Genomic DNA, 72,089 nt, shown 5'->3' on the forward strand with positions numbered 1-72,089 from the left:
CCTACAGGACTTCTCTCGCGCAGCACCAACCCTCTGGAACTCTCTTCCCCATGCTGGCCGACTCTCACCAACTCTACCCTCCTTCAAACGCTCCCTAAAAACTTCTCTTCACCACCCATTTACAACCCTTATCTCGCCCCACAATAACATCATTCACTACCACGCAGTCCTCACCTCCTGTTTCTCACCCCTTATCCATCTAGAACGTAAATTCCTACAGGAACAGGGCCCTCCATTCCTCTTGTATGTGATTATCATTTTGTACTTGTCGTTATCTGTAAAATTTTTACCTTGTACAGCGCTGCAGAATCTGTTGGCGCTTTATAAATAAAGTATAATAATAATAATAATGTATATGGGGTATTCCTGTACTCGAGGGGTGTTTCTGAAGACAAATCACGAGTTGTTTCAGTAATTTTATGTAACCAGGGTAAAACATACTGAAATACTGTGTTTGGATAGAATGGGTTTGTTAAAAATGAAAAAAATAAATGTTACTGCAATGTTTAGGACGGACTGGCACTAAAGTGGTTAAATAAAAAGTGTTAAAATGCCACAATTAAAATACTTTGGGATGTCATCTTTCACAAAATATATACTTTTGTTGAGCAGTTTCTCTTTTTCTGGACGCTATTGGGGCGCAACTCCCCCAGAAACAGCGATGCGAGTCATTCATATTTAACCCTGTAAGTGCCAAAATAAATGAAAATACGAGGTGTTTCCAAAAACTGATTGTGTCTGGCCGCAACGTCCCTAATTACTCTTGTGTGAATGATAATAAGGTGGATGGATTTCTTAGTGATCACCAATCAGGTGCTACCATTCCCATAGCACAGTTATGATTCACTGCCATCTCAAGTGAGCCTTTTTTCCAGAGAAGTTGTACAAAGGCTCCAGCTTCACTCTTCTGGATAAGACCCAGAACACTATCCTAACTGCTAAATTCTTATAGCAACTCAAGTTATCAATTCGCTTACATTGCAAACTTGAGTCTTAATTGAAAAACACGTCTGAAGTGCAGTAAGTAATGGCTGTTTGATGTTTTGCCCAAAGATATTTCTGGAAACAGCTTCACAAAGTAAACAACCTCTAGCGCTATAGGGTTGTGCTCAGTCTTCTGATATAATGCAGGGAGAGTCCAGGAAGTGGGTTATTACTTCCTGGGGATTAAAGGAAGTGACGGACATTTTATAAAAAAAAATGTCCTGACTGTGCTAATGGTGGATGTCAGAGCTGGATAATATGAATATAACTAGAATACAAAAGGTACATTAACACAAATTGTGCATTTCTGTATTAAATCATATTATTTAAAATTCAAATAGAATAAAATCCTATCCAATCACCTCCGTGAATTAAATTTTAAAAAACCATGACATATGCAGAAAAATCAATGATAAATTAAAAGTGCTGAATAACATTTACATCTGAGAAAACGATAAATAATAAAGGGCATAAAACTGCCGATGAATGAAACTTCCTTCTAAAACTAACTAATACTCTAAAGACATTTGATTAAAGTCTGCGTTTGTATATTTCTGTCCATGCAGACAATTACCGGCGCTCTGCGGTTTTCTTATAATTTAAAACCAACATAGAATTGCGATCCCAAAACACAAAGTCCTGCATCTATATTGAGACTCCATTGCAATGAATGAGACCGCACTGTATAAAAAGAGCCGAGATGTTCAGGTTCATTACAATGATATCAGATGCAGCAGATGCCACTGACCCACACGGTGCTCGATTCCACCGAACCCGGCAGACACTCTCTGGCACTCGGCAGGTTACTGGGCTGCATGATGCTGATCGCTGGGTCTCTTCCATTGAAATGTGTCGTTTGTTTGTTGCTCCTGTGTGTGACGCCCTGCAGATCTGAGATCCGGAGCCCAGCACCGGCCTGTCATCTGCAAGTCATCAAACCATTTGAAGACTTTGAGTATTTTAAAGATGGGGACATTATAATTGGAGGAGTTCTCACGGTGAATAGTCAAATGAGGAATTTTTTTTTTTCTGGACAGGATCATTTTTCTCCCCAAATAGTCTGTGTCATGTAAGTTCTACAACTAACCATAAAAATAATATCTGCAGAACAAATTCATTTTATAGAGAGCCCAAAACTACTAGGGGAAGTGACTATGTTAAGCAGTTAATCCAGTTGCTGTCCAGCTGTTTTCATACATTACATTTTTTATTTCCCCCTGCGTGGTATAACTTGCACACATGCTCTAGTGCTATTTTGAGGTAAATATATACATATTTATGACATTTTATTATTACTTTTTATTAGGCTGTTTTGTTAAATTAACTTTACACAATGTATGATGTGTTTTTTTCTTGCAATATTATGATTGTTATGCTATTGACTTGATTGGGAGAGTTTATATCTTTTTGTAAATCTACCCATATAGATTAAAAACTATTATGAGGATATTGGAGAAAATACGTATCTGTAAAACAGAGGTCATTGTGTTTTACACTAAGGAGCTGACATCCCCTTTTGAGAACGTGATAAATGCATGATAATGGCTACAAAGGTTAACCGAAATGTTGACTATTTTTTATTTTATTAAACCAACTCTTGAAACATTAGGACTGACACTATGTAGAATTGGCAAGAAAATTAAAACACATTAGGAAAATAAAAAGAGATTGAGAGTTTGAGGAGGGAGCAGAAATAGAGGGACTATACTATGTACCTCCCAAGGATTCCTATATTTCATAAGATTTTTCTCTTCAAAAGAAGTGTATAAGGTGAATTTTCAATGTCTTTTTTATGTAGATTTGTCTTTTTTTTAAAAAAAAAAACGTTTTTAATCTGTGAAGAGGGGCCACATGTTGTACTGCGTGGGACCAGACTCAGCCATGACCACCACTCTCCACTGTATTCAGACATTTGCAACCATCTCAGGCAGGGCTATGAATGGGCTTGAGACAAAAATATTTCACAAAGGTCCTTGATTTGTCTTCCGCAAGACATGCCCTACATTAAATAAATATGTGAGGGTAATTACGGCACTCACGCTAGTACTCTCTACTGGCCTATGGCCTGTTTTGCCATTCGTTTAAATCTAGAACCTTTGTCAGTTGATGGTAACATGGTATTCCTACAAAGTCTTAATAAGTGTTTTTATCTGGTAGACCTCTGACTATGTTCTTCTGCTTTAATCTAATTCTTCTACCTTTACAGCCCAGGCCTCATGGATTACATCAATTTACTGGTCTTTCTTTTCACCATTGAAACATTGAACAACGACCCAAACATTTTACCAAATATTACCCTGGGTTATCATATATATGACTCCTGTTTAGATGAAAGAAAAGCTGTGAAAAGCATTCTTCAGATTTTGTCTGGCCGCGGCATGACCGTCCCTAATTACTCTTGTGCGAATTCTAACAACGTGGCTGGATTTATTGGCGATCACCATTCTACTACTACCATTCCCATAGCACAGTTACTAGGGGTGTATGGATACGCACAGGTGAGTAACCTGAATGGTCTTCCATGTATTGTCTGACATTAGCATTCAGTTTCATGGTGAGATCACAACCATGTCTGACTCCAAGCTGTTATTAGAAACCTTTACCGCAGAATGTTTACACTTTTCTCTTCCATTTTGTAGATCAGTTATGGAGCGACAGACTATGCGCTGAGTGATAGACGTGTTTATCCGCATTTCTTCCGCTCTGTTCAAAATTATCTTGTCTATAATAAAATTATATTGAATATTCTAAAACATTTCGGATGGACCTGGGTGGGAATACTCGCGGTTGATGATGACACCGGAGAGACAGAGAGTCAGGCTCTGAAAGCGTATCTGACAAGTTATGGAATTTGTATTTCCTTTACTGTAAAAATTCGTTTATCACAAGAACTCTCTGAAAATATGAAAATAATGTCAGAAACTGTTTTAATGTCATCGGCTCAAATTATTATACTCTGCGGTTCTTTCAGCACCAGAATTATTGACATTTTAACTCTGTGTCTCAAACATAAAGATATAACATTAATCCTTCCTCCTGCCTGGGCTTCCAATGAACATCTCACAGATTACTTTGTAGAACCCCTGAATAGCAGTCTGGCCATAGAACCGCATCCTGTAGCGCTGCCGGATACCGGAAGTTTCTTTGATAATATCCATCCTTCAAACCGTCCAGCAGACAAGCTTCTCGAAGATATATGGACATTGTATTATAAATGTATATCGGAAAATTCTGAAAAGAATAGGCTTTATGAAGAGATCTATAAAATCTCTCTGTGTAACTGCAGCGGGAAACCTAAATTATTTGTTAAAACTCATCTGACCATTGGTGTTTCTTCCCGGGTGTTTATTTCAGTGAGTGCTTTAGCTAAAGCTTTGCATGACATGCACTTATTTTATAACGAGAACGCAAAAGGAAATACAATCCAAAACATCTATAAACACCAGGTATGTATGAAATACAGACTGCTTCACGTGTCAGACGCTGACGGACATACAGGAAGAATTGTCTTGTCATACCCCTTGAATATATGTATTTTATTAAGTGCAGCATAAATTGTTGGAAATAAAAGATAATAATAATAATAATAATAATCCTCTCAAACTGGTTTCTTAAACATGGCCATGAGTTTACTGAACTCCAATGGCCTTCACAGTCACCAGATCTCAATCTAATAGAGCACCTTTGGTGGTGGAACAGTTTGTATCATGCCTTCATGTGCATATGGACCAAAACCTCTGAGGAATGTTTCCAGCACCTTGTGCAAAGTATGACATGAAGAATTAAGGCAGTTCTTAATGCAAAAGATGGTCCAACCCAGTACTAGCAAAGAGTGTAGCTAATAAAGTGGCCATTGAGTGTATATACAGATCAGCCATAACATTATGACCGCCTGCCTAATATTGTGTAGGTCCTGACGGGTTGAGGCGTGGACTCCACTACACTGAAAGTCTTCAGTTGTATCTGGCACCAAGACGTTAGCAACAGATCCTTTAGGTCTGTTAGATGGGGCCTCAATGGATGCATCCTGGTGATATGTTTTCTACAGGTAAATTACGCATCCGGCCATCCACCTGATGTAAAAGAAAACGTGATTCATCAGACCAGGCCACCTTCCTCCATTTCTTCCAGTTCTTATGCTGATGTGTCCATTTTAGGTGCTTTTGGCTGCAGACCAGTCAGGGTGCCCATGCTAACCCCTCATCATGGGCACCCTGACTGATCTGTAGCTACACAGCCCCATATTCAACAAACTTTAGTGCTCTGTGTGTTCTGACACTTTTCTATTAGAACCAGCAATAACTTTTTCAGCAATTTGAGCTACAGTAGGGATTTGACCACATGGGCCAGCCTGCCCCACACATGCATCAACGGGCCTTGGCTGCCCATGACCCTGTAGCCTGTTTGCTGTTTTTGCTTCATTGGGCCACTTTTGATAGGTGCTGACCACTGCAGACCGGGAACACCCCACAAGAGCTGCAGTGGAGATGCCCTGACTCAATTGTCAAGCCATCACAATTAAGACCTTGTCAAAGTTGCTTATATCCTTACACTTTTTCCTGCTTCCAACACATCACTTTGATGAAGAAAGGTTCACTTGCTGTCTAATACATCCCACCCACTTACAAGCGCCATGATAACAAGATTATCAGTGTTATTCACTTCACCTGTCAGTGGTCATAATGTTATGGCTGATTGGTGTATATGGACAGAGGTCTTTGCTGTGATATGACTTTTACATGTATAGTATTATCCATACTAAATGATGAACATCAAAAAGTTAAAAGCAAAACCCACTGTTTTGTAGTTTTACATATTTCTTCCACAAATTAGGTGTCACTGAAGGGAAAATCTTACTTTATGATCAGCAACATCCCTTGAGAATATACAGAGATTTTGGTAATTTTATTAGACAGCAAAATCCTATCTTAAATATTACATTATATTGTTTGCAGTTTTTGAACTTTGTCTTGGGACAGAGAGGGTTTTTTTAAATGATATCTCTAGCGAAAGTACCTTGCTTGGTACCTATTTTAACATTTATTAGTATTTAATATTATTACACACGTGGTACAGGAAGAGGGGCAATCTTCAAATTGAAAAAGGGCATGAAAAGGCTTAGGGTATTACACATGCAGCATTAAAGAGAAGTGAAATAGCATTTAATGTCTAGGAGTTCCTTGCAAATGATTGCAACGTATTAGAAGCCTTTATGTTGTATATTGTTGTATATTTTATATAATTGTTACTTGCTACCTCTTAAGTTATATCGCCATTCTAACACTAATTGCAGCTCACATGCAAAATCCAACGAAGAAAACTCTCCTACTTTGTGACTGTGAATGTCCTCTTGTTTTGTTCTAAATCATTTTTAACAGATGCATCGCTATATAAAAAGGATAAAAATTGCATCTCAGTTGGGCCGCACATTATACGATGAACATGGAGAATTTGCATCTTATTACACAATTACAAATTGGGTGTTTTTATCAAATAAGTCTGCATTTAGAAACCTTGTGGGTAACTTCACTGAGTGGGCTCCAGATGGTCAGCAGCTAATCATTGACTCGCATTTAGCAATATGGAAGAACAAAGACAACCAGGTAAGGGGGGATTATTGTTTTTGTTTTCCTACATTAAAATTAAGCTACATTTCTATAAACTTTACAGGCATAGAGTATATTAAAAATAATTTAACAGAAATAATATAAACTCACCAGCACATACATCCTAAAGATGGTAAAACAAAACCACTTTGACGGTGTAATGGTTCTAACTTGTGAAAAACCCTGTAGCATGAGAGCCATAAACGTCACACTTAAGACTGACCATCCTAAACAGCCACAAACCAGACCTCCCAGCCAGACCTCACTAAGCCAGGCTCTGGAAAACCTCCCCCAGACAACACACAAATGTCCAGGCAAGTATTTCCTTCCTTACCTCAGGGATACCTCAGGTCTTTTTTAGGGGCTCTCCTTGCCCTGGGAGCATAGAGGAAATTCTTCTTTCCACAACAGTCTCTGATCGCCAGGCTCCAGGTTTTAATGCCCAGCACCTATGCCTGATGCAGACCACATAGGAATCATAGACTGGATCCTGCAAAGCTCTAGTCTCTTGGAAAAGCTGTCAGTTAGTGATGTCGGGATCATGAACGAATCGTTCATTTGATCCAGTTCTTTTTAGTGATCCGGATGAATCGGTTCAGTAGACTGAACGATTCGTTTGTAGCGGTTCAGTCTGTGAATCATTCAGCTGTAACCTGATCCTAGGGCTGTGAGTCATCTGCAGAGCACTCAGACACAGATTCTGGGGTCAGGTTACAGCTCATTAATTCACACAGGAACGATGACTCATAGAGTCAGAGACTCGTTCAATGATTCGAATGATCCGAAGACTCGAATGATCCGAAGACTCGAATGATTCAATGATTCAAATGATTCGAATCTTACAGGGATCCGGATCTTACAAGGATCCGAATTTTACAGAGATTCCAATCTTACAGAGAATATTACTGATACCATACTTTTATAAATAAATACATTAATAATGTTCACACTGCCCCCAGGATTTAGATTCCCCTGAGTTTGCCCCCCCTTTACCTATAAGTGCACCTACAGTTAACTTTATTAAATTAATTAAATTAACCCTCAGTCATCAGCATAAAATTAACCCTTATACCCCATCAACCATAACTGCCCCTGAAATTAACCGTAAAGATCCCATTAACCATAACAGCCCCTGAAATTAACCCTAAATACTCCATTAACCATAACTGCCCCTAAATTAATTGCATGTACTCCAGAGAAATTATCTAATAGATTGGTATGGTTGATGGGGTCTTTAGTGTTAATTTAGGGGCAGTTATGTTTAATGGGGTGTTTAGGGTTAATTTAGGGGCAGTTATGCTTAATGGGGTCTTTAGTGTTAATTTAGGGGCAGTTATGCTTAATGAGGTGTTTAGGGTTAATTTGGGGGCAGTTATGCTTAATGGGGTGTTTAGGGTTAATTTGGGGGCAGTTATGCTTAATGGGGCCTTTAGTGTTAATTTAGGGGCAGTTATGCTTAATGAGGTGTTTAGGGTTAATTTGGGGGCAGTTATGCTTAATGGGGTGTTTAGGGTTAATTTGGGGGCAGTTATGCTTAATGGGGTGTTTAGGGTTAATTTGGGGGCAGTTATGCTTAATGGGGTGTTTAGGGTTAATTTAGGGGCAGTTATGCTTAATGGGGTGTTTAGGGTTAATTATGGGCAGTCATGGTTGTTGGGGTGTTTAGGGTTAATTTAATGGTGAGGGTTAATTTAATTAATTTAATAAAGTTAGTTTAAGGTGCAGTTGCAGGTAAAGGGGAATGTAAATTCTGGGGGCAGTGATTATTAATGTATTATTTATAACAGTATGGTGATATTATCTGACTGATTCGAATCCCAATGAAGGCAGAGAGTCGTTCAAAGATCCGGATCTTACAATGATCCGGATCTTACAGTGATCCGGATCTTACAGTGATCCGGATCACTGTAAGATTCGGATCCCTGTAAGATCCGAATCTTTGAACGACTCTCTGCCTTCATTGACATCACTGGAGGCAGGGGGGAGGATTAATAATGAAAGGGGCGGGGCCAATCGTTAGTGTGCCTGCACGGAGTTACTGGAAAACAGTAACTCCTGTGAGTCACACTGAGTGATCCGAAGATTCGGATCATGAATCGGATCATTTCAGTGAACGAATCGAAATGATCCGATTCACTTTAATGATCCGAACTTCCCATCACTACTGTCAGTATATACAGTCCTAAAAAAACACAGCAGCAAGCTTTAATGAGGCTTTAACCCCTTCGTGACAAAGGCTGATTTTACTTTTTGCACCCTTCGTGACAATGGCCGTTTTAACATTTCTGCGCTGCTCGTGTTTAGCTGTAATTTTCTTCTTTCCCGTTTACTGAACCCACACACATTAGATATTGTTTTTTTCAGGACAAGAAGGGCTTTCTTTAGATGACATTGTTTTGATTGTATCATATTATTTACTATTAAAAAAAGTATAAAATATGGTGAAACATTTAGAAAAAAATGACTGTTAGTTGAAAAATCTTTTACTCATCTATAAAAGGTAATAAAAAAACCTGCTAAATAGATTCTACTATTTGTCCTGAGTTTAGAAATACACAATGTTTTTATGTTTTTTTGCTTTTTTCTACACATTATTGGGCAATAAGTACAGGTAGCGTTTTGCTATTTCAAAGCCATTTTTTCCAAATCAGGTAATTCTTCCCCCCCATGTGCCATTTCGGGTATCTTTGAACCCGGCCAATGCAATTTTTACCCCATCAAATCATATATTTTTGAAAACTAGACAGCCCAGGGTATTCCAAATGCTAGTATTTTAACGCTTTCCAAGCACTAATTCTACCATCAGCCTTTGTCAAACTTTGTGGTAGTCTTTTTTTTTGCATTTTTTTTTCACACACATTTTAGTTCAGGTATGAATTAAAAGGTTCTCGTATATGTCACTATCACAAAACACCCCAATATGTGTTCAGCAACATCTCCTGAGCGCAGTGATACCCCACATGAATGATTTTGCCTGGCTGTGTGGGGGCAAAAGGGCCACATTTGGGGCATGCACATTTTTCAATGTTGAACTTTGGCATTTGGGGATCCACTGCCCATGCCCTATTTGGTACATCTTTGAGCCGGGCCATTTCAGTGTGCCCAATAAACCATATATTTTTGAAAACTAGACACCACAGGGCATTTTAAATGCTGGTATTTTAACTCTTTGCATGCACACATTTTACCACCAGCATTTTTTCAAAGTTTGCACTAGTATTTTTGTGCGTGTATTTTCCCCCCCACACACCTAATTTATGTATGAATTTACAGCTCCTGGTATATGCCGCTGTCACACGACACCCCAATATGTGTTCAGCAACATCTCCTGAGTACAGTGATACCCCACATGCATGGGTTTGTCATTTTTTGGGGGAACTATAAGGCCACATTTGGGACGTGTGCATTTTTCTAATTGGAAATTAGATGTGTGGCCATCCTTCCCCCTGTGTTAATTGGGACCTTGTTGAACCCGGCCAATTCAATTTACCCCATCAAATCGTAAATTTTTTAAAAGTAGACACCCCATGGGCATTTAATATGCCAGAATTTTAACTCTTTCCATGCGAGAATTGTTTTAACCCCTTCGAGACAAAGGCTGATTTTACTTTTTGTACCCTTTGTGACAATGGCCTTTTTAACATTTCTGCGCTGCTTGTGTTTAGCTGTAATTTTCTTCTTTCCCGTTTACTGAACCCACACACATTAGATATTGTTTTTTTCAGGACAAGAAGGGCTTTCTTTAGATGACATTGTTTTGATTGTATCATATTATTTACTATTAAAAAAATTATAAAATATGGTGAAAAATTTAGAAAAAAATGACTGTTTCTAACTTTTAGTTGAAAAATCTTTTACTCATCTATAAAAGGTAATGAAAAAACCTGCTAAATAGATTCTACTATTTGTCCTGAGTTTAGAAATACCCAATGTTTTTATGTTTTTTTGCTTTTTTCTACCCATTATGGGGCAATAAGTACAGGTAGCGTTTTGCTATTTCAAAGCCATTTTTTCCAAATCTGGTAATTCTTCCCCCCTTGTGCCATTTCAGGTATCTTTGAACCCGGCCAATGCAATTTACCCCATCAAGTCATATATTTTTGAAAACTAGACAGCCCAGGGTATTCCAAATGCTAGTATTTTAACTCTTTCCATGCACCATATCTACCACCAGTCTTTGTCAAACTTTATGGTAGTCATTTTTTTGCATTTGTTTTGTCATACACATTTTACTTGAGGTATGAATTAAAATGTTCTCGTTTATGTCACTATCACAAAACACCCCAATATGTGTTCAGCAACATCTCCTGAGCGCAGCGATACCCCACATGAATGATTTTGCCTGGCTGTTTGGGGGCAAAAGGGCCACATTTGGGGCATGCGTATTTTTCAATGTTGAACTTTGGCATTTGGGGATCCACTGCCCATGCCCTATTTGGTACATCTTTGAGCCGGGCCATTTCAGTGTGCCCAACAAAACCATATATTTTTCAAAACTAGACACCACAGGGTATTTTAAATGCTGGTATTTTAACTCTTTGCATGCACACATTTTACCACCAGCATTTTTTCAAAGTTTGCAGTAATATTTTTGTGTGTGTATTTTTCCCACACACACCTACTTTATGTATGAATTTACAGCTCCTGGTATATGCCGCTGTCACACGACACCCCATAATGTGTTCAGCAACATCTCCTGAGTGCAGTGATACCCCACATGCATGGGTGTGTCATTTTTTGGGGGAACTAAAAGGCCACATTTGGTACGTGTGCATTTTTCTAATTGGAAATTAGATGTGTGGCCATCCTTCCCCCTGTGTTAATTGGGACGTTGTTGAACCTGGCCCATTCAATTTACCCCATCAAATCATACATTTTTTAAAAGTAGACACCCCACGGGCATTTAATATGCCAGTATTTTAACTCTTTCCATGCGATAATTGTTTTAAGCTAATATTATTAGCTTATTTTAGGACTTGCTCACAAAAATATATTTTTTATATATATATTTTTTTTTTTTATTATTTTTTTTTAAAAAAAATTTAACATTTTTTTTCAACTTGGAGGTTCCCCTGATAGTGACATCAGTGGGAAATGATTTTTACATTTTACTGTTTTTTTACTATTTTTTTCTAATTATTATTAATTTTATTTTATTTTTTAATTTATTTTTACTAATCACACTGTGATTAGAAAGCTGGGCTCCATTGACTTGCATGGTGAATGCAGTACCTGTATTCAACCTGCAAGTGGAGCCAAAGTTCTCTAGATGGTCTGGACCATCTAGCGAAGTTTTAAAATTTGTGGTTCCTGTTACAGGACGGCGGCCATCTTCCTTGATGGCGAAGATTGCCGGCAGCTGCGGCTGTGACCGCTCTCCGGAGCGGTCACAGCCCATCAAAAGGTTAGTGTTTGGTGTCGCTGGATGCCTCCTGATCGAGGCATTCCAGCGACACCATTTAAGTTTAGGAGGCGATCGTCGATCGCCTCCTAAACGCATTTAAAACGGGCGTCCGCCGCCATACAAAGTATGGCGGATGTTGACGCCCCGTGGAGGGGCCAGAGATGGCCCCTTCGTGCCGATCGCGGCGTTGCTGAATGCCTCGAGGTCGAGGCATTCAGCAACGCTTTTTGGGTGCAGAAAGCGATAGTAGATCGCTTTCTGCACCCGTTTAAAGACGTGCCGGTCCTGGCACGTCAATTGTCGTAAAGCACATGCTTTTCCGTGCCGTGCCAGGACCGGCAATTGTCATTAAGGGGTTAAGCTAATATACTAATTTTAGGACTTGCTCACAAAAATATATTTTTTATATATATTTTATTTTTTTTGCCTTTTTTTAACAATTTTTTTTCAACTTGAAGGTTCCCCTGATAGTGAGATCAGTGGGAAATTATTTTTACATTTTACTGTTTTTTTACTATTTTTTACTAAATATTAATTTTATTTTTACTAATCACACTGTGATTAGAAAGCTGGGCTCCATTGACTTGCATGGTTGAATGCAGTACCTGTATTCAACCTGCAAATGGAGCCAGAGTTCTCTAGAGGGTCTGGAGACCATCTAGCGAACTTTTTCGTCTTTATTGTTTTTTTTCCCGGGCCGCCGCCATCTTGCTGATGGCGAAGATCACTAGCAGCTGCGGCTGTGACCGCTCTCCAGAGCGGTCACAGTCCATCCCAAGGTAAGTGTTTGGTGTCGCTGGATGCCTCCTGATCGAGGCATTCCAGCGACACCATTTAAGTTTACGAGGCGATCGTTGATCGCCTCCTAAACGCTTTTAAAACTGGCGTTGACGCCCCGGGTAGGGGCCAGAGATGGCCCCTTTGTGCCGATCATGGCGTTGCTGAATGCCTCGAGGTCGAGCCATTACAGCAACGCCGTTTCGGTGCAGAAAGCGAAAATAGATCTGCACCCGTTTAAAGACGTGCCGGTCCTTGATTTTCCGTGACGTGCCCGGATCGGCAATTGTCATCAAGGGGTTAATGAGGCTTTAATGAGAAAATGAGGCCACACCCTCCCCCGAAAACAATGCAAAACGCAACATTTCTGGGACCACATTCACTCACTCTCACACTCATGCATTTTCTTCTTCGTCCGCATCTTCGCGGCACCTTCAGGTTTATGATTGCACTTTATGTGGAGCCACCGCATGGACAATGTCCACTGCATGTGCACTTATTATACTGTCCTTGGAGAACACTTTCAAATGCTGCTGTTTGCACGGTTATTTCATAAATGTATTAGAATAGGGAATACCAGGGGCTTGTGAATTAAGGCAATGAATTATGTTGATCTTGTTGAATGATTTTCTAATTATATCATCCAATCAGGTTCTACTCCTAATGTATTTTTCAAAACAAAGGAATTACATCTTTATTTAGAATATTTTTGCAGATATATCTATTATTCTGTGATTGTGCTTCTTTATTCTTTACTAATTTATAAGAGTGGCTCAAACAAGAACTATTTTTTTTATGTTTGTAGATTCCAAGGTCTCAGTGTTCAGAGAACTGTTTGCCTGGATATCGAAAAGTCCTGAGACCTGGAACACAAATCTGCTGCTACGACTGTGTCCGGTGCTCAGAGGGAGAGATATCCAACAGATCTGGTATAATAGATTATATAGAATCATACACATAATTTACTCATAGTAGGTGTGTAGGAATGAAGCCTGCTCCTGGTACTCTGTGACACGCATGGGATAGGCATATGATTCCTGAAACTAAAACAAGGCAAAGGAAAATTGGGGGGATTAGATTTGGGGCTATTTTTGTTTGTTATTTTCAGTTCAAATCTAAGAAATGTAAACAAAAAGAAGTAATTTAACATTAGTTAATATGGATACGCTTAGTGGGAGGGAACTATATACTATATTATATTTTATTTTTAATTTACATATTGAGGCATAATGTTACTTTGCGTTATTTTTCAGACAGTGAGAACTGCATTGTTTGCCCAAGTGATAAATGGTCTAATGAGAAAAGGGATCGGTGTATTCCAAAATCGGTGGAGTTTCTATCATATTTGGATGCAGTTGCTGCTGTTTTATCATTTGCATCAATTCTGTTTTGTTTTGTAACTGTTGTAATATTACTGATCTTCATTGTCTTCAGAGATACCCCAATTGTGAAAGCCAATAACAAGAACCTCAGCTTCCTCCTCTTGATCTCCATCATGCTGAGCTTCCTCTGTGTGTTTCTGTTCCTCGGTCGTCCTGAGGATGTAACCTGCATGCTGCGCCAAACAGCTTTTGGAGTCCTCTTCTCATTAGCCGTGTCTTGTATTTTAAGCAAAACAATCATGATCTATATTGTTTTCAGAGCCGCGAAACCCGGCAGCTCTTGGGCAAACTGGGTCAGTGTGAAAGTCTCCAATTCTATAGTACTACTCTGCTCATCCATTCAAGTTATCATTAATATTTCCTGGTTGGCCATTTCCCCTCCATTTCAGGAGCTGGACATGCACTCTTATCAGGGAAAGATCATCATTCAGTGTAATGAGGGCTCGGTTATCGCCTTCTACTGTGTCCTGGGTTATATGGGGCTTCTGGCAGCTGTTAGTTTTATTATAGCTTTTTTAGCCAGGACATTACCGGACAGTTTTAATGAGGCCAAGTACATCACCTTCAGCATGCTGGTGTTCTGCAGCGTTTGGATTGCGATGATCCCGGCCTATCTGAGCACCAAAGGGAAGAACATGGTGGCCGTAGAGATTTTTGCCATACTGGCTTCAAGTGCAGGACTTGTAGGATGTATATTTATTCCAAAATGCTACGTAATTCTTTTTAGACAGGAATTGAATACAAAAACATATTTACTTGGAAGCAGAATTAAAGGTTTAACCAAATAGTTATAAGAACCATATTCTGCATTATATGTATTATTATCTTATAACTGTCAATGGTCAATTTTAGAAATCTGAATTTTTTTTTCTAGACATCAAAAGACATTTTTGCACACAATACCCCAATGTCCTGGACTTTTAAGAAGCATATCTTTAAGTCTGATCCTACTTATAAAAAGCAACTATGTTAACCCTTCTATCTTTTATTAGTTACAGGAAAGGTGAGGAGTCCACATGTTTGCAAAACAGAGAAACTCAGCAGCACACAAAGCAAAACACACACAACAGGTTTAAAATAAACCTCTATAGACATTTTGTAGATATAATGTTTATTAGTATAAATTAGTCAATGTCTGGATTCGGGGCAATTAAAATATTCCATGATTGGAATTGAGATAATGGACCCTCCAGACTTATCCATCCCTGAAAAAGACGATGAATCAAACACGAATCCCTAAATTATTTTGTATTTCCTTCTGCACTTGATCATTTGCATACTGATAGTTGAAAATATTTTAAAGGACACTCATATCTAATAAAATAAAATATATTCCAGATCATGTTTATACTATTTGTGTTCATTTGGGAAGTAAAAAAACAAAGCTTGGTTGGGCAGTGAATCTCGCCTGATACTACACTTTATTATGACATCCTTTTTTATTATGGAATAAATACTATGTCACTAAAGGTATTGTTACAACAGTCTGTTTTGTGACCCTTCCAAACATAGTGTGCCAAAAAACTCATCTTTACTAATATGAACTTATTTGCCAGTATAACCAGAGCTCAATCTAACTAGGGATGGCCTGGCTGCCGACTCACATTTATGACCTTGAACTCCATTAACATTAACTGCTGAGTCAACCGACAGATTCGTATGATAACTTCACTGATAAAGCACTAGGATAGGCATAATTACTTACTATACGACTTAACTCTGTCACTCTTGACTCTGTTCATTGAAACATGGAATTTCACAGCAGAGAAGAACTATTTGGCTCATTTATTTGGCCTGCTTTTCCTGATGTAAGACTTTGGTCTTGATCAGTCCTTGACCTTGTCTTAGATTCCGAACAGCTCAATGCCTCTTGCATGGATGCTTAACTTTGCTAACTGTATTAGCCCCTACCATTACTGATGGGAGGTTATTGCATTTATCTATTACCCTCTCGGATCGGGTTCCCTAGAAGAGAATCATAAACAAATTACATTCTTTGGCTTTGGATCTCAAAACACACGAATGTGACTGCTTTATGTGACACTGCTGAGCTCGGTCGGGGCATTTACAGAGAGAAAACTGAGAAATGAGATTCTTCTGTGTGAGAATTGGTCAACCTTGGGCTGCTATTTCTCACTGTGTATAATTTCCATACCTGAAAACTTGTGGGACGGCCAGGACTGCCAACTGACGTCAGATTGACTATTGACCTTAGCTTTTTGGACCGCTGTCTGTAACCTGACTTTGCCTCTCTGACCGTCCCATTTGTCACGGACTCTCTAGTCACCCCTGCGTATTGGGCTCCTCCTTACACGCTACTGGCACCTCACTGTCCCTGACAGCTGTTCGTTTTGGAGAAAATGTGTAGGTCTTTCTTTTAACTCAAAATGACATTTGGGGGGCGTTCCCAAAGGGGGGTCCCTGGCATCTTCTAGACACTGCTTTCATACAATATATAAATTTAAGAGGTATGACAAGACTGGAATTGACGGACTAACATAGATCGATTGATCTTCGCTTGACATGGCATTAGTAGTTTCACTCTCTTCAGTGTTCTTGGTGAGATGAAGGTGAAAGAGAAAGAGACCTTGCCCTTAGAGCTTGCCCTATACCCTTTTTCATACAATTAGAGCACAAGGTCTTTACTATATTTAGGCGATATACGAATTTAAGAAATCTTATTGGAGCAGTCATAGGATACGCTTGCATTACACAGAAGAACCCTCTTACAGCTATATCACGTGTTTAAAAGCATATGTTTGTAGTACTCAAGTTGCATTCAAGTCTAAAGTGTGTGACAGAATAAAAGTATAAAAATGACTTCTTACAGCTGTTTTCATAAAGCTATAGACGTAATAAGTTATTATTTTATGTTTGTTGGCATCTCCCGAGTAGCCATATATAATTATATACTGGATCTTTTATGTGCGTGTAACGGGTTTTTACCCCAGTTACCTCTTTGCGCTCTGCAGGCCAATCCTGAGCCTCCGCTACCTGGGAGTTGGGGTACATAACTGCGGCAGCACCTCCACCCAACGGAGCATCCAGGGTGATTAATAAAACTGACACAGGCTAACTTAAAATTAAATTTGTATTGTACAGCAAAACACTCTGCATTAATATAACAGAACACATGAAATATAATAGAATGAAATATACAGAATATGCGATATGAGGTTCACCCACCCACAACAATCACCGCGGCCCACCCTAATCTTCGCCCTAGCGCCAACTGGGTACCTTTACTTGGTGCACATGACACGGTTTGGGCCCATAAGTATCTGACTCCACGGTATGGGCTGGATTATATGGAACACTTTCAGTATGTCAGTATATCTTTTATTTGTGTGACTAAGTTCAGGGTGCCCTGTTGTGGGGACAGGGGGAGAGGTTTTAGGCTTACCACTCCACAGTCTGCTATCAGGACAGTTCAGCTTTTAACCTCTTCACTGCCAACTCTGCTGCAAACAGCTCTGTGTCTCTGTCTGCTGGAAGATTCTGCCAGGATGCTGCAGCTCTCCTCTGACCGTGGATTTCAAGCAGGCCTCTGTTCCTAGGCCTCTCTCACTCTCCTTCTCTCTCAGCAAAGGTCCTTCACCTCTGGCATCCAACTCTGAACCCCTCTCCCCAAACTCCAATGGCCCCTTTTTCACCTCATCCATGTGCTTTGCATCTGCTGGTCACTCCATAAGAACTGCAGGTGAGTCAGTGACACAGCGGCAATCACTGCTATATGCGAAAAGTGGCAAAGAGGGAAAAAATAGAACTGACTGAAAGGCATAACAAAAGATACACATCTACAGGAAGCATGCAGTATGGCTGAGTTATATTTAATGGGAGTGTCGGCAAAAATATATTTTCAGATCTCACAAAAACTGGCAAAACTGAGGTAGAAAAAAGTGACAGAAGTTAATGTTTTTTAATCCTTAACATAAGTGATAAAATCAGTGTAATCTAAAGCACATACACTTTAGGTTATTTACCCCACATCAACTTCAGTAATTGAGAACACAGAGCTTCTCGGGGATATTGATACAACGCAAATGTTTTCATTGTTATAATTCCTTAATTATACTGAACTAGTTATTAAAAAATGTTCTGTTTGGCTACTGTCAAAATCCTGGATTTCTTTCTGTCCCGTTTGTTTTAATTTCTGTGCAGAATCTTTCCTTGGGCTAAAAATGAGGATCGATGGCCTTGCAAATCATTACAGGATTGGCCCTGAAAAGTTAGTGATGACTCCTCTTTGCCACGGGTTGAAGAGGGTTAACAGTGATTTTGAATGGACGTAAGCCTGCTCCCTTCCTTAATTTTTTGGAATTGTTTTGCTTTTTTTAGCGCCTCTGTTCCACAGGGCAGACAAGGAGAGAGAGCGAGAGGCATGATATGGGTTCATGCTCCTCCATAGGGTTTTTAGGAGTTTTTAAACCATCATCTTCCAGGGGGTGGGGTTAAATGAATTCTCCCAAAAGTCAAGATGAGGTTGAGTAGGTATAATTAGGCACTATACCTTTCATGCTTATATAATTGTCCCCTGTAGCACTGCATGCAGAGTGGGGGTAAGAGATGTGACCCCCCTGGATAGTAGGTTTCCCATTTTATATGTAATGGCTGCAGGTGATGGGGGTTGAGCATTTTGTGAGTTTCAGGTGAGGATATGCAAGTCACAGGCAGCTGCAGGCCTGTACAAAGAACATTCCAGCTCTTGCAAGTGAACGGACTGATACATATTTTATTTTAGGCAGGTTATTGTCCAGCCAGTCGCCTATAGCCTTTAGCTCAGATTCCTCGATAACTAAATGAGATGGACCTGGAACGTTAAGGACGACACAAGTACGACAATAGAGTTACTAGTCGCTCATCCTTTGCAGGACTGTCTTTTTGGACAGCTCCTATTTGCACAGATTGTGGAGGATCTGAGTGAGTGGTCGAAAAGACTTGAAAAACCAAAAGTCAAAGTCCAAGCTCACTCTGTATTTCTTTCAGAACTCTGTTACTTCTATTTCTATGAGTTCTCAGATCTAGAACATAGGAATCATGGTATAAAAAATGAATAATATCCCACCCCTGACCATATGTCCCATTCCAATAATTCTTTTTACCTGGCTATAGAAAATAAAAACAGGTTAAAAGAAACCATACAGTAATTACCTAACGATCACGCTGTCTTCACCTGCTGCTGAGTAAAGGTGCTCAGGGGGACACATTAATGAAGTTTACTGAATAGCTGATACATTTTTGAGGGCATTTTTAATATTCGCATGAAAGATAAATAAATGTCTAAATAAACAAATAAAGCTTATAAAGGAGAATATTGTCAATGGGGCATTTATGCATGCCAGGGGCTGTGCAGATATAGACACTGCCCATAGTGCAAAATGGAGGCAAAAACTACCATTCGCTTGTTCTGGTAGTACCAGTTTGCACAAACTTTGTTCAGAACCCTGGATTTGGAACTCAGGGACTCTTTTGACAGAAAGTACCTGTCCTACTACTTTCTAGTTCACAGACTTTTTTGCAGAAACACATGCTTAGTGTCACATTTTTTGCCAGGAACCGCCTTGTGCTGAAGAAGGAACAAGCCACAATCCGAGACTGGCACAGGCTTATCCACAGCCGACTGAGCGACTCCTCACATATGGACAGACTGAGGTCTAGCTTCCCTCATCCACGCCAGCCACTGCACTACCCCATATCCCCAGGTTGTTTCCACTACTGTGCTAAATCATATGTGTCATGTCTGGAATTGTAATCATACACTGTTTTAACTGTATTTCTGAGTGTGTGGACTGCCCTGATGGGTGGCACTAGTCTGATATGCTAATGATAGGTCGCCTCTGTATTTGTGCTTGTGAGCCAAAAACTTGTCATGCCTCTCCTGAGTAGATATCTCAGTCTGAAGTGAGGCTCATCTTTAGTTTTTCTCGCAGTAGGTTATTCAGGGTATGTGCAGATGTAGGTCCCAGGCTCACAGCCCCTTTAACTCATCGATGATGTTTAAGAGAGTCTCCAGTGACTGTCTATGTTTGTTGCATTATTTTTCTAGTAGAGGCTTGCTATGCATTTTAAAGCTGAGCTGGTCTGATTTGCTAATGGAGAAGTGTTCTCTGTAATGCTGCAAGTAAACAAAAATGGTCATGTTTCTCATGGGTAGAAACCTTCTTACAAGGTAGGCTATTTCAATGCTGTCTGGTCATGATCTGAGATAAAGCTCTGTTGTTTTTGTCGCCTTAAGTTATTAAGGATATGTCCAGATATTTGTCCCTGGCTCACTGAACAGAGAGGGGTATCAGGGATGTTAGACAAAAGGATCATAGGAATATATTTTATTTGAATAAATGCAAACGAACACACTAGCATTCATGCCCAATATATGTTCGGACAGAATGCTGCCCTCTGTTGGTTAGATACATTAAGTAGCACAATAACTTTGGATTTCAAGCATATGGAACAATGCTACTCAATGAATAACCAATCGAGGGCAGCATTCTGTCCGAACATATATTAGCCATATGTGGCAGTGTGCTGATTTGCATTTATTCAAATAAAATATATTCCCATGATCCTTTTGTCTAACAGGTTTTGCTCACCTTAACTTATAAGGGTATGCCCAGAGATATGTCCCTGGCTTACTGTATCTAGAGGGATTCTAACTCTTTTTATACAGAGGATGTGTATGAGAAATTTTATTGTTAGTATGTGCTTGTTGTATTACTTGGGCAGACAATGCTTAACCCCTTCAGTCCCGGGGGTTTTTGGTACCTCAAAGCCTGGAGCAATTTTGCCGATTTTGTGCTATGTTGGTTCAGCAATTATTCTGTTTTCCTGTGTATAGTGTAATCATGTTAACTATATATTGTTTTTTCAAGGAGAGATAGAGCTTTCTTTTTATACCATAGTTGGATGATTAGCGGAAAATTGTGAATGAGAAATTTAGTAAAAACTAGAGAAAATTAGAAAAAAAACAATTTTTTTAAAAAATTTTCCCTCTTAATCCCCTCCAAATTTATCAATTCAGGTGTCCTGATTTCAGAAATACCTAATTTATATAGATTTTCCATACTTTCCCAGCTCCAGGGAGCATACTATAAGGTGTACGTTTTTTGTATACTTTTTATGACTATGGCTTAACGGGTTTGGGGGTTGTGAACGGGGGCAGGAGGGTTATACTGGCTAGCTGTTATGCTAGGGCAATGGGATGTAAGGTTTTTTTTAATTTTTCTTTTATTATCTTTTTTTATATTTTTTTCTTTTTGTTTTGTATTTTTTATATAAATTTTTTTTACACAAAAATGGTTAGAGGTCAGTTAGAGGTCCTGTCAGTGGGGAGTCCAGGCTGTCAAACGACAGCCTGATCTCCCGTGCAGCGGCAGGGATGTGTCCCTGATGCTGCACGAAGGGCTGGACGTACCGGTACGTCCATAGGGGTTCCTTAATAGGCGTTTTTTTAGACTTCCCGGTACGTCCATAGGGGACCTGATGGCATAGTCCAGTCTGATGTGCTAATGGGAGCATCATCTCTGTAATGGAGCAAATGAGCAAAGAACGGCGATCTGAGCTGAACTGGTCTGATTTGCTAATGGAGAAGTGTTCTGTGTAATGCTGCAAGTAAATAAAAAATGGTCATGTTTCTCATGGGTAGGAACCTTCTTACATGGTAGGTTATTTCAATGCTGTCTGGTCATGATCTGAGATAAAGCTCTCATGTTGTGTTTGTCACCTTAAGTTATTAAGGATATGGCCAGATATGGGTCCCTGGCTCACGGAACAGAGAGGGATATTGGCCACACTGTACTAGTAAGACCAGCAAAAAACTAAAACGCATGTCTGTGGTTGCTGTATTGTTTGTACAGATGATGTTTCCTATGCATTGCTAGTCTGGATAGTCTTGATGGATGTGATTTGTCTTAAATTCAAATAGAGTGATTTTTGCTGTTTTGGTGCTAGTGAGCAAAATAGGAGATTGCTCTCCTGAGTAGGTACTAGACTTATGCATTTGTCTTCGGGCGAACATGAAAATGAACACGAAGAGTCCATCTTTTTGTTCATTCCGAAAAAAACGTAGGCGAAGAGGAAGACACACACGAAGAATCTTCGTGATCGTCTTCGTCTACTAATCTCCCCGGTCCCCATCTAGCGTACAATTGGTCGATGCCAGAGGAAGACCCTGCAGGTAACCAATAGGCTCACTCGCACGGCCTTTTTAACTCCTGATTTCCACTCCCGTTAACCCCTGCGATGCTGCGTTGGATAACGGGAGCAGAAATCACTCGCACGGCCCCTTACCACTAGTTGCTATGCAGGAGAGAAAAAAAAAGTCGCTGGTACGGACATTTAACTTAGCATACTAACTAATTATAACTTCGAGGTCACAGGAGATAGTGGTTGCGCATACTGAAGAAGAAAGTCACAGTAATATAATATGTGGCTGGCACCGTGTGGTAAAGAGTTAAGGAATGGGTACTCACATTTTTGGGGGACTTAAGCAATTAGTCCCACAAAACTTGCATGGGCGATACAATCCTCGCCTGGGGATATCTTTAGCAGCAGTCCTGTGTAGTTCTTTTTTTGGTTCTCAGGATAAGGTGCACATAAAAAGTTAAACAGAAATAGGCATAGTGCTTTCTGCATATATAAAATGAATAAAACAAATAAAAACAGTTTACTATATACTCACAATATGGTGAGCAATAAATGGATTGCTCACACCTTCTGGCGTAGGTGGAATGATCCCCACCAAGGATATAAACTTGTGTTAGCAATCACACTCCTATCATGCCAAGTCATATTGTTGATTTTTTTTATCCAATTGTGGTGTGTTACTTTTAATAAAAGTGTGGTTAACACTAAAATTGGACAAAAAATACTGGTACAGCCAACCAGTACATGCTGGAATCTGGGTATGCCTGAGATTGCTGTTAACAATCATAATATATAATTTTTTGTACAATTTTGGTGTGTAACTTACTTTTATTAAGTGTGTGTGGGGTAATTTTCAGTTTTGGCTAAGTGAACCCTGAATTTTCGGTTTAGGTCCAGAATTTTCATTTCGGTGCATCCCTAAAATAAATAAACTATTTCATTTTAACCTATCCAGAATCCTGAATTTGTAGTCACAAAACTTTCTAGGCCCAGAAATCAGTGAGAGGAAAAGTAAAGGTTTTGTGTCATTTACTTTATTTTAATCTGCATATCTTATTAAAGGCCAGATTTTCTCACAGTGAGAAAAGAGGGCGGCCCTCGCACATATACAATTCTGATGAAGTGGCCCACTGCAGAAAAAACTTGGACACCCCTGATGTAGACTATGCTGGGATCTCTAATGACTGCCTTCTTCTGGCTAATCACAGGTACAACCCTTTATTAACCTCTTTGTGACCCTAAGGACCCTCGGGGCAAATTATCAATATTTTAGGGTTTACTTTCGCATTTCCCATTTATACTAGCTGCATATAGAATTTATGTACCAATGTTTTTACATTTTATTCAACTTATGCAAATAATAATAAGAAAAAGGGAAATAACGGTTGGAGAAAAACATAGCAAAAACATAAAAATCGCTCCGGCCCTGTAGTGTATCAGCTCTGGTCCTTAAGGGGTTAACACTTAGGACTGTACATGGAATATCATTAACATATGCAGAGCATGGGGTTCAGGTCGGTGGGTATGAACAGGAAACTAGTGACAGGGGAGGAGCTTGTGAGCAGGAAATAAGGTTATGAAAGGAAGAGATTCACCACTTTCCAGTCATTTTGGAAGAGTATGCTCCTGCACAGGGCAGATTGTATCCCACGGGCAGATTCTCTTAGCTCGCTATATGCTCCCCTGTGGTTAGGGTAATATTTAACCCGTTTGCTGCTGGTGTGGAGAGATGTAAAGCTGGGTAACAGTATTCCTTTCGGGTTTCCATAGTTACAGGGGTGATTTAAAGTGACAGGCCTAATGTCTCATGTTTAGATTATACTATTTGTCCTGCGTTTAGAAATACCTAATGTTTTCATGGTTTTTATTTTTGCTTTTTTCGACAAGTTATTGGGCAAAAAGTAAAAGTAGGATTTTGCTATTTCAAAACCAGTTTGTTTCCAAATCTAGTAATTCTTCCCTCATGTTCTATTTTAGGTATCTTTGAAGCCGTCCAATGCAATTTACCCAATCAAACCATATATTTTTGAAAACTAGACACCTCAAGGTATTTCAAATGCCAGTACTGTAACTCCATGCATGAGATTCTACCACCAGCCTTTGCCATAGTTTGTGGTATAATTTTTTTTGTATTTTTTCACACAAATTACACTATAGGTATAAATTTATAGCTCCAGGTATACGTCATTATCAAACAACACCTCAATATGTGTTCAGCAACATTTCCCGAGAACAGTGATACCACCCATGTATGGGTTTGCCTGGTGTTTGGGAGCGAAAAGGCCACATTTGGGAAGTGCACTTTCCCCCCATTTTGGTCAGTCTGTGCCTACGCCCTTTCTTTGAACCCGGCCACTCCAATTTACCCCTTGGGTATCTGAAATGCTTTTACTTTAACTCTTTCCAGATTTTGGGGAAGATACAGTGCTAACTAACCCAAAACTTTATTTAATTTCTTTTCCAAAACAATTTATTCAAAGAGGATAATGCACAGATGAAACTGAAATACAGTGTACAAATACAATGAGTATGTATCAGTATCATAGGAGGCCCAAAAGGGTCAAAACAGCAGGACGGAATGCTCGGCAGACCCATGCGGAAGAGAATACATATAAAGAACGAGCAAGCAGGAAGGATACATAATATAGACAGCAGTCATTAGCAGTTTATGAACGATGTCCGTATAGAAGGCGTGGCAGGTAAACAAGACAATCAAAAATATAGGGAACATGTATAACATACCCCATCATAACTCCTGAAGTACTCCCCCAACCATACCAAAACTTTATTTTTTGATAGTATTTTTTTTTTGGACTTTTTTTTACATTTTGCTGGAACTGGATGGTTCCTCAGATGCATAATTATTTTTTATGTTTTTATTATTATTATTTCAATATTTTACTAATCACATTATGATTAATGCTGGGCTGGGCTCCATTGACTGGGCTGGGCTCCATTGACTTGGACCATCTAACCCACTTTCTGTCCTCAAACTCTCTGCTGGACCCCCTGCAATCCGGTTTCTGCACACAGCACTCGATCGAAACTACTCTCACCAAAATCACAAATGACCTTCTATTTGCTAGAAACAATGGCCACTACTCTAGCTTAATCTTACTTGACCTCTCTGCTGCTTTCGACACAGTCGACCACCCCCTCCTCCTACAGACTCTCAGCTCTCTTGGTGTCCGTGACACTGCTCTCTCCTGGATTAACTCATATCTTTCCAACAGGTCCTCCTCTGTGTCTTTTGCTGGCGACTCCTCCTCCTCTATGCCTCTCTCTGTTGGAGTACCTCAGGGCTCTGTCCTGGGTCCTCTACTGTTCTCCATCTATACTTCCTCACTTGGAAAACTCATCGACAGCTATGGATTCAAATACCACCTCTATGCTGATGACACACAAATCTATCTCTCCACCCCCAATCTCTCTGCATCTGTCCTCTCTCAGATCAGCAGCTGCCTATCTGGCATCTCTTCCTGGATGGCCTCTCACCACCTCAAAATAAATATGTCTAAGACTGAGATCCTTCTAATCCCTCCCTCTAACTCTATTCCCCTATCTGACCTTTCTATCACTGTTGACGGTGCCACTATCTCTCCATCACCACACGTCCGCTGCCTCGGAGTGACCCTAGACTCTAACCTATCTTTCATCCCTCACATCAAATCACTCTCTAAATTTTGCCACTTCCAACTGCGTAAATTTCCAAAATTCCTCATTTCCTGACTGTCAGCACCACAAACAACTAATCCACTCCATCGTAATCTCTCATCTGCCAGGCTGTTCTAACTCACCCGACGCTGTGCATCTGCCGCACCTCTCTTCGAGTCCCACCACTGGCTCCCCATCTATAGCAGAATTAAATTCAAAATACTCACTCTATCCTACAAAGCTCTCACTAACACCGCACCCCTCTACCTATCCTCCCTCATCAGCAAATATACACCAGCCCGCCCTCTAAGATCCAACAATGACCTGCTCCTTGCATCTTCACTCATCGCCTCCTCCCATGCCCACCTACAGGACTTCTCTCGCGCAGCACCAACCCTCTGGAACTCTCTTCCCCATGCTGTCCGACTCTCACCAACTCTACCCTCCTTCAAACGCTCCCTAAAAACTTTTATCTTCAGGGATGCCTACCACTGACATGAACATCAAAACTTCTCTCTCACCCACTTACAACCCTTATCTCGCCCCACAATAACATCATTCACTACCACGCAGTCCTCACCTCCTGTTTCTCACCCCTTATCCATCTAGAACGTAATTTCCTACAGGAACAGGCCGCTCCATTCCTCTTGTATGTGTATGTCAAATGCTTGTCATTTTGTACTTGTCGTTATCTGTAAAATTTTTACCTTGTACAGCGCTGCAGAATCTGTTGGCGCTTTATAAATAAAGTATAATAATAATAATAATGTATATGGGGTATTCCTGTACTCGAGGGGTGTTTCTGAAGACAAATCACGAGTTGTTTCAGTAATTTTATGTAACCAGGGTAAAACATACTGAAATACTGTGTTTGGATAGAAGGGGTTTGTTAAAAATGAAAAAAAAATGTTACTGCAATGTTTAGGACGGACTGGCACTAAAATGGTTAAATAAAAAGTGTTAAAATGCCCCAAGTAAAATACTTTGGGATGTCATCTTTAAAAAAATCTATACTTTTGTTGAGCAGTTTCTCTTTTTCTGGCCGCTATTGGGGCGCAACTCCCCCAGAAACAGCAATGCGAGTCATTCATATTTAACCCTGTAAGTGCCAAAATAAATGAAAATACCAGGCATATGAGGGGTTTTCAAAAACTGATTTTGTTTGGCCGCAACGTCCCTAATTACTCTTGTGTGAATGATAATAAGGTGGATGGATTTATTAGTGATCACCAATCAGGTGCTACCATTCCCATAGCACAGTTATGATTCACTGCCATCTCAAGTGAGTCTTTTTTCCAGAGAAGTTGTACAAAGTCTCCAGCTTCACTCATCTGGAGAAGACCCAGAACACGATCCTAACTGCTAAATTCTTATAGCAACTCAAGTTATCAATTTGCTTACATTGCAAACTTGAGTCTTAATTGAAAGACACGTCTGAAGTGCTGTATGTGATGGCTGTTTGATGTTTTGACCAAAGATAGTTCTGGAAACAGCTTCACAAAGGAAACAACCTCTAGCGCTATAGGCTTGTGCTCAGTCTTCTGATATAATGCAGGGAGAGTCCAGGAAGTGGGTTATTACTTCCTGGGGATTAAAGGAAGTGACGGACATTTTATAAAAAAAAAACTATGCTAATGGTGGATGTCAGAGCTGGATAATATGAATATAACTAGAATACAAAAGGGACATTAACACAAATTGTGCATTTCTGTATTAAATCATATAATTTGAAATTCAAATAGAATAAAATCATATCCAATCACCTCTGTGAATTAAATTTAAAAAAACATGACATATGCAGAAAAATCAATGATAAATTAAAAGTGCTGAATAACATTTACATCTGAGAAAACGATAAATATTATTAAAGGGCATAAAACTGCCGATGAATGAAACTTCCTTCTAAAACTAACTAATACTCTAAAGACATTTGATTAAAGTCTGCGTTTGTATATTTCTGTCCATGCAGACAATTACCGGCGCTCTGCGGTTTTCTTATAATTTAAAACCAACATAGAATTGCGATCCCAAAACACAAAGTCCTGCATCTATATTGAGACTCCATTGCAATGAATGAGACCGCACTGTATAAAAAGAGCCGAGATGTTCAGGTTCATTACAATGATATCAGATGCAGCAGATGCCACTGACCCACACGGTGCTCGATTCCACCGAACCCGGCAGACACTCTCTGGCACTCGGCAGATTACTGGGCTACATGATGCTGATCGCTGGGTCTCTTCCATTGAAACGTCTCGTTTGTTTGTTGCTCCTGTGTGTGACGCCCTGCAGATCTGAGATCCAGAGCCCAGCACCGGCCTGTCATCTGCAAGTCATCAAACCATTTGAAGACTATGAGTATTTTAAAGATGGGGACCTTATAATTGGAGGAGTTCTCACGGTGAATAATCATATGAGGAATTTTTTTTTTTCTGGACAGGATCATTTTTCTCCCCAAATAATCTGTGTCATGTAAGTTCTACAACCAACCATAAAAATAATATTTGCAGAACAAATTCATTTTATAGAGAGCCCAAAACTACTAAGGGAAGTGACTATGTTAAGCAGTAAATGCAGTTGCTCTCCAGCTGTTTTCATACATTACATTTTTGAGTGCTATTTTGAGGTAAATATATACATATTTATGACATTTTTTATTACTTTTTATTAGGCTGTTTTGTGAAATTAACGTTACACAATGTAAGATGTGTTTTTTTTTCTTGGAATATTATGAATTTTATGCTATTGACTTGATTGGGAGAGTTAATATCTTTTTGTAAATCTACCCATATAGATTTAAAAAAATATTATGAGAATATTGGAGAAAATACGTATCTGTAAAACAGAGGTCATTGTGTTTTACACTAAGGAGCTGACATCCCCTTTTGAGAACGTGATAAATGCATGATAATGGCTACAAAGGTTAACCGAAATGTTGATTATTTTTTATTTTATTAAACCAACTCTTGAAACATTAGGACTGACACTATGTAGAATTGGCAAGAAAATTAAAACACATTAGGAAAAGAAAAAGAGATTGAGAGTTTGAGGAGGGAACAGACAGAAATAGAGGGACTATACTATGTACCGCCCAAGGATTCCTATATTTCATAAGATTTTTCTCTTCAGAAGAAGTATATAAGGTGAATTTTCAATGTCTTTTTTATGTAGATTTGTCTTTAAAAAAAAAATAGACATTTTCAATCTGTGAAGAGGGGCCACATGTTGTACTGCGTGGGACCAGACTCAGCCATGACCACCGCTGTCCACTGTATTCAGACATTTGCAACCATCTCAGACAGGACTAGGAATGGGCTTGAGACAAAAATATTTCACAAAGGTCCTTGATTTATCTTCCGCAAGACATGCCCTACATTAAATAAATATGTGAGGGTAATTACGGCACTCACGCTAGTACTCTCTGCTGACCCATGAGCAGTTTTGCCATTCGTTTAAATCTAGAACCTTTGTCAGTTGATGGTAACATGGTATTCCTACAAAGTCTTAATTGTTTTTATCTGGCAGACCTCTGACTATGTTCTTCTGCTTTAATCTCATTCTTCTACCTTTACAGGCCAAGCCCCATGGATTACATCAATTTACTGGTCTTTCTTTTCGCCATTGAAACATTGAACAACGACCCAAACATTTTACCAAATATTACCCTGGGTTATCATATATATGACTCCTGTTTAGATGAAAGAAAAGCTGTGAAAAGCATTCTTCAGATTTTGTCTGGCCGCGGCATGACCGTCCCTAATTACTCTTGTGCGAATTCTAACAACGTGGCTGGATTTATTGGCGATCACCATTCTACTACTACCATTCCCATAGCACAGTTACTAGGGGTGTATGGATACGCACAGGTGAGTAACCTGAATGGTCTTCCATGTATTGTCTGACATTAGCATTCAGTTTCATGGTGAGATCACAACCATGTCTGACTCCAAGCCGTTATTAGAAACCTTTACCGCAGAATGTTTACACTTTTCTATTCCATCTTGTAGATCAGTTATGGAGCGACAGACTATGCACTGAGTGATAGACGTGTTTATCCGCATTTCTTCTGCTCTGTTCAAAATTATCTTGTCTATAATAAAATTATATTGAAGATTCTAAAACATTTCGGATGGACCTGGGTGGGAATACTCGCGGTTGATGATGACACCGGAGAGACAGAGAGTCAGGCTCTGAGAGCGTATCTGACCAGTTATGGAATTTGTATTTCCTTTACTGTAAAAATTAGTTTATCACAAGAACTATCTGAAAATATGAAAATAATGTCAGAAACTGTTTTAATGTCATCGGCTCGAATTATTATACTCTGCGGTTCTTTCAGCACCAGAATTATTGACATTTTAACTCTGTGTCTCAAACATAAAGATATAACATTAATCCTTCCTCCTGCCTGGGCTTCCAATGAACATCTCACAGATTTCTTTTTAGAACCCCTGAATAGCAGTCTGGCCATAGAACTGCATCCTCTAATGCTGCCGGATACCGGAAGTTTCTTTGATAATATCCATCCTTCAAACCGTCCAGCAGACAAGCTTCTCGAAGATATATGGATATTGTATTATAAATGTTTATCGGAAAATTCTGAAAAGAATAGGCTTTATGAAGAGATCTATAAAATCTCTCTGTGTAACTGCAGCGGGACACCTAAATTATTTGTTAAAGATCATCTGACGGCTGGTGTTTCTCCTCGGGTGTTTATTTCAGTGAGTGCTTTAGCTAAAGCTTTGCATGACATGCACTTATTTTATAACGAGAAGGCAAAAGGAAATACAATCCAAAACATCTATAAACACCAGGTATGTATGGTGTCAGACGCTGACGGACATACAGGAAGAATTTCTAAGGCTTTATTTAAGAATATGAATTCTGGTCAGCCTTTACACCTCATACCTCCCAACATTTAAAAATGTGAAAGAGGGGCACTTTTTTTTTTTCAAATCTCGCAGAACCAATACAAGCAATCACACTTTAGAATGTCGCGCTCGCATCGCCACTTAAAACACACTTTATTTTTGTCAGCACAGTCATGCATATTAAAAATAACCAACACATTGAATTGAATTCCCATAAGGCTCAGCCAGACATACTACTTCCATGATGCTGGCTGAGCGTCATGGGAAGTGCAGCAACAGTAAAGCTGCAGATGCTAGCTGTGAACTAAAATTCCTATTATTCTCAGCCCGGTGTCCACCATAATGCCGGCTGAGCATCATTGGAAGAGTAATCCACAGCAGCAGAGATTTTTTTAAATTAAAAAAGGTGAATGTTGGACTCCCTGCTTTGATTTTGGAATCAAAACATTTGCTACTGCTAAAATTTTTAGATGAAAAAGTTCCATTTTATTCAGTGGAAGAAAACAGAGATCACATGATTCTTAACGATATTCTTTACAAGAAACTTTTATTTCTTTATTAATTCATGTAAACTATTTTTTCATATTTAATAAAAGCTATGATTGAGAAATTTTTGTTTTTTATTTCCTTTTATTTCTTCATTCTTCATGTCATACTTTGCACAAGGTGCTGGAAACAAGAAGTTCTACTTACCGAGAGCTTCTTTTCCCTGCCATCCCAGGTGACACTAAGGATAGACTCCTCCTCTGTACCTGAGATAGGGCAGGACTCAAAAAACTTTAAAAGCCCCTCCCCTCCTACTAACCCCAGTGTTTTTTCCTGCCATACATCAGGTAGGGAGGACTCGTCATCCCTTTTGTTATTTTCTCCGGCTCTAGGTGGAGCCGTGCTCCCTGGACTAAGCCCCCTTCCTGGGGGATACCCTGCATCTTAAGCCGGCTGGCTGGTGCTGTGCTGCCCAGCGCTTTTCTGCCTGTACCTCGGGCACCGTGGCGGCGCCCGTGTCCCGGGGGCGGCGTCCGCGCCCCGCCGGTCATCCTGGTCTGCTGTTGCAGTCGCCAGGGTAGAGCCAGTGCACCTCTTCCTCCCAGGGAGGCTTGACGGTCACTGAATCAGCGGCTTAACGCCGATGTTGCGGAGTGCTGACGGCGGACATAATGGCGGTGGCCAAATTCCGGTCCGGGCTCTCGCACTTCCTGTAGTGCGTTCCAAGCCTCGTTTTCACTCAAGATTTGAATTTTTGGCGCCAATCCTCCGCTGTTGCAGATTACTGCCTGATTTCAGCCCCTTTTTCATTATATATGAAAGGTAGGTGATTTTATTTCTTTGTGTGTTCCTGCTGTTTGCTTTTGGCTGGGTGCTGTTGCATCTTTAGATATGTCAGCCCCGGATAACTCTGAGCCGCCCTCTGTTGAGGACAAGCCTATGAAAGCTGTTACTAAGTCCAAGCATGCCCAATGTTCAGGTGTCACAAGGCTTTGCAGGATTCTAGGAAAAAGCTCTGCTCCGCTTGCCTGAGGTCTGTAGCGGATTCTGAGCCGTCTGGGGGTAGAGAGTTCTTGACCTGGCTTAAAGAGGAGATGCAGTCTACCTTCTCTGCCTTCCGTCAGACCGTTCCTGTTTCTGCCTATCACCACCTTCCAGCAATGCTAGACCCCGCTCTCCTGGGACGTCGGCCTTTGTTTTCTGACTCTGAATTTGACTATTCAGAGGTTGAGGAAGGTTCCTCGGAGGAAGGAGAGATCCGGGAGGAGAGTTCTTTTTTGTTCCCGGTGGAAGAGATTGAGACTTTGATTTCCACTGTTAGGTCAGCCATGCATTTGGAGAAGTCCTCCACCCAGAAGAGTGACCCATTCTTTGGTGCCAGCTTCTCCAAGAAGTCCGCCTCTTTTCCTGTTCATTCTGCGCTACCTGACATTATCAAGCAGGAATGGCACCACCCGGAAAGGAGGGTTAAACTGTCCAGAAGGGTTAAACGCATGTTTCCCTTTGATGAAGACTTTACTCAGTTCTGTGCTACCCCGCTGGTAGACACTGCTGTTATGAGGGTCTCCAGAAAGACTGCTTTACCGCTTGAGGATGGCTCTCAGTTCTCTGACCAGATGGAAAAGAAAGCCGAGGCTGCAGTAAAGAAATCTTTTGAGGCTTCTGCTGCCGTCCTTAAACCATTGCTTCTGCCTCAGGTTCCAGAGCAGTCAAGATTTGGCTCTCCCAGATCGAGGAGGATATTGCTGCCAAGACCCCCACGGAGACTATTCTCAAGAATGTTGCTGCAGTGAGATTGGCCATGGATTCTCTCTGTGATGCCTCCATTGAAAACATCAGAATGACAGCCAGTGCTTCGGTGCTTTCAGTTGCAGCTAGAAGGGCCTTGTGGCTTAAGGCCTGGGCGGCGGATAATGCCTCTAAAAACAGGCTTCTTAATATCCCTTTTAAGAGTAAGACTTTATTCGGGGAAGAGCTGGAGTCCCTTTTGGAGAAAACCACAGGGGACAAGCATTGGATGCCTCAGCGAAAGCCTCCTTCTAAAAGACGGCAGTCCTTTCGGCCATTCTTCCCGGGACAATCTAGGGGCCATAGTTCTAGATTCAACCCCTCGTCCAGAGAACAGAACTTCCGAGACAGATTCCCTCGAGGGAGGGGGAGATTTGACAGACTCGCCTTTCCCAAAGCGTTTCAAGACCCCAAGAGCTCTGCATGACGCCTCCTCCATTCCGGTGGGAGGAAGGCTCCGATTTTTCAGGGACAATTGGTTCTCACTCCCCCGAGACCCTTGGGTGAGAGACATTGTATCGCACGGCTATTGTCTTCAATTCAGGACCAGACCTTCAGACCGTTTTTTGATCTCCCACCTTCCTCCAGACCAGGCAAGGCGGTCGGTCCTGTTATCCACCATTCAGCAGTTGACAGACCTCAGAGTCCTGGTTCCTGTTCCTTGGCCAGAGCAAGGCCAGGGGATTTATTCTCCGATTTTCCTGGTCCCCAAGAAGCCGGGAGGTCTTCGTTTCATCATAGACTTACGCTTTTTGAACGGTCACCTTCAGTTTGTCCGGTTCAAGATGGAAACCGTGAGATTATTCATGGCTTATCCATGCCCGGACGGTGCAGATTCTTCGGGTTCACCTTTCCACGGTGGTCGACACGTTACAAGATCTCGGCTGGATTCTGAACTGGGACAAATCCTGCACCATTCCCTCTCAACAACTGATGTTTCTGGGCCCATCCCTCAGCATGGGCACCCTGACTGGTCTGCAGCTACACAGCCCCATATTCAACAAACTTTAGTGCTCTGTGTGTTCTGACACTTTTCTATTAGAACCAGCAATAACTTTTTCAGCAATTTGAGCTACAGTAGGGATTCGCCCCACATGTGCATCAACGAGCCTTAGCTGCCCATGACCCTGTAGTCTGTTCACTGTTTTTGCTTCATTGGACCACTTTTGATAGGTGCTGACCACTGCAGACCGGGAACACCCCACAAGAGCTGCAGTTTTGGAGATGCTCTGACTCAATTGTCAAGCCATCACAATTAAGCCCTTGTCAAAGTTGCTCATATCCTTGCACTTTTTCCTGCTTCCAACACATCACTTTGATGATGAAAGGTTCACAGAGATTTTGGTAATTTTATTAGACAGAAAAATGCTATCTTAAATATTACATTATATTGTTTGCAATTTTTGAACTTCGTCTTGGGACAGAGAGGGTTTTTTTTAAATTATATTTCTAGCGAAAGTACCTTGTTTGGTACCTATTTTAACATTTATTAGAATTTAATATTATTACACACATGGTACAGGAAGAGGGGCAATCTTCAAATTGAAAAAGGGCATGAAAAGGCTTAGGGTATTACACATGCAGCATTAAAGAGAAGTGAAATAGCATTTAATGTCTAGGAGTTCCTTGCAAACGATTGCAACGTATTAGAAGCCTTTATGTTGTATATTGTTGTATATTTTATATAATTGTTACTTGCTACCTCTTAAGTTATATCGCCATTCTAACACTAATTGCAGCTCACATGCAAAATCCAATGTTGTTATTTACCAAAGAACAATATTTCTTCTAAATTGTGCCTTCATGGTGACCCTGGTGCTGTTGGTTCTAACGATGTGCTGTAGACTGATGAAGGGTTGATGGTAGTTAATGATATGAAGTTCTAGTAGATGAATAATAGAGGTCAGGTATTGGTCTATTTTAGTTGAGTGCCTGGGTGGGTTCTGTTGTAAAATGGGAGGTATTTTTATTTTCTTGATTAATGACGTAGAAGAAAACTCTCCTACATTGTAACTGTGAATGTCCTCCTGTTTTGTTCTAAATCATTTTTAACAGTTGCATCGCTATATAAAAAGGATAACATCTGCATCTCAGTTGGGCCGCACATTTTACGATGAACATGGAGAATTTGCATACTATTACACAATTACAAACTGGGTGTTTTTATCAAATAAGTCTGCATTTAGAAACCTTGTGGGTAACTTCACTGAGTGGGCTCCAGATGGTCAGCAGCTAATCATTGACTCGCATTTAGCAATATGGAGGAACAAAGACAACCAGGTAAGGGGAGGATTATTGTTTTTGTTTTCCTACATTAAAATTAAGCTACATTTCTATAAACTTTACAGGCATAGAGTATATTAAAAATAATTTAACAGAAATGATATGAACTCACCAGCACCATACATCCTAAAGATGGTAAAACAAAACCACTTTGACGGTGTAATGGTTCTAACTTGTGAAAAACCCTGTAGCATGAGAGCCATAAACGTCACACTTAAGACTGACCATCCTAAACAACCACTAACCAGACCTCCCAGCCAGACCTCCCAGCCAGGCTCTGGAAAACCTCCCCCAGACAACACACAAATGTCCAGGCAAGTATTTCCTCCCTTACCTCAGGGATACCTCAGGTCTTTTTTAGGGGGATCTCCTTGCCCTGGGAACATAGAGGAAATTCTTCTTTCCACAACAGTCTCTGATCGCCAGGATCCAGGTTTTAATGCCCAGCACCTATGCCTGATGCAGACCACATAGGAATCATAGACTGGATCCTGCAAAGCTCTAGTCTCTTGGAAAAGCCAGCATGGATCCAAGCTGTTAGTCCTAAAAAACATGTACCTGCGCCCCAACCATTTGCTCATTCTTTATTAATTTATAAGAGTGGCTCAAAGAAGAACTATTTTTTTCTGTTTGTAGATTCCAAGGTCTCAGTGTTCAGAGAACTGTTTGCTTGGATATCGAAAAGTTCTGAGACCTGGAGCACAAATCTGCTGCTACGACTGTGTCCGGTGCTCAGAGGGAGAGATATCCAATAGATCTGGTATAATAGATTATATAGAATCATACACATAATTTACTCATAGTAAGTGTGTAGGAATGAACGCCTGCTCCTGGTAAGGTAGAAGGTGGAGTTGGGGGGTATTGCGAGCCACAAGGAGGGGCAGGTGTAGCTATAAGTGATCAAAATAATAGACAAACAAGACTGGGTTGACTAGAGCTGGGCATAACCTCCCCCACCCGGGGGGAGCAGAAAAACTACCTGGCAGCCGACAACCAGCTGTGATACCAAGCACCTTACAGATATTATGAGAAATACCTTTTTACACAAGCTCCAACCTCCATGCTTCTGCACACAGCTGGTTCACTTTCACAAATGCGCCTCAGTGTACTAAAAAACCCCCATTAAAAACATAAAAAGTTGTAACGGTTTAACCCCTTAATGCATTGTTTTCAATGGGTTTAGGAACTGTACATTTACTCAAGAAATCTACTTATAGTGGGGTTTTGTTTTTGTTCCTTGTTTGGTCTTTGAGCTCCTCCGTTATATTTACTTCCATGTGAGATGAGTGGACCAGATTTTTGGCAAAAGTGGTAGAGGTTAGTGCAGCAAGTGATTTGAAACACGCATGGGATAGGCATATGATTCCTGAAACTAAAACAAGGCAAAGGAAAATTGATGCGATTAGATTTGGGGCTATTTTTGTTTATTTTCAGTTCAAATCTAAGAAATGTAAACAAAAAGAAGTAATTTAACATTAGTTAATATGGATACACTTAGTGGGAGGGAACTATATACTATATTATATTTTGTTTAATTTACATATTGAGGCATAATGTTACTTTGTGTTATTTTTCAGACAGTGAGAACTGCATTGTTTGCCCAAGTGATAAATGGTCTAATGAGAAAAGGGATCGATGTATTCCAAAATCGGTGGAGTTTCTATCATATTTGGATGCAGTTGCTGCTGTTTTATCCTTTGTATCAATTCTGTTTTGTCTTATAACTGTTGTGATATTACTGATCTTCATTGTCTTCAGAGATACCCCAATTGTGAAAGCCAATAACCAGAACCTCAGCTTCCTCCTCTTGGTCTCCATCATGCTGAGCTTTCTCTGTGTGTTTCTGTTCCTCGGTCGTCCTGAGGATGTAACCTGCATGCTGCGCCAAACAGCTTTTGGAGTCCTCTTCTCATTAGCCGTGTCTTGTATTTTAAGCAAAACAATCATGATCTATATTGTTTTCAGAGCCGCGAAACCCGGCAGCTCCTGGGCAAACTGGGTCAATGTGAAAGTCTCCAATTCTATAGTACTGATCTGCTCATCCATTCAAGTTATCATTAATATTTCCTGGTTGGCCATTTCCCCCCCATTCCAGGAGCTGGACATGCACTCTTATCAGGGAAAGATCATCGTTCAGTGTAACGAAGGCTCGGTTATCGCCTTCTACTGTGTCCTGGGTTATATGGGGCTTCTGGCAGCTCTTAGCTTTATTATAGCTTTTTTAGCCAGGACATTACCGGACAGTTTTAATGAGGCCAAGTACATCACCTTCAGCATGCTGGTGTTCTGCAGCGTTTGGATTGCGATGATCCCGGCCTATCTGAGCACCAAAGGGAAGAACATGGTGACCGTAGAGATTTTTGCCATACTGGCTTCATGTGCCGGACTTGTAGGATGTATATTTATTCCAAAATGCTATGTAATTGTTTTTAGACAGGAATTGAATACAAAAACATATTTACTTGGAAGCAGAATTAAAGGTTTAACCAAATAGTTATAAGAACCATATTCTGAATTATATGTTTTATTATCTTATAACTGTCAATGGTCAATTTTAGAAACTTGAATTAATTTTCTGGACATCAAAAGACATTTTTGCACACAATACCCCAATGTCCTGGACTTTTAAGAAAGATATTTTAACCCTCCTAACCTTTATCAGTTGCAAGAAAGGTGAGGAGTCCACATGTTTGGAATCACAGAGAAACTGAACACCACACAAAGCAAAACACACACGACAAGAACCAAATAAACCTCTGTAGACATAGTGTAAATATAAGGTTTATGCCCATCGTATCAGTATAAATGAGTTAATGACTGCATTCAGAACAATTAAAATATTCTCTTATTGGAATTCAGATGATGCAGACTTCATGTATCCATCCCTCAGTCAGACATTAAGTAAACCGAACACAAATCCCTAAATTATTTTGTGTTTCCTTCTGCACTTGATCATTTGCATTCTGTGTGTGAAAAATAAAGCAGTCTTCATATTGCTTATACCCTACACTGAGTCTTGGCTAGCGACTGGGAAACTGGAGAAAGTGGGTTGTCACAGGTTAAGGAAGCACAATTCAGCGGAGGTAGTTGGTCGGACCACACAGCTCCGTGACACCAATAGTTGAAAATATTTTAAAGGACAATAATATCTAATTTTAAAAAACATATATTCCAGATCATTTTTTTACAATTTGTCAAATCAAAGCTTGGTTGGGCAGTGAATCCCGTCTGATACTACACTTTATTAAGACATCCTTTTATTTCATTGAAGAAATACTGTGACATTAAAGGGATTGTGACCCTTCCAAACATAGTCGCCTGATAAACTCATCTATACTAATGTGAAGTTATTTGCTAGTATGACCAGAGCTCAAGCCAACTTGGGATGACATTCGTGCCTACTCACATGGATGACCTAGAACTCCATTCACATTAATGCTGAGTCAACCACCAGATTCTTATGGTAACTTCACTGATAAAGCACTAGGATAGGCAAAATTACTTACTACATGCCCCCAACTCTCCCGATTTACGCGGGACAGTGCCGATCTTGGGTCTCTGTCCCACTGTCCCACCTATTCCTTCCTCTGTCCCGCTTTGCAGGAGCAGAGGAAGGGTGAGGCAAGATCAGTACTCACCTCAGGTGCAGCTGCGAGGGGCACACAGCCGCCCGATCAGCGGCTGCAGCCTGCAGACTAGGTGGGAGATCGCAATTTCCCTCTAGTCGGTTCAACATTAGGGACACTTCAGACCTCGCTTTACTGCTCCCTAATCACTACGTGCCGGCAAATAATGCCGAGCACGGAGATATTACGTCATCCCTAGGCTCGGCAGCAATAGCCGGCACGTAGTGATGAGGGAGCAGACCTTGCGCTCCCACCGCAGGATACAGGATGGAGGCAGAAGGATGAAGGAAGACGGATGGAGGAAAAGGTAAGAGATGGGGAGAAAGGGGTATAATGGCAGTGTATGCGAATGTATGTGTTTGTAAGCTTGTGTGTGTATGGGCCAGTGTGTGTAAGAGCAGTATAGGTATTTGTTAGCTGGTGTGTAAAGCCATGTGTATATATATGTGTGTAAGGGCAGTGCATATGTGTGTAAGGGGAGTGTATGTGTGTGTGTAAGGGCAGTGTACATGTATATGTGTAAGGGCAGTGTACGAGTATGTAAATGAAGTGTATGTGGCGATGCAAGCGCAACATTGTAAAGTGCAATTGCTTGCATCAGTGAGTTCCGCGAGAGTTAAAAAAAATAAAAAATAACTTGTGTCCCTTTCACATTTTGAAATGTTGGGACGTATGCTTACTATATGTCTTAATCTGCCACTCTTGGGTCTATTCATAGAAACTGTGACAAACCCTATAGCATGAGGGCCATACATGTCACTTTTAGGGGTCCTAAGCACAGTCCTCTAGGGCAATCAGCATCAGGAACAGCAGATTTGAACAAAACAGCGCTTTATTTTAACCGCCTAAACCCCAAAAACCAAATCATAAAAAAAAAACCTAGCTCCCAATTGGAGCCCTCTCTAACTGAACTATGCTGGTCCGGACTGACCAGCCTAATCACCCACTAACTCAACCTTCCAGCCAGACCCAGCCACGCCAGGCTCTGGAAAACCTCCCCCAGACAGCACACAAAATGTCCAGGCAGGTATTGCCTCACTTGGCTCAGGGATAGTCTTCTTGTTCAGGGCCTCTCCTTGCCCTGGGAGCGCAGGGAACTTCCTCTTCCCCCAACAGTCTCTCTGATTATCAGGCTCCAGGGGTTTTTAATGCCCAGCACCTGTGCCTGATGCTGGCCTCATAGAAATCCTGTACTGGATCCTGCAGACTTTTAGCCTCCTGCAAAAGGCGGCATGGATTTTCCACAGAATGGGGGAATGGAGCATTGGCCCACCATGCTCTCCAATTGCTCCACCCCAGGGACCCATATTTACATTCTGGATAGCACCTGTACCCAAATGCCAAAATAAGCATCTCCCTGGGGTTTACACCGTCACAAAACATAGAATCTGACAGCATATAAGACCTATTTGGTCTGTTTTTTCCTGATGCATCATTTACGTCTTGATCAGTTCTTGATCTTGTCTTAGCTTAAGAATAGCTTTGTGTCCCTTGTATGCATGCTTCGTTTACTGCAGGCATGTCCAAAGTCCGGCCCGAGGGCCAATTGCGGCCCACGTTCCAGACTGATAAGGCCCCCCAGATAAGTTGCCCAAATATAGATCTGGTTTTTTTATATTAAAGGCAGAGTGATTTAACACCTTGTTTAGATTTGTCATCCAAGTCACAAAATGAAAAGTATGCCGTTTTCAATAAACTTTGCATAAAATAGTTAATTTGCTTTTAATTTTAATGGTTCAAAGAATGTCAGGCAAAATGGTCGGCCCTCGCACATGTTCACTTCAAATCTGGCACGCTTCGAAAAAAGTTTGGACATGCCTGGTTTACTGTATCGGCCTCTATCACTGGTAGTGAAGTACATTAGAAGAATAATGCACTTGGCATATACATTTTAACTGTTTCCCAACTACCTACCAGTAGTGAAGTACCCCCACCTGCAATTAAAAACCCTCCACTGCAGGGGACCTGAATCCTCCTCTCTGGCAGCCGGTGAACTGCTGTGCAATGCGCACAGACAACCTCCGCTACCGCACTCCACTTTCGCCGGGGCTTCTATGATGGAGCCTGACACTAATTCATTGTGTCAGGCTCCAAACAGGCTGTGGAGCGGCTTCCTTTTAGTTCCCCCAGTCTCGCTAGAGTTCCCCCAGTCTCCATCCCTATCCTATGTGTACCCTCACCAGCCAGACATTTTGAACAAAAATTACACATTAACTTTTGCGGACTATCAAAGCTCAGAAGAAAAGCTACAGGGGAAGACACTAACTTGTTATGGTTGTAAGTTTTCCTCAAAGTTATATGACATCACATATTTTATTATACCATCATTTACATTAACAAGTGGCAAGGTATTTCATTGCGTGTGAGATTTTTCACTCCTGTTCCCAAAGCCCAAACTAATACCAAAGGAAGAATGCATTTAACTGTATAACATATTTTTACCCAGAATATTAAAAACACACTTTTTTTTGAGATTCAAGGTCAAGGGTCACATAATTTGATACTTAGCTTCTACCTCAATTAGAAGAAAAGCTTGCTGGGGAAAGTGTATTTTTTTTCCACATTGGCAACCCTACTGTATTATCATACCTGCCCGGCATGCCCGGAAGTCTGCCGGGTGAAGCTCCGCTAAGAAAAATATGGCCATATAGTGTTACAGAATCTCCAATATACGGAAAACACAGTCCAAGGGCAGCCGAGTGAGCTACACGGAAACAAAGTTATGGATCCTTCCTCTGACTGCTAGAGTCAGGTAAATACAGATCTGCCCATGAATCCTATCCTACTCTGATGTGGAAGAAAGGAATGGTCCCCAAGAAACAAACAATGGCAGGCTAACGAGATGAAGCTACTGAGATAAGACACAGTCCTCAGAAAAACAAACAAGGGATGAAGCTTCACCTACCCAGGTTAGGGCAGAAAAAAACACTGAAGATAAATGGGAGGTTCTGGGACGCTTGTAATTTCTTGTCCTACCTGGATAGGCGAAGCTCTCACCTATATATCCTACTGAGAATGACTTGAAACCCTGCTTTGTAACTTCTTGCAGTAGGTATGGTTACTTTTTTCCTTTCTGAAACCATTTTGTACACACATTCTTTCCTACATTGACCATTTTGTTACCCTATAGATATACAGGTACAGACACAAAAGGTGAAGCAAGATTAGGAAATACCTGTAAGACTTGAGTTTTCATTACTCTCAAACCCCTCAATTCAGATATTTTAAAATGCTACCCTATAGGGTACTATTTGAGGATGGATGTAGCCCACTAGAATATGAAAAAATATCTATGTGGGGTGTAATAATGGAATGTTCCTGAACATTAATCCGGTCATTGTTTAGCTGAGGCACCTACTGTGACGAAGTTCTCAAAATTATTATTTTTTCCATGTTTCGTTGGTTTCAAACAAAAGCCCTATTTTTTCGGAACAAAAGTGATGCACGGTTTGTGTGGGAATATCTAACATGGGAATCTTGATAAAACTAACAAATAGTAGAAATGTCACAAGCTGTATGGAACGTGCGCTACTAAAAAGCCTCGGTAAGGTAAAGGTAGTGCTGCTCTCACACTGCAGAAACACTTTCCTTATTCCAGACAGTGATGATAAATGACCTGGCAATAGGCATTGAAAATCATGTTTTTGTGTTTGCAGATGACACTGAACTAGGTAAAGTAATATTACTGTGCTGCAGAGGGATTTAGATAGACTGGGGGGGCACACAAATGGCAGATGAAATTTAATGTAGATAAATGTAAAGTTATGCACTTCGGGGTAGGGAATGCACAAGCAACCTACATCCTAAACCTTAGTGAATTAGGGATAAAGACAAATGAAAAAGATTTGGGAATTGTTATAGACAACAAACTAGGCAACAATGTGCAATGTCAGTCAGCAGCCGCTAAGGCCAGTAAGGTATTGTCGTGTATAAAAAGGGGCATCAATTTGCGGGATAAAAATATAATTTTGCCCCTTTATAAATCAATGGTAAGGCCAAACCTTGAATATGCAGTGCAATTTTGGGCACCTTTTCTAAAGCAGGATATCATAGCACTAGAAAGGGTTCAGAGGCGGGCTGCAAAATTAATAAAAGGAATGGAGCACTATAGTTATGAAGAAAGGGATATGATAGCATTATGATAATATATAATATATATGATAATATATTCAGGGCCAATACAAACCATTGTGTGGAAATCTGTTCATAAACAGGACTATGCTTAAGACGCTGGGTCACGTGTTTAGACTGGAAGAAAGGAGATTTAGTATAAAGCAGAGGAAAGGGTTTTTTACAGTAAGGACAGTAAGGATGTGGAATTCTCTGCCTGCAGAGGTAGTTTTATCAGAGTCTGTACAGACGTTTAAACAGCAACTGGACGAATACTTGGAAAAACATAATACTTGGGGATAAAATCTTTAATTATGGGGAAACCGCGTATTGATCCAAGGAGAAATCTGAATGCCATTTTGGGATCAAGAAGGAATTTTTTCCCTGGTTAGTGCAAAATTGAAAGGAGCCAAACTGGGTTCTTTTGGATCAACAGCAAAAAAAATTCAGATATAGGAAAGGCTGAACTTGATGGACGCATGTCTTTTTTCAGCCTAACTGTATGTATGTAACTATGTAACTATGACCCGACAACAAAAAAAACTTAATTGTTTTCCCAAGGTGTACCACTTCCTGTCAATTTCTGGGAACTTCCTAGTTCCGGCTACCTGGTGCCTCTCTTGAGGCATGGGGGCAGGAGGTCCCGCTGACATCGCAGGATGACACCAATGTTGGAGGTGAAGTAGGTGGGGAGCACCGCACCGCAGGCGGCAGAACCCAGAGAAATCGCATCCTCTGGATACTTTTTTTCAGAGCATTTGCCCTGATAATCAAACAAATACGGTATTTATACGTTCAAACGGGTCACATCCCCACTTCACATATTACCCTATAAATGCATTCAGGAATATTATAGCATTTATATATTATCAGCTATAATATGAGGCCCTGTTAGCCTCATAAGCTATTGGCCAATAAAGGTATCACCTATACTAAATTTACTTTACATACAGATATAGATTTATATACATTATAGTGCTTCCCACAGTAATATACAGGTATAGAGTTATATACATCAGAGTTTTATATACCTGAGATAGTAATATTCAGATATTGATTTATATACTGATATAGAATTATATCACTGTTATATAGAGTTATACACATAAGAGATTCATATACTTACATATAAAGTCATATACTGCTAAAGCTTACTGATATACATATATATATATATATATATATATATATATATAGTTCTATACATTATATATTTATATTCCTAATATTTAGAGTTATATACATTAGATAACTATATACTGATATCTAGATTAGAGAATTATATACTGATACATAGAGTTATATACATTAGAGAATTATATACTGATACATAGAGTTATATACTAATAAAGTACTCACAGCACTTCAGTTGCTGGTGCCCTGAATACAGGTAACTTAGGGAGAGTTTTAAACATCTGTGGCCCTAAACAGCATTTATTTTTCCTGAGGTAAAATCTCAGACCCCTCACAGCTGTGTACAATGTATGCAGCTCCCGCCATTTTCTCACTCACTTTGACTGCTGCATCTGCTGATGGGCCCCTCAGCCACTGCCAGGACTCAAAATGGAGGAGCTACAAGCAGGTCCTGTGATCAGCTACACCAATCAGGTGACAGTGAGGCATTGGCTGGGTGTTTATGGATGGATGTGGGAGGCTGGAGGGCAGAGAATGAGAGGGAAGCAGGAAGCTCCATGGTGACAGAGCTCAGGACTAGGCCCAAAGTGACTGATTAGATTTTTGTGCAATCCCTGTGAGAGACGTGTTGGAAAAGCTGGACAGTCCTCCTTAGCAGAGAGGAGCTGGTGAGGCCGCTGCAGCTTCACAGTCCCTTAAACCCCAGAGTACCCTGTGTCTGCAGAGTGCTGTGTCCTGCGCATGCTGAGCTCTGCTGGAGGGAAGTCTTTTCATGTCTGCTGAGAATGAAGCTGTCGGTGAGTCTGACAGAGAGGGTCCAGTAGGCGGCCATTACCCATACACCACTTGTGCTGCAGGCAGGGGCCTGCGAGGTACCTGTGTGCTGCTTGACTGACATTTAAAGGGACAGCGCTATCTAAAAGGGCCCACGTGTAGCTCCGCTCTCCAGGAACTGTGTGGTGAGGGGGTTGTTTAGAAGGGGTATTGGGATAGTCGGGTAGTCAGATATGATATTCCTATTACTGCTGCTGATATTAATACTCGTGGGTATCTGATGCCCTGTCCCCTGTATCTGACATTAATATGTAAAGCTTCTGTTGGGGGTATAACACGTATCTGCGTTAAAGAGACAGTTTAAAGTCCACTTAGGGGTGTACTCACTTTTGTTGCCATGGTTTAGACATTAATGGCTGTGTGTTGAGTTATTTTGAGTGGACAGTAAAGTTACTCTGTTATACGGGCTGTACACTCGCTACTTTACATTGTAACAGAGAGTCTTTTCCTCAGTGTTGTCACATAAAAATATAATAAAATATTTACAAAAATGTGAGGGATGTACTCACTTTTGTGACATACTGTGTGTGTGTATGTATATATATATATATATATATATTATATACTCACACACATTATATGACCAAAGGTATGTGGGCACCTGTCCATCCTCTTTTAAGAAGCCTTTCCATAAGATTTTAAAGTGTGTCTGTGGGAATTGGTTTCTGTCACTCTTTATTGGAACTAGGGGGCCTAAATCCTGAAATAAATATCTTCAGATCATTATGCCTTCTCCACCAAACGAGTAGGCACTATGCATTCCAGTAGGTAACGTTCTCCTGACATCCGATAAACCCAGATTCATTCATCAGACTTCCAGATAGAGAAGCATGATTCATCATTCATCCAAGTCCTGTGGTATTCCTTTATTGAACAATAAAACCACACAACACAGTGCAGCTCACGATCAAGATAACGAGGTTAACTGAAACACCACCTATACCTCAAGTGGAATCAACATATGGAAAAATACTACAACAATTGTATCAGTCCTCAGTAAACCACAATGACATTTGGAAATAGCAGTTTAGGGAAATAAGAAAAATCTAGAAATATTTGTGACCGTATAAAAACCACTTTTAATAAAATCACAACTGTCAGTCTGAAAAACCACAGGGCCCTTGTGGCTAGACTCAGTTGCTTGATTACCACAAAAATAATAAATAGTAAAAAATATATAGTAAAACATATAATAATATAACACTCCTGATCAATATTGGTACACGGTTCAGGCTTAATGAAAAACCTATAAAAAATTGTATCTAACTAAAAAAGAATTTGTAGTAATTGTCCTGCAACATGAATTTGTATCAACAATGTTTCAGCACTGAATACTTCAAAAACTCGTGCTGATAACAAAATATCTGTAGAAAGATGTCCTCAAACATTCAGTATGGTGCGGATCCCTTGGGGTAGGCAGTAAGCACTATGTCTTTATAGAATCACTGGCCGGTGCCTTATTTGGTAAAACAGATGCTCTTTTTCTTAACAGATCATAAAAAGATGGTACACTGTACCGCTCACCATCTGATGTTAGACTGGATTTTTGTCGCTAGCAGATCTTTTCCCAGTGCAACGCTCCAACTGGGAGATATGGCTCTGGATGGAAAGTAGCCTCTCACACAGGCGAGCGCACTGGCAATCACCGGCGTCTGACGTAGCAGTCAGATAATCAGTCAGTTGTTAACTGTGTGCAGGACGTTCCGGCCGAAATCGCAAACAAAGACCAACTTAGTAATGGTGTTCGCTGGGTGTTCGCAAGGTTTCCTGCAGTCAATCAGCATATAGACAAAAAGTGCAAATAGTGCCTCCCAAACTTCCACAATTGCCGCCGGCTTAGCGGCCAGTGTCTGAACAGTGTCCAATATAGTAGTAGTGTGTTTAAACACAAGCTAAACGCGTTTCGGGGTACAGTAGCTATTAGAGCAGTCCCCTTCCTCAGTAGCTGTAAGTTTAGAGGTATCTGACCTCTCTTTTATACTGACCATAAAAGTCACATGACAACAATAGAATAAAGGTGGAAATGCTTAAAAGACAAAAAGAAAAAACATGGAAAGAGTACTCGAGATTCCATATTTAATTGCTATTTGGTCATTCGTTCTCTTTATCTACATGAAACTAAAGAGTAAAATAAATAAATAAATAATAAAAATATAAACGATAAAATAGAAAATAAAAAATGAAAATAAGATACAAGAAAATATCTTGAAAATATCAGTAGATGACAGGATCCCTCCCGGGGGCCACTCTACCAATTGTTCCAGAGTGGGTCACGGGTAGGGAGCCCATCTTTCTACATAAAACCAAAAAGTTCTATACTTGAATTCAAGCCATATGGTTCCAAACTTTGGAATTCATAGATCTTTTTGGTTTTTGCCCTCGACATCTGAATAAGGTAACTGCCCCCTCGCCAGTTTCTTTCGATTTTTTTTTTTTCTAGACCTATAAAACTCAGTTTTAACGGATTTTTATTGTGGATGTGAGCAAAATGAACAGATAATGGATGTTTTAAATTCCCTTTTTTGATATTATAGACATGTTCTGCCACTCCTGTCTTCAACAATCTCTTTGTACCCCCTACATATTGTTTATGACAACTACATTGTAATATATATATATATATATATATAACTCCTTTAGTGTTACAAGTGATTAATTCTCCAATTTCCCACTTAAAATCATTGACTGTAGTCTTAACCATAACTGTTTTTTTTCTCACCCTGAATAGACAGGCAATTTGAACAAGACCCACATCCATCGAAAAAACCCTTTGGAGAGCCATGACTGGCTTACTTCGTTCGGTGGGGGCCTTTTAATAGATGGAGCCACCATAATGCGTAGATTTAGTGCTTTAGTGTAAATTATCCGTGGGCGAGATGGTATAGATCCTCCTATCACTTTGTCCTGTTTTAATAAATACCAGTGTCTCTTTATTATCTGTTCCACCTTTTTATAATCTCTGTTAAAGGGCAAAATTAATTTCATTTCTTGTGCTACTTTCTTGTTTTTCTCACAATCACGAACCTCAAAAAAGATGTCCTATCAGCACTCCTAATTTTGTCCAGAGATTTTTCTAATAGATCTGGAGGGTAATCTTTTTCCAAAAATTGAGAGGTCAACAGTGATGCCTCATCTTCAAAATTGTCTGCCAAAGTACAATTCCGTTTAATCCTTCTGAACTGCCCTGTACGTATGTCAGTCAGCCATCTGGGTAAATGACAGCTGTCAAAACGAATATAACTATTCTTTGCTGTTGGTTTTTTGTATGTATTACATATTAGTGTAGAGTGGATAGCCTTACTCTCCAAATCTAAAAATTCTCTCTTTGCTTATTGTGGGCGTGAATACCAAACTGTGCGAATTCATATTTACATTTTCAACAAATAATTCTGTGATATAGACCCTTTCCAAATTAAAATAATATCGTCTATATAACGTCGCCAGAGCACCAGGCTTGCGCCAAGAATGGGGGTGATGGTATCTTCCTCCCACGCTGACATAAATACATTTACGTAACTTGGCGCAAACCTGGTGCCCATGGCGGTCCCAATTTGCTGTAAATAATAATCACCATCAAAATAAAAGTAATTATGTGTTAGAATAAATCTAATGGCCTCTGTGATGAATTTAACTTGTTCTTGTGAGATGTCTTTCCACTGCTGCTATCCCTAAGTCATGTTGGATGCTAGTGTATAATGCACTAACATCTAAAGTAGATAACACATATTCTGTGGTCCAAGAAAAACTCTCTATTAGTTTAATTGCTTGAGTAGTGTCTTTTGAATGATAAATTGTCTTTTGTACAAATGGTTGCAAAAATTTGTCAACATATTGTGACAAATTTGATGTTAAAGATCCTACTCCAGATACAATCGGACGGCCAGGAGGACTATCTAAACTTTTGTGTGTTTTTGGCAGACAGTAGAAAACGGCCAATCTCTCCTGCGTACCCGTAATGAATTTTGACTCATGTTCATTAATAATATCTCCCTCTAATGCCTGTTTGCAAAGGTTCTCTAGCTGCAAGCTATATTCCCCAGTTGGGTTACCAGTCAGTTTTTTATAAGTAACAAACATGAAGGTGTAAGCGCACGTGCCCCAATACACAATCTTAGGGTAAATCTGTATATATACTTGCATATGATGTGGTTTAGACCTCTCTTTTAGCCCTGTAAAATGAGACACAGAGAGATCATAGTGTAACCCATAAATGCAGTAATGATTTTAATGGGGTATAGAGTAAAGTCACATGAGATAGAGCCGTGAACAGGCTCTATAGAAACAGCTCCGGGTGCCCACTTGGGGTGTAAATGAAAGGATGCCTTCCTTCTGAACCCACTCCAGGCAGTAAAGGATCCACACAGTTCTTTTCCTTCTGGATTCTTTTATTAGTAAAATAAGGAGAACTAGGTATGAAAACCTATATTTCCCCAAATATAAAAAGTATATTTAAAAACACAACGCGTTTCGACTATATGTCTTTTTCAAGTGTATTTTCCTTATCCTCTGGTTACATATTTATAATGTGCCTAACACTGGTTTTGGCGCCAATTTCACAGGCTTCCGGTTCCCAGTGTGTCACTTCCGGTAAGACACTTCTGGTTTCCGGTACGTCACTTCCGGCGCAACCTCTGGTTTCTGCTAGGTCCTGGTGTAACCTCTAGAGTGTCCCTTCCAATTGGTCCAATATGGGTATCACACATTGTAAAGGCATCACACATTATAAAGGCTCTTATGGAAGGCAAAATCTGGCAGCCATTTTGGAAAAGGGCAAAAAGGGAAATTCTAATAGAAACAATTAAAATTCAATAATAAATCCAAAACAATATATATATATATATATATATATATATATATATATATATATATATAAATTAATAAAATATGTATTTATCCATATATTAATCGTGTATAACATTTTGTTGAACCAAGATGAAGAATTATCTGATTACTTGGGTTTACATATTTTTATAGGGGCGGTCAGAGCATACAAAACCAACCAACTAAAAGTTATGTAAAAACAAACATAGGAAGAGAAAAAATCTTTTTTCAAAATCAAAATCAAAATCAAGATGTGGAGGATATGTGGGTTGCAGGGAAACAAAAGAGATTGATAAAAAGATTTAGAAAATATAAACCATATTATATGCAAGTATATATATAGATTTACCCTAAGATTGTGTATTGGGGCACGTGCGCTTACACCTTTTATGTTTATTGTTATTTGAGTGGAAATTTAAAGTGGTCTTTTCACGAGGTGTGTTATAAGTTGCACTTTACTTTACACTTATTGTTATTTATATTAGTTTTTTTTATAAGTAGTTGTATCCTGAAGTTGTCTAAGGCATTCTTTATTGTAGTCACAAGTATTCAATATAACAATCGCCCCGCCTTTATCGGCGGAGCGTAGGGTAAAAGCATTGGCAGTTTGAAGTTCTTGAATGGCTTTCCTTTCCCTTAGATTCAACATTATTGAACACATGCGGAAAAACAAGTGTAGAAAACCAATATACTATAAAAAGTGTGTGCCAGTCAATCAAGATAATTATGCAAATGATACTACCCCTCTATTGTCTTTTACAGCAGCTTCCCAAAGACAACACTCTGCAAATGTTGCAAATTGTAAACTCAAAAACCACTTGGAGGCGCTCATGTAAAACAAAAAGGAAAAAAACAACCACAATAGTGTAGAGTGTAAAAGAATAAAAATGTATATTAACACTCAATACCATACACTTAGCCCAGTCGACGGGCCAGAAGATTCCTCTCCTGTCTACGGACGCGGAGAAGGCGTTCGACAGGGTGGCCTGGGACTTCATGTTTCAGACACTCCGGGTCATGGGCTTTGGTCGATCCTGGCTCCATTGGATTATGTCTCTTTATTCTGCCCCGTCAGCACGTATTCGCCTGAATGGGGCCCTCACAGCCTCCTTCCCCATTTACAATGGCACCCGCCAAGGGTGCCCCTTGTCACCCCTGCTTTTCGCTATCTCTCTGGAGCCCTTCTTGCAGGCTATCCGGAATAATTCCGGCATCCATGGCTTATCCTGCCCCGGCCGCGAGCTTAAGGTGTCCGCTTATACGGACGACTCGCTTTTCTCGGTTTCTCAGCCGGTTGTCTCGCTTCCGCACATCCATGACGCGTTGGGGGTTTACAGCTCCCTCTCCCATTTCAAGATTAATGTGGACAAATCAGAAGTTCTGGATGTTTCCTTGTCCACTGCGGAGTCTCGGGCTGTGGGTGTTTCCTTCCCGTATAGATGGTGTCGAGACCATATCAAATACCTGGGAGTGTGGCTCCCACGGGACCTTTCGTCGACTTACAGGGTGAACTTCCCAAGTCTCCTACAACAACTGCAGGCTGATCTCACCCGCTGGGCCCTCCCTCACATTTCATGGCACGGACGAGTTAATGTGATAAAGATGAATGTCCTCCCACGGGTTTTCTATCTTTATCAAACCTTGCCGGTGCCGGTCCCGAGGTCGTTCTTTACAGATCTGTGCACGTTAGTGACTAGATATATCTGGAGGAGCAGCCTCCCCTGAGTCAGCTATACCGTACTTACGCATCCCAAGGACAGGGCTGGCCTCTCCCTACCTGACTTCTTCGGCTATTACTGTGCCGCTCATTTGTTATGCTTCCTCGAGTGGCGGTATCATCCTGTTCCTAAGATTTGGGTAGCCGTGGAGAAGGCTGATACCCAGATCCCCCTTTCTGGCTGCATTGGGGGGTCTGGCGTAGGAGGCAGATTAGTGGCGCTCTATCCTCCTATCCGTCACCGCTGACCCCTATAGCTGGCAATCCCGACTTTGTCCCGGGTCTGTAAGGGGGTTACCTTGCTTCCTTGGAGTTGTCTCCTGACGCCAACGTCTCCCTGACATGGAATGGTTCGGCCCCCTTGCCTTTTGAGCGGGCGATCCCCACGGCCCGAGGCGCTTTGATGCAGTGCTTTCGCTATGCCCAGTTGGTGCGGTACGTCAAGGCACTCCGGGGCAAGCACCATCTGTCTAGAGCCTTAACTCCTTTCGAACAACTTGCAAGGCGAGCCTGCCTCCCTAGGGGAGGAGCATTTACCGTCTGCTCCTCGAGAGGGACTCATTGATACCTCCAGCGTTTATGGGTAGGTGGGAAACTGAGCTTGGTGAAACTCTCTCAGATCGTCAGTGGGAGACGGTCTGCATCCTAGCGCACAAATGTTCTATCGCCTCGCGATACCAGGAGACAGCTTATGAAATACTGACGATGTGGTATAGGACTCCGGTGGCACTCAGCAGGATGGGACTGGGGGTGATCTGACGTGCTGGAGGTATGGGGTGGAGAGGGGTACCTAACTACATGTCTGGTGGAGTTGTGGTCGCCTTCAGCCCTTTTGGGCTGGTGTGTTCCGTTGCTTGGAATGAAGGTATTATTATATTATTATACCTAATTGGCTGAAGGTATTCTGATTAAGGCAGGATGATGAAGGAAAATGTGCAACAGAAGCATAAGGTGTGCTTATGGGAGGATCATAAGGCAGGACGATGGGTGGAACATTGGGCAATGGGCAATGATATTTCCTCCAATTCTGATTTCTTGGTTTTAAGATTCTTCGCTCTCGATGTTCTGAAGATTGTCCTCCTGGCTATAGACGGATTTTGCACAAAGGAAAGCACACCTGCTGCTTTGACTGCGTCTCTTGCTCGCCTACTCCCTGTAACCTTGTCCCTGGTGTTTTAATGAAAGGTCAGAAATCACATTATTGAACCCTCAATAAATGCAGCAAAAGCACTAGAAAGTCAGGGTCATTTATGGGCTCAAATGTACCTCTCTGCTCTATTGTATAAAACAACTCTAAAATATAGATATTTCCTACAGTAATAAAAACATATTAAAACAGCAAATTTAACACTGACAATTGTGACAAAACCCAGTTATCTGACGGTCAAAGAAAGTCACTTATAAGGATCTTAAGCACAGTCCTAGGGTAAGAAAATGAATATCCCGAAAAGAAAATATCATTAAATAAAAGCCTTTCTTCCAACTGGAGCTCTCTCTGGCTACACGTTGCTGGCCAAGACTCAATGGCCCAAGTATTCCCTAATACAAGATAAGCCAGGCTCTGGAAACCTCCCCTAGATGGCAGACAGCTGAATGTAAATGGGTTCAGCTTCCTAATAGGAAAATCTGCAACAGAGAGCATGTTACTGACGGATATTATGGTGAAGTGAACTCATTATCCATGTATTACTTGGTCCATAACTGACTTTTTTATAAATTAGTATAATTTTGATATATCTTATAGATGGAGAATCTTGCGAAAAATGTCCTGAAAACCAACATCCTAATGAGAAGAAGGATAAATGCGTTCCAAAACCCATTGAATTCTTGTCCTACAAAAAGGATTCAGTTGCATCAGTATTTGGCTCTATATCCGTTTTCATGTCTGTCATAGCCTCTGTTATTTTGGGGATATTTATTTTATACCAGGACACCCCCATTGTCAGAGCTAATAATCAGAACCTCAGCTTCCTGCTCCTGGTCTGCCTCATCCTGAGCTTCCTCTGTGTGTTTCTGTTCCTCGGTCGTCCTGTGGATATAACCTGCATGCTGCGGCAAACTGCTTTTGGGATCCTCTTCTCATTATCTGTGTCTTCTCTGTTGGCCAAGACCATCATGGTCTGCATCGCTTTCAAAGCCACCAAACCCGGCAGCACTTGGATGAAATGGATGGGAATCAAAATACCCAACGGTGTTGTGTTTGTCTGCTCATTTATTCAGGTTGTAATTAGCATCTGCTGGTTGTCTATTTCTCCTCCGTACCAGGAAATGAACACTCACTCCTACCCTGGAAAGATCATTATTCAGTGTAATGAGGGGTCAGTGGTTGCCTTTTACGCTGTTCTGGGGTACATGGGCTTCCTGGCCGCTGTGAGTTTCGTTGTTGCTTTCCTGGCCAGAAAATTACCGGACATTTTTAATGAAGCCAAATACATCACCTTCAGCATGCTGATCTTCTGTAACGTCTGGATCTCTTTTATCTCGGCTTATTTGAGCGTTACGGGGAAAAACTCCGTCATCGTTGAGATTTTTGCTATATTAGCTTCTAGCGCTGGAATTCAATGCTGTATATTTTTTCCAAAATGTTATATTATTTTGATGAAACCGAGCATGAACACAAAGAGACATTTACTAAAGCAGGGGTTGTAGAATGGGGCATGTATCTGACATTGTTAAGGTCAATATGGACGATAATCAGCCTGTGAATGGATCTGAAGGTATTTGGCTCATTAGAGCTACCTGTATCTGCAATATCTCAATATGATAAATGGACAAAACCACACACACACGCACACACACACACACACAACCCCACTCCTTCCAAACTATCCTTAGATAAAGTTCTATTAACTAAATTGCGGGCAAATTCCAGCGAGGGCCCTTTGAACGAAGCGTTGAGTGGGCCCTGTAGAATTTATTTTCTGTAATAACTATGAATGTCTTGGCTTAAAATGAATAAAGGAATTTTGGTTGAGTTATTAAGGAGCCAAGGGCTCACTAATGCACCGGCACTGGGTTGAGTCTGTGTGGCAAATTTATCGATTGTCAAAATTATTTCCCAAATCCCCAATGAAAGGAAGAGTAAATAACAACGTGGGGTATATTGATAATACCAAACACAACTGTGTAAATACATAATTCACAGCGGCAAATAAAAGCACCCAGACCCTAATTTTGGGGACCCCTTGATAAAGGGTTAAAAAGAAGCTGTTGGTAGGCAAGCCATTCATATCAGGACAGCCGGCAGAATTAAAATGGGGGGGGGCAGCATAATATTACATATTACTAAATAGAATTTGAAGGCAGAAAAGAACCATTCAGGCCATATTGTCTGTCCATTTTAACCTGGTCCAGTGCTATAGTCAGGGTGGCTTTATGTCTAGCCCACGCATGTTTAAATTCCGCCCCTGGATTGGCTTCTGTTGGGTTATCTTCAAACTGCCCTCCATTCCATCTCAGCCTCTGATCCTCTAGTGTTAGATTATGGCCTCTAGTTCTAACTTTTCTCTTGTACTTTGTAAATCCCTTTATGTATGTATATGTCTCTGTCCCATCCCTCTGTATCCCTTTTGTATCCCCAAACAAGACAAATGTAAATCCTTTAAATTGCCCTCTAATTGCCCTCCTCTGAACCCCTCCAATGTGTCCTTCTAGAGCTAGTGTCTCCAGAACTGTCCCCAATACTCTAGGTGAGGTCAGAACAGAGATCTGTAAAATGGCAGAACCTCCTCCCTCTTCCGGCTACTAATGGCCCTCACTATACACCCCACACCCCTTTTCTTTTTCTCTCGCTCTATTGCAAGCCCCTCACTGCATCTAGTGGGACATTAGCCATGCTGATAACGCCTATGAGAGGTTACAATGCATGGACTTGGAGTTGTACACAGCTTTTACTGTATTGTTGAGCTTTTTGGTCACTGAAGTTGTACTGTATACATGTTGCCCTGTGCTGTGTCATGGTACTGCTTTCTGACGCTACCATTGGTTGTATCAATATGTTGCTTATTGAAAATAAATATTCAAAAAATATTGCATGTCTGTGCTTATAATACTCATTGTGTCAGTGAGGCCTGCCATGCATTTTGGATCTTAACTGATGTGATTGGTGGGGCCGGTCTGATATGCTAATACTGAGGTCTTCTCTGATATGCTAATACTGAGGTCTTCTCTGTATGCTAATACTGAGGTCTTCTCTTTAATGTTGCAAGTGAACCAAAAAAGGAGGCTAATCCAATGCTGTCAGTTTTTGGTCTGAAGAGAAGATCCCATGTTGTTTTTCTCACCTTAAGACAGGGCTTGACAAATTTGTTGTGAATCTAGGCGCCAGGTAAAAAAGTTAGGAGCCAGGATTTTTTTAAACTAACAGTTGGTCAGGAGGGATCCGATCATCATCAGCCCACTTACCTGGAAGCACCCTGGACTTTCAGGTCAGTGCTGTTTGTTTTTTTTTTTAAATACATTTTTTTCATTTTTTTAACTCTTTCGATGCTGATGTTCCATTGGAGCACAGCATTGACAGATATTTAGTCCCCACAAGCTTGTGGGGACAAATGTTAACCCCTGCAATGCCACGAATGTGTCATACACAATTGTGGCATTAAAGGGGTTAACGCTGCACTGTCGCTCTCATGGAGTGATCAGGCAGCAGGGGGCTGTTGGGGCTGGTCTCCACACTCATGGCGAGACCAAAGAACCCTCTCACCCTGTCCCTGAAGCTGCCTCTGGCAGCTGGGAAGCAATTGCTGGTCTATAGACCAGCCACTGCAGGTGGGAGTCTATGATGACTGCTGTAGGCTTCTATGCCTACAGGAATCATCAAAGGGCTTGTGGGGGCTCGTTTTTTTGCTGTTGCTGGTCTGTCTGGGCTTCCAGGCAGACCACCGGCAGCAGAGCCCCTTACAAAATGGGAGTTAACCCCTAAAACGCCGCGATCGCGGCATTGAAGGGGTTAACGCTGCACTGTCGCTCTCAGGGAGCGATCAGGCAGCAGGGGGGTGTTGGGGCTGGTCTCTCCACACTCATGTGGAGACCGAAGAACCCTCTCCCCTGTCCCTGAAGCTGCCTCTGGCAGCTGGGACTGAATTGCTGGTCTATGGACCAGCCATTGCAGAGGGAGTCTCTTTGATGACTGCTGTAGGCTTCCATACCTACAGGAGTCATCAAAGGGCTTGTGGGGGCTCGTTTTTGCTGTTGCTGGTCTGCCTGGGCTTCCAGGCAGACCACCAGCAGCAAAGCCCCCAAAACGGGAATTAACCCCTAAATGCCGCGATCGCGGCATTGAAGGGGTTAACGCTGCGCTGTCGCTCCCATGGAGCGATCAGGCAGCTGGGGGGTGTTTGGTGAGGTCCCCAGACTTGTGTGGGGACCCAATCAACACACAAACCCCCTTCCCTGAGGCTGCCTGTGGCAGCTGAAAACACGATTGCTGCTTTTCCAGCAACCGCGTTTTCAGCCTACAGGATCACTCCGTGGGAGTGATCTCAGGCTCGGGGGGCGGGCTCGGAGTGGCTGTGCTGTCTGCCCAGACTTCTGGGCAGACAGCAACAGCGCCCCCGTGTGGTGACTCAGCCTCTTACATCCACAATTTTTTCTGGATGTAAGAGGCTGACAAAACCTAGGCGCCAGGACAAAATTCTCTGTCGCCATGACGACCTGGCGCCTGGGATTTGTCGAGCCCTGCCTTAAGATATTAAGGGTATGCTCAGACATGGGTTCCTAGCTCACTATGCATAAAGCGATGACAGCAGGACCACAATGATGAAGCTTGAGGATGTTGCTTGCCTGGAATGAGCTGATTGCTAGGTTCAGCTCTTCAACTAAGCCTTTTGGCTGGGCGCCTGTGGTAAAGCAGGCCTGCTGGATTTAATTACTCTTCGCATGGCTGAAGAAGAATTCTAGGCTGCATTTTCCTGGCTGAGTAATGAAATGTCAGCAGAGTCTTTAGACTTAAAGGGACTCAATGCACACAGCTTTCTAATCTGCATGAACAGCAGGGAGAGCTGGGTCCCTGAGCCTTCTTGGTGTAAAAAAAGAAGTGTAAAAAGAGATTACCAAAAAAGTATGTCTGTGGTTGCTGCATTCTTGGTGCATGGGTTGCTTGCCATACATTGGGTCTGGGGTGCTAATGGGGAGGCTTTTTCCTGTAATAATACAAGCGAGGAAAAGAATGGTGATGCTCCTCCTCATTAGGTACCTTCCTATTGGCCAGTGGTTCTCAGGGTATGCCCAGAGAGGAATATCACCCTCACTCTATCAATGAGCCCTATGGGAGGATGAAATGTTAAGACATAATGAGTTGACGGAATCAATGAAAGAAGGAGTGATTGTGTTGTTATTTAAAAAGGGGGAGAAGAAGGATTAAAAAAATTGGTGACCAATCACGTTATTAAATGTGGATTATAAAGTGATTGTGAAATTACTGGCTAATCGTTTGAGAATGATTGTGGAAAGTTTGGTGGGTGAGGAGCAGGTATGTGGTTCCAGGGAGACAGATTGGTGACAGTTTAATTGTGTTCCATGATGCCTTATGGTACTGTGTGGAAAGGGAGTTGGAGATGGCTGTTGCGACGATTGATTTTGAGAAGGCGTATGATAGGGTAGCAGATGGTTTTATGTTCAAGGTGTTGGAGAAGTTGGGCTTGCCCAGGTCGATGTTGCGAAGTTAGGTAGCCCTTTTGAGTGGTCCCCCTCCTCCAATCAAGTATTCCAGTGGTCCCAACCCTTGCAAGGAGAGATCATAAACATCCGGCACTTCTGCAGGCCTTACGGCCGGGGAGGGAAGGAGCCACATCACCATCGGGACTGCGATCCCCAAAGAAAATGAAGAAGGGGACCTGGTATCCACTGTGGCCTGGCCTTATGGCACTTTGGCATCAGGGTTTCAATAATAATAAAAAAAATCTGTGATTGCTGTATTATTTGTGCTTGGGAGACTGACCATGCATAAGTGAGCAAAAAATGGTCATGCCTCTCCTGGGTGGTAACTTTCCTATAGGGGAGGCTATTTCAATGCTGTCCGTCATTGGTCTGAGATGAGGATCCCATGTTGTTTTTCTCACAGAAGCATTGGGAAGCATGAAGCCCTGATAATGTGTTAGGTCCCCAGTCTCAGGGTGCAAGTGTGAGGTTGAGTGCACATTACTTTTTATTTTATCACATCCCAGTAAGCACTTTTTATTTTTGTATGCAGTAGCTACAGCCTTTTGGCTAGGTGTGCGGGGCATACTGGATACATTTTTTTTTTTATCTTACCAGCTGGGGCTTTTTAGGGGAGCATTTTTTAAAAATGTATTTAAGTTTATCAATACAACCGAAAACAGAAACAGACGGACACAGCACACGATTTTTGAATACTGAAAAGCCAATGGTGGAGCCGAGTCCCCTAAAAAAAGGGGAGTCGAGGGGAGTTAGATCTTCTGAGCAGCCCCCCTTCTCTAATGAGTATTTCAGTGGTCCCAACCCTTGTGGGGAGTCTGGTATCCACTGTGGCCTTACAGCACTTTTTTTTTCTTCACAGTGAAGACACCGACCTTGGGGCTTCAAAAGAAAAATTGAGCTAATATCAAGTGAGTACTTGTTACAGAGGCAAAGCTTGAAACCTGAGATTACAATCAGTCCTCAGTTTTTGGTCCAAAGCTGGGTGCGGTACATGATGGTGTTGTGTGAGTTTAATAAATGGCGCGTTCCGGTAAGCGCTTTTTATTTTTGTATAAGTTAGCCACCAGCTTTATGGGTCTGTGTGTGGTTTACTGTATATAGAGTCATTTTTTTATAATGCCAGCCTATCGGCTGGGGCTTTTTTGGCGAGCACTTTTGTATATATATATATATATGTATATTTTTAACCGATGATGTAACAACGCTGGAAAGCCAAGGCGGAGCCGTGTCTCCTAAAAGTCTCAGTTTTTCTGGTGAAAAGGGCAGTTAGGTAGTTATTCTGAGATCTGTAAAATGGCAGAAGCTCCTCCTTCTTCCGGCTACTAACGGCTCTCACTATACACCCCCCACCTTTCTTGTTTTTTCTCTCTCGCTCGCTTAATTACTTTAGTACAAGCCCCTCTCTTCTGTTGTCGCTAATGGCCCTGAGAGGGATCTCGCTTTGAACTGATCACCAGAATCTTTATTTTTAAAATGTTATTTCAGTTTTAGTTTTTGAGTGAGTTTTATTTATTTTTTATGTTTTAAATATTTTTGAAGAGGAAGAAACACAGCAGTCACTGTGATCTGCAACAGGATGGGAGATCCAAGGAGGATCGGGAGAGACCCCCTGGGATGCTTTTTTTTTAAATTAATGTTGTTCAGTCCTGACACCGCTGACATTTGACATCGATAGTGCTGTTTTTACCTTTCTCATGCAAACGAAATGGATAACTGAGAATCATGAGATGTGTATCCATGGCAGCTGCCATACCAACCCATAAAGATGTTGAGTACTCACTTTCTTTCTTTATATACCATTATTTTGATGGTATCATATAACTATAAAAAATATAAAATATGGTGAAAAATTGAAAAAAAGTTATGAAAAAAACCTGCTAAATAGATTTAGGAATATCCAATCTATTATTGCTATTTGAAAAACTTTGAGTTCTTGACTCATCTGAAACCTGAATTCATACGTGCTCTGTATTCCGAAAAAACTGAAAAATGTCTGTGCCAAATAAGCGTCAATGAGAGCATCAAAGACCCCCGCCAATGGCTGGTAAGTATAAAATTCAAACTCCAACACCAGTCGACGGCCGGGGCAATTTAAGAGTGGGTGTATAAAAAGTGCATCACGAGGGGATCCAAGGAGAATATGATGTGCTTAACAAACTGTACAACGTGATATAAAAAATAAATATTTTGTTAAAAAACAAAATCAGGCACCCCAACAGATCCATGCTAGGTGACGGCTAATCACAGTCCTAAGGCTCGATCTAAGATCAGAAGCTACAAAGCAAGAGAAAAAAGTACCAACAGATTTATACATTTCTCCTTCTCACATCCATCACTACTGTTGCACAGCTGATATTTAGATAACTGCAGTGAGTCAGGGACTCATGTCTGGTCATACCTGACATAACCTAAGGCGAGACAAACAACATGGGAGCCTCATCCCAGACCAAGAACGGGAGGTCCATCACCATTATTTTGCTCACTTGCACCGTTAAAAAGAAGGGCTCTACATTAGAATATCAGACTGGTCCCCACCCATCAGGGAAGTCCAGATCCGATATGCATAGCAAGCATCCCCTGCACAAAGAATTCAGCAACAACAGACGTACGTTTCAGCCACTTGCAATGCATTTTAGGTCTGGTCTGTCCTGATCACTTATCTGCCTTTTGGCCAAGATCTCATGTCTTATCCTAAGGTCCATGCCTATTGGATGACATTGCCCTGGGGAAATCCACTGGCAACTTGTACTATTCTGACCAGCCAATGACATGCAGAAGGTGGTGTGATGGGTGGGACCAGTCTGATATGCTAATGCAGAGTAGGCATTTCCTATAGGGGAGGCTATTTCAATGCTCTCTGTTCCTGGTCTGAGAAGATCCCATGTTGTTTTTCTCACCTTCTCAGACCAGGAATAGAGAGCATTGAAATAGCATCCCCTGTAAAAACAGAAGTGTGAAAAGAGACTGCCAAAAAAGTATGTCTGTGGTTGCTGCGTTCTTGGTTCATGGGTTGCTTGCCATACATTGGGTCTGGGGAGGCTTTTTCCTGTAATAATACAAGCGAGGAAAAGAATGGTGATGCTCCTCCTGAATGGTACCTTCCTATCGGCCAGTGGTTCTCAGGGTATGCCCAGAGAGGAATATCACCCTCACTCTATCAATGAGCCCTATGAGAGGATGAAATGTTAAGACATAATGAGTTGATGGAATCAATTTTAAAAGGGGGAGAAGAAGGATTTAAAAATTGGTGACCAATCACGTTATTAAATGTGGATTATCAAGTGATTGTGGAATTACTGCCTAATCGTTTGAGAATGATTGTGGAAGGTTTGGTGGGTGAGGAGCAGGTATGTGCACTTCCAGGGAGACAGATTGGTGACAGTTTAATTGTGTTCCATGATGCCTTATGGTACTGTGTGGAAAGGGAGTTGGAGATGGCTGTTGCGACGATTGATTTTGAGAAGGCGTATGATAGGGTAGCAGATGGTTTTATGTTCAAGGTGTTGGAGAAGTTGGGCTTGCCCAGGTCGATGTTGCGAAGTTAGGTAGCCCTTTTGAGTGGTCCCCCTACTCCAAAGAAAATGAAGAAGGGGACCTGGTGTCCACTGTGGCCTGCCCTTATGGCACTTTGGCGTCAGGGTTTCAATAATAATAAAAAAAATCTGTGATTGCTGTGAGCAAAAAATGGTCATGCCTCTTCTGGGTAGTAACTTTCCTATAGGGGAGGCTATTTCAATGCTGTCCGTCCTTGGTCTGAGATGAGGATCCCATGTTGTTTTTCTCACAGAAGCATTGGGAAGCATGAAGCCCTGATAATGTGTTAGGTCCCCAGTCTCAGGGTGCAAGTGTGAGGTTGAGTGCACATTACTTTTTATTTTATCACATCCCAGTAAGCACTTTTTATTTTTGTATGCACTAGCTACAGCCTTTTGGCTAGGTGTGCAGTGCATACTGGATACATTTTTTTTTTATCTTACCAGCCGAAGGGCTGGGGCTTTCTAGGGGAGCATTTTTTAAAAATGTATTTAAGTTTATCAATACAACTGTAAAACGAAACAGACGGACACAGAACACGATTTTTGAATACTGAAAAGCCAACGGTGGAGCCGAGTCCCCTAAAAAAAGAGGAGTCGAGGGGAGTTAGTTAGATCTTCTGAGCAGCCCCCCTTCTCTAATGAGTATTTCAGTGGTCCCAACCCTTGTGGGGAGTCTGGTATCCACTGTTGCCTTACAGCACTTTTTTTTTCCTCACAGTGAAGAGACCGAGGACCCAGGTCTAGGCATACCCTTAATAACTTAAGGTGAGAAAAACAACATGGGATCTTCTCAGACCAGGAACAGAGAGCATTGAAATAATAGCCTCCCCTAGAGGGATCCTCTCAGACCAGGATCAAAGAGCATTGAAATAATCGCCTCCCCTAGCGGACCCAGGTCTAGGCATGCATACCCTTATTAAGTTAAGGTGAGAAAAACAACATGGGATCTTCTCAGACCAGGAACAGAGAGCATTGAAATATTCGCCTCCCCTAGGGGACCCAGGTCTAGGCATGCATACCCTTAATAAGTTAAGGTGAGAAAAACAACATGGGATCTTCTCAGACCAGGAACAGAGAGCATTGAAATAATCGCCTCCCCTAGGGGACCCAGGTCTAGGCATGCATACCCTTATTAAGTTAAGGTGAGAAAAACAACATGGGATCTTCTCAGACCAGGAACAGAGAGCATTGAAATAATAGCCTCCCCTAGGAGACCTAGGGTACCCAGGTCTAGGCATGCATACCTTTATTAAGTTAAGGTGAGAAAAACAACATGGGATCCTCTCAGACCAGGATCAGAGAGCATTGAAATAATCGCCTCCCCTAGCGGACCCAGGTCTAGGCATGCATACCCTTATTAAGTTAAGGTGAGAAAAACAACATGTGTCCCCCTAGGGGATCTTCTCAGACCAGGAACAGAGAGCATTGAAATATTCGCTTCCCCTAGGGGACCCAGGTCTAGGCATGCATACCCTTAATAAGTTAAGGTGAGAAAAACAACATGGGATCTTCTCAGACCAGGAACAGAGAGCATTGAAATAATCGCCTCCCCTAGGGGACCCAGGTCTAGGCATGCATACCCTTATTAAGTTAAGGTGAGAAAAACAACATGTGTCCCCCTATGGGATCTTCTCAGACCAGGAACAGAGAGCATTGAAATATTCGCCTCCCCTAGGGGACCCAGGTCTAGGCATGCATACCCTTATTAAGTTAAGGTGAGAAAAACAACATGGGATCCTCTCAGACCAGGAACAGAGAGCATTGAAATAATCGCCTCCCCTAGCGGACCCAGGTCTAGGCATGCATACCCTTATTAAGTTAAGGTGAGAAAAACAACATGGGATCCTCTCAGACCAGGAACAGAGAGCATTGAAATAATCGCCTCCCCTAGGGGACCGAGGTCTAGGCATGCATACCCTTAATAAGTTAAGGTGAGAAAAACAACATGGGATCTTCTCAGACCAGGGACAGAGAGCATTGAAATAATAGCCTCCCCTAGGAGACCCAGGGTACCCAGGTCTAGGCATGCATACCCTTATTAAGTTAAGGTGAGAAAAACAACATGGGATCTTCTCAGACCAGGAACAGAGAGCATTGAAATCATCGCCTCCCCTAGCTGACCCAGGGGACCCAGGTCTAGGCATGCATACCCTTATTAAGTTAAGGTGAGAAAAACAACATGGGATGTTCTCAAAGCAGGAACAGAGAGCATTGAAATAATAGCCTGCCCTAGGGGACCGAGGTCTAGGCATGCATACCCTTAATAAGTTAAGGTGAGAAAAACAACATGGGATCTTCACAGACCAGGAACAGAGAGCATTGAAATAATCGCCTCCCCTAGCGGACCCAGGTCTAGGCATGCATACCCTTATTAAGTTAAGGTGAGAAAAACAACATGGGATCTTCTCAGACCAGGAACAGAGAGCATTGAAATCATTGCCTCACCTAGCGGACCCAGGGCACCCAGATCTAGGCATGCATACCCTTATAAAGTTAAGGTGAGAAAAACAACATGGGATCTTCTCAGACCAGGAACAGAGAGCATTGAAATCATCGCCTCACCTAGTGGACCCAGGGCACCCAGGTCTAGGCATGCATACCCTTATTAAGTTAAGGTGAGAGAAACAACATGGGATCTTCTCAGACCAGGAACAGAAAGCATTGAAATCATCGCCTCCCATAGCGGACCCAGGAGACCCAGGGCACCCAGGTCTAGGCATGCATACCCTTATTAAGTTAAGGTGAGAAAAACAACATGGGATCTTCTCAGACCAAGAACAGAGAGCATTGAAATCATCGCCTCCCCTAGCGGACCCAGGGCACCCAGGTCTAGGCATGCATACCCTTATTAAATTAGGGTGAGAAAAACAACATGGGATCTTCTCAGACCAGGAACAGAGAGCATTGAAATCATCGCCTCCCATAGCGGACCCAGGGGACCCAGGTCTAGGCATGCATACCCTTATTAAGTTAAGGTGAGAAAAACAACATGGGATCCTCTCAGACCAGGAACAGAAAGCATTGAAATAATCGCCTCCCCTAGCGGACCCAGGTCTAGGCATGCATACCCTTATTAAGTTAAGGTGAGAAAAACAACATGGGATCATCCCAGACCAGGGACAGAGAGCATTGAAATCATCGCCTCCCCTAGCAGACCTAGCGGACCCAGGGGACCCAACAACATGGGATCTTCTCAGACCAGGAACAGAGAGCATTGAAATAATCCCCTCCCCTAGCGGACCCAGGTCTAGGCATGCATGCCCTTATTAACTTAAGGTGAGAAAAACAACATGGGATCTTCTCAGACCAGGAACAGAGTGGATTGAAATCATCGCCTCCCCTAGCGGATCCAGGGGACCAAAGTCTAGGCATGCATACCCTTATTAAGTTAAGGTGAGAAAAACAACATGGGATCTTCTCACCAGGAACAGAGAGCATTGAAATCATCGCCTCCCCTAGTGGACCCAGCGGACCCAGGTCTAGGCATGCATACCCTTATTAAGTTAAGGTGAGAAAAACAATATGGGATCTTCTCAGACAAGGAACAGAGAGCATTGAAATCATCGCCTCCCCTAGCGGACCCAGGTCTAGGCATGCATACCCTTATTAAGTTAAGGTGAGAAAAACAACATGGGATCTTGTCATACCAGGAACAGAGAGCATTGAAATCATCGCCTCCCCTAGCGGACCCTGGTCTAGGCATGCATACCCTTATTAAGTTAGGGTGAGAAAAACAACATGGGATCTTCTCAGACCAGGAACAGAGAGCATTGAAATCATCGCCTCCCCTAGCGGACCCCGGTCTAGGCATGCATACCCTTATTAAGTTAAGGTGAGAAAAACAACATGGGATCTTCTCAGACCAGGAACAGAGAGCATTGAAATCATCGCCTCCCCTAGCGGACCCAGGGGACCCAGGTCTAGGCATGCATGCCCTTATTAAGTTAAGGTGAGAAAAACAACATGGGATCTTCTCAGACCAGGAACAGAGAGCATTGAAATCGTCGCCTCCCCTAGCAGACCCAGGGGACCCAGATCTAGGCATGCATGCCCTTATTAAGTTAATGTGAGCAAAACAACATGTGATCTTCTCAGACCGGGAACAGAGAGCATTGAAATTATCGCCTCCCCTAGCGGACCCAGGTCTAGGCATGCATACCCTTATTAAGTTAAGGTGAGAAAAACAACATGGGATCTTCTCAGACCAGGAACAGAGATCATTGAAATCATCGCCTCCCCTAGCGGATCCAGGGGACCCAGGTCTAGGCATGCATACCCTTATTAAGTTAAGGTGAGAAAAACAACATGGGATCTTCTCAGACCAGGAACAGAGAGGATTGAAATCATCGCCTCCCCTAGCGGATCCAGGGGACCAAGGTCTAGGCATGCATACCCTTATTAAGTTAAGGTGAGAAAAACAACATGGGATCTTCTCAGACCAGGAACAGAGAGCATTGAAATCATCGCCTCCCCTAGCGGACCCAGCGGACCCAGGTCTAGGCATGCATACCCTTTTAATAAAAGTTAAGGTGAGAAAAACAACATGGGATCTTCGCAGACCGGGAACAGAGAGCATTGAAATAATCGCCTCCTCTAGCGGACCCAGGTCTAGGCATGCATACCCTTAATAAAAGTTAAGGTGAGAAAAACAACGTGGGATCTTCTCAGACCGGGAACAGAGTGCATTGAAATAATCGCCTCCCCTAGCGGACCCAGGTCTAGGCATGCATACCCTTAATAAAAGTTAAGGTGAGAAAAACAACATGGGACCTTCTCAGACCAGGAACAGAGAGCATTGAAATCATCGCCTCCCCTAGCGAACCCAGGGCACCCAGGTCTAGGCATGCATACCCTTATTAAGTTAGGGTGAGAAAAACAACATGGGATCTTCTCAGACCAGGAACAGAGAGCATTGAAATCATCGCCTCCCCTAGCGAACCCAGGGGACCCAGGTCTAGGCATGCATACCCTTATTATGTTAAGGTGAGAAAAACAACATGGGATCTTCTCAGACCAGGAACAGAGAGCATTGAAATCATCGCCTCCCCTGGATGACCCAGGTCTAGGCATGCATACCCTTATTAAGTTAAGGTGAAAAAAACAACATGGGATCTTCTCAGACCAGGAACAGAGAGCATTGAAATCATCGTCTCCCCTAGCAGACCCAGGGGACCCAGGTCTAGGCATGCATACCCTTATTAAGTTAAGGTGAGAAAAACAACATGGGATCTTCTCAGACCAGGAACAGAGAGCATTGAAATCATCGCCTCCCCTAGCGGACCCAGGTCTAGGCATGCATACCCTTATTAAGTTAAGGTGAGAAAAACAACATGGGATCTTCTCAGACCAGTAACAGAGAGCATTGAAATCATCGCCTCCCCTAGCGGACCCAGGGGACCCAACAACATGGGATCTTCTCAGACCAGGAACAGAGAGCATTGAAATAATCCCCTCCCCTAGCGGACCCAGGTCTAGGCATGCATGCCCTTATTAACTTAAGGTGAGAAAAACAACATGGGATCTTCTCAGACCAGGAACAGAGTGGATTGAAATCATCGCCTCCCCTAGCGGATCCAGGGGACCAAAGTCTAGGCATGCATACCCTTATTAAGTTAAGGTGAAAAAAACAACATGGGATCTTCTCAGACCAGGAACAGAGAGCATTGAAATCATCGCCTCCCCTAGCGGACCCAGCGGACCCAGGTCTAGGCATGCATACCCTTATTAAGTTAAGGTGAGAAAAACAATATGGGATCTTCTCAGACAAGGAACAGAGAGCATTGAAATCATCGCCTCCCCTAGCGGACCCAGGTCTAGGCATGCATACCCTTATTAAGTTAAGGTGAGAAAAACAACATGGGATCTTCTCAGACCAGGAACAGAGAGCATTGAAATCATCGCCTCCCCTAGCGGACCCCGGTCTAGGCATGCATACCCTTATTAAGTTAAGGTGAGAAAAACAACATGGGATCTTCTCAGACCAGGAACAGAGAGCATTGAAATCATCGCCTCCCCTAGCGGACCCAGGGGACCCAGGTCTAGGCATGCATGCCCTTATTAAGTTAAGGTGAGAAAAACAACATGGGATCTTCTCAGACCAGGAACAGAGAGCATTGAAATCGTCGCCTCCCCTAGCAGACCCAGGGGACCCAGATCTAGGCATGCATGCCCTTATTAAGTTAATGTGAGCAAAACAACATGTGATCTTCTCAGACCGGGAACAGAGAGCATTGAAATTATCGCCTCCCCTAGCGGACCCAGGTCTAGGCATGCATACCCTTATTAAGTTAAGGTGAGAAAAACAACATGGGATCTTCTCAGACCAGGAACAGAGATCATTGAAATCATCGCCTCCCCTAGCGGATCCAGGGGACCCAGGTCTAGGCATGCATACCCTTATTAAGTTAAGGTGAGAAAAACAACATGGGATCTTCTCAGACCAGGAACAGAGAGGATTGAAATCATCGCCTCCCCTAGCGGATCCAGGGGACCAAGGTCTAGGCATGCATACCCTTATTAAGTTAAGGTGAGAAAAACAACATGGGATCTTCTCAGACCAGGAACAGAGAGCATTGAAATCATCGCCTCCCCTAGCGGACCCAGCGGACCCAGGTCTAGGCATGCATACCCTTTTAATAAAAGTTAAGGTGAGAAAAACAACATGGGATCTTCGCAGACCGGGAACAGAGAGCATTGAAATAATCGCCTCCTCTAGCGGACCCAGGTCTAGGCATGCATACCCTTAATAAAAGTTAAGGTGAGAAAAACAACGTGGGATCTTCTCAGACCGGGAACAGAGTGCATTGAAATAATCGCCTCCCCTAGCGGACCCAGGTCTAGGCATGCATACCCTTAATAAAAGTTAAGCTGAGAAAAACAATAGGGATCTTCTTAAACCGGGAACAGAGAGCATTGAAATAATCGCCTCCTCTAGCGGACCCAGGTCTAGGCATGCATACCCTTAATAAAAGTTAAGGTGAGAAAAACAACATGGGACCTTCTCAGACCAGGAACAGAGAGCATTGAAATAATCGCCTCCCCTAGCGGACCCAGGTCTAGGCATGCATACCCTTAATAAAAGTTAAGGTGAGAAAAACAACATGGGACCTTCTCAGACCAGGAACAGAAAGCATTGAAATAATCGCCTCCCCTAGCGGACCCAGGTCTAGGCATGCATACCCTTAATAAAAGTTAAGGTGAGAAAAACAACATGGGACCTTCTCAGACCAGGAACAGAGAGCATTGAAATAATCACCTCCCCTAGCGGACCCAGGGCTAGGCATGCATACCCTTAATAAAAGCTAAGGTGAGAAAAACAACATGGGACCTTCTCAGACCAAGAACAGAGAGCATTGAAATAGCCTCACCTAGCAGACCCAGGGGACCCAGGTCTAGGCATGCATACCCTTAATAAAAGTTAAGGTGAGAAAAACAACATGGGATCTTCTCAGACCAGGAACAGAGAGCATTGAAATAGCCTCCCCTAGGGGACCCAGGGGACCCCTTAACCACAGTGCCTAAATTTAATTAAATCTAATTATGAAAATATGCCAGTGAGGGCTATTAAGACCTGGGTTTAAGAAATGGGTGTAGCTTAACTAAGATTAGAAAGTGGGGAAAAAATCATATATCTCCCTGAAGCTTAAGTACGATCGGTATTTGGGTTAGCCTTTTCTTATCGCATCTCCATTTCTTCTTAACTATTTGTATCTATTTATTTATCTTTGTCTTATGTTTATTTGTTTGTGTATTTTGTGTTTATGTATGGCTTAATTATTGTATAGAACAACGCCATATATTGTTTTTGGGGGAAAAAAAAATAAATATTGATACCGTATTTGCTCGATTATAAGACGACCCTGATTATAAGACGACCCCCCAAAATCAAAATATTAATTTAGGAAAAAAACAAAAAGCCTGAATATAAGACAACCCTACAGGAAAAAAGTTTTGCTAGTAAATATTAATTCATGTAAACTATTTTTTCATATTTAATAAAAGCTATGATTGAGAAAAATATATATTTTTTATTTCTTTTTATTTGCCAACATGCCCCCCCAGTTATGCACATCTGCCCCAGGCTTGCCACTGTGCCCCCAGAAATGCCTTATACCCCCCTATTTGCCACTCTGCCCCATGATATGCCTTTTAACCCCCCATATGCCCCTCTGCCCTATGATATGCCTTATACCCCTATATGCCACTCTGGTTAAAATGCATTTCTGGAGGTATATATATATATATATATATATATATATATATATATATATATAAACTGCTAACAGCAATCACACTCCTATCAAGCCAAGGCAGCCAGTACATGCTGGAACCTGGGGATGATAGTAGTGGGATTACAGCCTTCCTATGCCATGCTAACACCACCCCCCTTACACATCCATATTATCACACACACACTCATCCAGAAACATTTAAATACTCATTCATTCCATTAATCACACATACTTCACACATTAATCACACACACCCCACTCAAACCCCCCACCGCCTAACCCCCTAACCCGCTAACCTGAACTGCAGATCTCCCACTCGCAGACTTCTGCAGGGGCCCGGCTGTGCGAACAACTTCTCTGGCCCCGCCCCCAGAGGAAGGAGGGGGAGGTAGAGTCCTGTGAAGAGTTATGTGCTGGCTTCCTGCTCTCCTGCTGCTGGTAGCAGAGACGCTGTTTGCGACCAAAGCCCGGTAAGCAGCATGGCCCCAGCAGACGTTTTTTTTGGGGTCTGATTAGAAGACGACCTCGATTATAAGACGAGGGGTATTTTTCAGAGCATTTGCTCTGGAAAAAACCTCGTCTTATAATCGAGCAAATACGGTATTTTAAAAAAAATAATAATAAAAAAAATAAATAAAAAAAAATGTGACATGGATTCAAAAACAATTCGGCTCGAGTGAAAGACAAACTGAAGTTTTAGCTCATGTATCGAAACTCAGGGTTTATGATATTAATGAACTTAAGCAAACGAACAAATGAGAAATCCTGATGACAGTCAGCGGGAATTGGTTTTTTTCTATGAATTGATTATCCCTGGTGATGTTTATACTACTAACGGGGAACTTGATCACTTTGGGCATTTGATTGATACTGCTGATGATTTAGCTTTAATGCAAATTAAACAGCCGTATGATTCCATTTCCTATAAATGTGGAGAACACTTTTATTGTAAAGGTGAGAAATGTACAGAGATGGGATATCTTGTATGTGGTGACATTTATAGTGTTTTACCTTGTGGAGCTGATGGTAAGGGATGTGATTGTGAAATTACTGTGCATCCGGTAATTGCTCCCTATACTCGATGTATAGATGTATTAACGCAAAACATACATTCTGAGTTATTACGTATAGATATTCATGAAGGAGATTTTCCTCAATGGATGCAGAACTTTGGTAAAGCTTTAAAATCATTATGGCCTGGAATAGGAAAAGCTATTTCTTCTGTAGGAGAAGGATCAGGAAAAATGGGAAATGGTATCTTCAGTAGCATTGGTAACATGTTGAGTATTTTTGGGTACTTAAAACCACTGTTACTGCTAATATTTGGATTATTTCTATTTGGTGTTATATGGCGATTATTTTCTCTTTTGCCTAAAGGTAAACAGGTTTGAAGAAGATGAATGCCGTAGCTTGTGACAGGCTCATTACAAACATTTTCAATACACCTGTTGTAACTTCCAGGATAGTAGTTGATGTGTGGATACACTTCCTGTTGGGTGTGGAAGTTAAAAGGAATCCAGATGTAGTAACGTAAGACCTGTCTTACCTCTGCAGGATATGTAACAACAAAATATGTGACATTAATAATCTTTATGTGTTTGATAATTTTGTAGGATTAGTCATAATTCCCATCGTATCACAGAGATATTGGGACATTCTTTGGAATCATTATAGTCGCTGCAATGACATCCCCACAACAAACTGAATCACAAAGCCTCCCACAGAGACTAAACAAGAAGGACTTCTTCATATTGTAAGCCATGGAACTTTTGGTTGCACAGTTTTGCTTGCTTGCAATGGACCTCCTCATGAGACTTGTTTTGGTGGGATACGGAGAAATACTTTGTTCCATCTGTATACAGATTCTTATGCATTTCAGTTGGGTGATTTTTATCAATTGCAGAGTTCTCGTGAAAATATAACTTGTGATCATGTATGGTGTTCACATGGTAAATGCTTTGTGTTTCATGATTTTGCAGAAACACCTTTCTATTTCTTTTTCACCAATAGATTTAGAATGTGGTGATTCTAATTTTGTTGATTAGT

The 72,089-nt window shown here is 41.5% G+C and overlaps 3 protein-coding genes across 3 annotated transcripts; all 3 read left to right on the forward strand.

Annotated features, from left to right (window-relative positions):
• The first annotated feature begins 3,362 nt into the window (after window positions 1-3,362).
• Window positions 3,363-14,941, forward strand: LOC128467998 (vomeronasal type-2 receptor 26-like). Its single transcript, XM_053449779.1, has 3 exons — window positions 3,363-3,482; window positions 13,577-13,700; window positions 14,025-14,941. The coding sequence occupies exons 1-3, from the start codon at window positions 3,363-3,365 to the stop codon at window positions 14,939-14,941; spliced, it is 1,161 nt and encodes a 386-aa protein (XP_053305754.1).
• Window positions 14,942-33,517: 18,576 nt separating this feature from the next.
• LOC128468008 (vomeronasal type-2 receptor 26-like) lies at window positions 33,518-37,805 on the forward strand (the record flags this gene model as incomplete). Its single annotated transcript, XM_053449786.1, has 5 exons — window positions 33,518-33,597; window positions 33,639-33,888; window positions 35,150-35,374; window positions 36,014-36,137; window positions 36,955-37,805. Coding segments are annotated over exons 1-5 (1,530 nt in total), but the record flags the coding sequence as incomplete, so codon positions are not given.
• Window positions 37,806-44,676: 6,871 nt separating this feature from the next.
• Window positions 44,677-54,268, forward strand: LOC128468019 (vomeronasal type-2 receptor 26-like). Its single transcript, XM_053449793.1, has 4 exons — window positions 44,677-44,727; window positions 51,094-51,318; window positions 52,666-52,804; window positions 53,364-54,268. The coding sequence occupies exons 1-4, from the start codon at window positions 44,677-44,679 to the stop codon at window positions 54,266-54,268; spliced, it is 1,320 nt and encodes a 439-aa protein (XP_053305768.1).
• Window positions 54,269-72,089: the final 17,821 nt, after the last annotated feature.

This window comes from Spea bombifrons, chromosome 1 (assembly GCF_027358695.1).
Source record: "Spea bombifrons isolate aSpeBom1 chromosome 1, aSpeBom1.2.pri, whole genome shotgun sequence".
Taxonomy (NCBI): Eukaryota; Metazoa; Chordata; class Amphibia; order Anura; family Pelobatidae; genus Spea; species Spea bombifrons.

Bases quoted from the DNA above. Each gene is read 5' to 3' on its own strand.
- LOC128468019 (XM_053449793.1), top strand. From the start codon at position 44,677: ATGGAGGAGCTACAAGCAGGTCCTGTGATCAGCTACACCAATCAGGTG. The intron at 44,728-51,093 runs GTGAGGCATTGG...CCCTTCTTGCAG, and splicing joins GCTACACCAATCAGGTGACA to GCTATCCGGAATAATTCCGG. The intron at 51,319-52,665 runs GTGGGTGTTTCC...CTTGGTTTTAAG, and splicing joins CCACTGCGGAGTCTCGGGCT to ATTCTTCGCTCTCGATGTTC.
- LOC128467998 (XM_053449779.1), top strand. From the start codon at position 3,363: ATGACCGTCCCTAATTACTCTTGTGCGAATTCTAACAACGTGGCTGGA. The intron at 3,483-13,576 runs GTGAGTAACCTG...TTATGTTTGTAG, and splicing joins GGGTGTATGGATACGCACAG to ATTCCAAGGTCTCAGTGTTC. The intron at 13,701-14,024 runs GTATAATAGATT...GTTATTTTTCAG, and splicing joins AGAGATATCCAACAGATCTG to ACAGTGAGAACTGCATTGTT.